The following is a 72,089-nucleotide window of genomic DNA, read 5'->3' on the forward strand; positions in this document are numbered from 1 at the left end:
AGAGCGTTGGAAACCACAGAAGCTCAAGCAAGGGGCTAGGACAAGGAACAGAGAGTCAGCATTGCCTTCCAGGTCAGGAGATGGTGTAGCATTATTTTGGAAGGCTATTTTCACAGATTCGCCATTGCCAGGTTCACAGACGTGGTTCAATAGAGTCTTTACCTGAAGCAGATTGCAGATCCAACCTCATTGTGCTAGCAAGAACCAAGTAAGACACAGACAGCTGCAAGACAGCTTCTCCTGAGGGAACAGAGAGGAAATGGAAGAAGGGATAGTCGGAGTCCAGAGGAAACAAACAATAGAAAAGCCACTCTTACAAATAGAACTCACTCTGCCTAAATAAGGACCACAAGAGGAATTCCATCTCTGTGGTACTCATAACAATAATCTCATTTGATGACACAATCCCCACTCCCAAACCACACACTTCACTCATATGCACACAGCGGCGGACTTTAGTAATGAAAGAAGAAACTTACTGTGCATATTGTTTAAATTTTGTGTAAGTTATCATTATCATTTTATATTTAGGTGTTGGGAAACTTTGGAAGCCACATAGTTAAGTGATATAAAATTACATTCAGGAAGCAGTCAAAATAAAGATGTTGGATCATATTATTCTTAAATTTTGTGATTGATCTATACACACCAATTTAATAAAGTGAATCTGAGAAAGAAACCTTATGAACCTCAAGTTGGTCCCCCCTCCCCCCAAAAATCACTAACAGGACAAAAGATTAGATTAAAGTAAGTTATGATAACAAATCACTAACAAGAGAAAAGATGAGATAACAGTAAGTTCCACTTAGGAACAATCTTATCAGACTATTCTACAATTGAATGTGAAGACCAAGGTCAGGGGAGACCAAAGGAATCTGAACTTGAGCTTTGAGTGAGGGACATATTCGTCTTTACCAAAGCCATAGAAGGTTTGGGATAGAATTTGAGATTGAGAACATCACCTACCATGACTCATCTGTGGAACATGGAGAATAATACCCATTCTTATTACTTTGAGTTTCACATAGACATTTTCACTATGTTTAGTAAAGTTTTGGGAAAAGTAACCTTGAAGTCGTCATTAAAAAATAAAAAGTGCGGAATTTGGTACAGTTGACATTGGACCAACACAGGGTTTGCCCAGATGGAATTTGCCCAGATGGGAAGAAAAGATTTAATTAATTCTAAATAATGTATTTTAGCAAATCCAGATAAACTTAATTAAAAAATAACACTAAGAACTATTGAATTTATAAAATAGATGTTTATTAACAAATGAAATGCAGGAATGCTTTTGAGATAGCTAAATTGAATGCAAAGTCATGGACAAGTGCATTGATCAATTTTAAATAAAGATAATGCCAACCACTCATGTTTTGCTTTGATTCATATTGTAAGTCAAATATTTTCATTTAATTATGTAATAGCCTGTCTGTCTGCCAGTTGACCATGGGGGTGGTCTTAAGTCCTTATGTTTTTGTTTTCACTATGTAACACGCACATGAGTAAAATATAATTTAGAAGGAAACATAAAATGCCTTGACACTTGAATTTTTTTCCAGCTAATATACAGTAAAATATAACCTTTATTCTTACTGACAATTTTTAAAAGATTCATACTTAATAGGGTAGTGGGAAAAGTAGGAAACTATTATTGAGTTTATTGGAATTACTTTGGACAGGGAGAACTTTGAAATACACAATTAAAACAGTAATTTGGAGTGACAGCCTATACGTACACTTTCATCACTTCACACATTTAAAATGAAAATTAAGAACTATTGTTTGGTGTTTTCATTCACAGATGGTAAACATTTCATCTAACCTCCTTTCCACCTCCCATTCCTCCTGCATGGTCCCACACTCAGCAACAGCTTGAATATAAAGTGATGAATGTACTTACATCTATGCTTATTTTTTAAGTCTGGCCATCTACATATAAAAAATTATGTAGCCTTTGTCCTTCTTATCCTAACCTACTTTGCTTAATATGATGCTCTCCAGTTCTATCCAGGTCACAGAAAATGACACATTTTTTAAAAAAATAAGTTTTTTTTTATTGTGAAAATACTGCACAGAGGAGTTACAATTACATGAGCAAGGTAATGAGTACATTTCTTATTAAGCATTGTTGCCTCCTCCTTTGTTTTTGCCCTACCATCCCTTCCCTCCCATCTCCACGACTACACTACACCCTCACTCCCGCCCCACCCCCCCCCCCCCCCGGCCTAAATTGTAAAGTTAGTTTTTCAACATAAAGTCTTGTACATCTCATTGTTGCTGGGTCAACCTATATCCCTATTTAAACAATTTGTTTTTTCCCTTCCCCTCCCCAAATTATACCAACATCAAATACAGTGAAAACAGGGGTTATAAGATGGGGGAGGAACATACAAACCAACGAAAAAATTACATGGTACCTTATAAATACATTAGAAACAATAGCAAGCAAGAAAAAACACTTGTGTCCTTCTCTTGGGGTTCATTTCACTTAACATCATCTTATCTGACGTTTTCTGCTTGACTCAGACATGTACTAGTTATTGCAAATAAGGGAAACTATGTGACCTATGTTTCTTTGGTCCTGACTTACTTCACTTAATATCATTTTTTTCCAAGTCTTTCCATTTCCTAACAAATGGGGCAATGTCATTCTTTTTGATGGAGACATAGAATTCCATTGTGTATATATACCACATTTTCTTGATCCATTCATCTACTGAGAGGCATCTGGGTTGGTTCCATATCTTAACTAAGAAAATGACTCATTTTTATTGCTCTTTATGACTGAATAATATTGTATCATGTGTGTATGTGTGCATTACATTTTCTTAATCCATTTACCCTCTGTAGGGTGTCTGTGCTGTTTTCCTAGCTGGGTTATTGTAAATAGTGATATAAAAAGCATGGTACACAGGAGCCTCTGGTGTATCCTGATTTACTGAAAGCTCTCAGATAATAGGAGATAATGGGTACTGGGAAAGGTATAGTATATGAGGGGTCAATCAAACTAAATTATTGTAGGTGCATCTGTGAAATGCCGAAGCATTGCCTCTTTGAACAGTTAGCATGCAATAAAGAAAATGAGGGCTGGTCCTAGGAAATAATCCTGTCTGGGGTTAGGGAGATTAAGGGGAAGTGGAGAGGTGAAAGAAAAAAACAAGGGAGGGTGAGTATGCTCACAATAATTCTTGTATGTTCATGCATGAACATGGAGCAATGAGCTCATTGAGATGGGTTATGGACATGGAGCAATGAGCTCATTGAGATGGGTTATGGACATGGAGCAATGAGCTCATTGAGATGGGTTTGGAAAAGGGAGAAGAGGAGAGTGCCAGGGAGCCAGGGAACGGGAGTACAATCAGGTGACTTCGCATTCAGGTATGGATGTTTCACAATCAAATCCCCTTCTACAACCAATTGATGCTCATAAAAATGTTTACAAATGATACTCCCTCCAATATGCCCTTTTAATACCCTGCATTATCATGTGTGAATTTTTTTTTTTTTGTCAGTTGTGGGGTTTGAACTCTGGGCCTGAGTGCTGTACCGCAGCTCTTCAGATCAAGGCAAGCACTCTACCACTTAAGCCACAGCACCACTGCTGCTTTTCTGGTGGTTTATTAGAGATCGGACTTTCACGGGCTTTCCTGCCCAGGCTGACTTTGAACTACGATCCTCAAATCTCAGCCTCCTCAGTAGCTAAGATTTCAGGCATGAGCCATCAGCATCTGGCCATGTTTGAATATTTAAACAAAGATTATGTATCACTGTAGAAGAAATTCTTTCATGTTTAGTTGTTCAATACAAGAAAAACTATGTCATGTCTCATTCTGAGTTATATACCATATATTTAACTGAAGAGCTTGTTCATAAGTTATTTGTAAAATACCTCCCCAGTGATAGGAGGTATCTGTACATAGCAGGATGGAGCTAAGATTAGGCTTTATATATCCAGTGTTGTGACATAATACTAGATGTTGTTTTCTCTCATTGGAATTCTGGTAAAATAGAACAATTAGTATTATGTATCTCCAAAAAGAATAAATGGGCAGAAAAAAACCACTTTCTTTGATTGCAATAGTAGGTTATTTTTTTGTACCACTAGAGAATTAATTTTGAGGAATGGGGCAAGCAAGATACAATATTTACCTGAAGATTCTTTACATAAAATTACTGCCTTTACAGGCTAGACTTTATTTATACATCAGAAACACAATATACAATACTGGCACTAGAAGGCAAAGATCATATTGATGTTTGGTGCTTTCATTGTATGAATGTTCTTCAATTTATCTGTTGCCTATGGACAATGGTGTGTGGCAGTTCATAATTTTTACTTGCAACAGTTTATTCCTCAGAATTTTATCTTTTCCCTTAGCCTCACAAATTTTCTGTCTAGCTATAGATTATTCTACAATGGTGATATAACTTTCAATTTTCTCATGTGGAATTCTTTGCAATCTTCTCTCTTCTACTATAATTACCTCTGGTGTCTTTTTGAGAAATAAGAATCTCATTCATAACTTACAAAACTTGGTCAATTTCTTTGAGGAAAGTATTTGCATATATCTTTCATACAGCATATGATTGATGAAGACATGTTGGCATTGCTGTTTTTTCCATATTCAGAAAGCTATTGAATGGTTATTTTTAATGACTTATCTTTTACTCATGTGGTTCTTGAAAAAAACATAAACCTTAAGTTTTTTCTCCAGATATATTTCCCCAGATATTTTTATGGTTATATATTTGATATCATATATGAAAGAAATATCAAAGTTAGTTTTTGCTGTGTATTTTTTCATTATTATTTCCTGCTTATATACTTCCATAAGTTAGGACTTTAAGAAAGTAGAAGAAATCACTTTTAACATGCGGGTGCTCATATTTTTATACCTATATACAGATGGGCAAACACACAAATTCATACATTCCTGTACAGTTTTGCTAGATTTCATTTCTAAACAGAGACCGAGGCAAAAGTGAGTTCTCTTAGAGAGTTGAAAGAAATGCCATTCATAAAGAGGTTTGTAATTTCTCTTGCATTATTCCAAATGAGAAGCTCAGTAAAGCATAAATATTAAGGAAGCAAGAAATCCCCAGTGGATGATGTGAGTGGATAATAGAGAAAGCTAACCTTTGCCTGACTAGCCTGCAAAAAACAAACTCATGGGTTACAACGGTGTATGAGACGGTCTTCTGGCTCTCTGACGGGCCTCTAGAACTTGTAATCATTACCAAGCCCTTGGAAAATCTGGACCTGGAATGAGTGAATAGAATTGTTCATCTATGGAGACAGATGTTATTGGCAGCATGCTCTCCAGATCAATCAAGTGGTTTCTTTCCATTAGGCTCATATCTCAAAACAGTGAGTGTTGTGTGCACTACTAGGGATAAATGCATCCAGTGAGAGTCTCTGATAATGCCCTTAGAATGGCCTCCGTATTTCATGTGGCAGTTAAATGTTCATTATGATAACACAACTCTAAGTGCAGAGAATCAGCATTTAGCTATTCAGAGACACGGTGTCCTACATAGAACTCACGCATAAATCGTTTAAAATGATATTCACAGAGAATGTGCACGCAGATGATATTTGGACTGGGGAAATTTCATAAACAATTTCTGAAATGGAATGTAGCTCATTGAAGATTATGCAAATGTTTGGAAACATCATGCAGTTTGTGCCTACTATAGTTTTGCTTATGAAATTTAAATTAGAAAGTGTCACGAGACCTTCTTTGCAGTTTTCTTTCTTCTTCAGTGAACATGTTTATTGTGGGTGAGGACCCCGATTTCCAGAATCCATCTCCTTCTACATGCCACGCAAAGTACTAGCAACGGAATCAAGGCATGATTTCATGTGTGCAGAGGAAGCAGGCGTTGTTTCTCTTCTGTGATAGGACATGCTTGCTCTTACTGTCCCTTACCAGAACAGAAAGGGCTCTTTGTGGATATTAACCTGGAGGACTTCATGGAAATTCTTTCTTCTCTTCAGGCACCCAGGAGTTCTTTTCAGGCCATCCCAGATTCAGTTTCCAACAGTTTGTTTAAGTCCACCACTTAAGTGTTCCTTCCAGTTTTAGAACTCTACTGACTGCTTCTCCAGATAAACAGTTGGCTGCTACATCTCTCAACAAAAAAAGTTATTTTAGAATAAAAACCTTGATATATAAGATATACTTGCGCAATATTTGTTGCAACCAAAATGTTTTCAGTTACACTAAATATCCTATAAATGTAAGGAGTACTCATTGCTCACTTTCTACCTCGCAGATGTGTCCTAATGAGTCACACTTAATGAGCTCTCAAGATATATTAGATTGATTTGCATATTGAAACCAGTCATTGGAAAATACAAGATTTTTTTTTCCAAAAAGGTCTTCTTGCAGTCAGAAAGATAACTTTGAATAATACTACTACCTGATAGATTACTGCTTATAGAAATTACATCTTGTAATCACAGCATGTGAAGGGCAGATAATATTAGTTGTAGTTAATCAATGAATGAAGCTGAAATTTTCACCTCAGTTTTGTGCTGTTTGATTCTTTTTATGAAGTTTGAAGAACATGTTGTTCATTTTAACATTTTAACAGCAAGAGGGATAATGTGTAATGAGGAAACCAATGTCATTTCAAGGGTTAAATGACCTGCAAACATAATCATTTCTAATTATTGGTATATAATCACAAATAGTTGGTAACATTTTTTTCATTTCATTTTTCTTTATATTATCTTTAAATAGTTACCCAAAGGAGATGAGTTTAACAAGGAAGTTTATGAACAAAATATATCTTGATCCATGTCATCCCTTCCAACATTCTAACCCCCTCCCTGAATCACCCTTTTTCTTATTTTCCTTAGTTTTGTAGCGTATACATTGAATATTTGACTGCATATCCCCTCTTCTCTTCTTTGTCCACCCGTGTCCCCTTTTCTCACCTCCTCTTGCAAGTACTCATTTCCTGGTGCTCATTTTGTTGGGCATTGACTTTGCCTTTCTATAGAATGATAGTATTTGAGTTTTATCTTGAATCTACTGTACTTAATACATTTGTGACCACTTGCATACTACTCAATGTGTTTAACTAGAAGTCAAAGTAAACCCCCAGCACAACCATGTCCATGTAGCACTGTTCACCACAGACAAGGTATGGATACCCCTCAATGGATGAATGGATCAAGAAAATGTGGTATGCATACACACACTATAATTTTACTCACTCTTTAGGATAAATTAATATTGTACTATATATAAAGAAATGAAAGACTTGGAAAAGAGTAGATTAGGTGAAGTAAGTCAGGCCCAGAGAGATAAAAGGTACATGGGGTAGCTAGAATTAGCTTATAAACCTATAAGCAAACACATTTTTCATTTCTATCAGTTTCCTTCTATGATTCTTGGGAGAATGTCAACATCCATATTTTCAACTTACACCTTTTTGACTTCTGAGGCATTCTTTCACAGGCAAACTTACAGACTTTCAGAAAAAAGTAAGTTGAGCACTCACAGGGAATCTGCCAAAACACAGGATTAAAGTCTGCACTTGTGTCTGCAGGCTTTCTCCACCGTGCCTCAAAGGCCAGGCTTTTAGAGAAGATTAGCAGCTCTCATCATAGGAGATACCACCCAGTTCAGGCTGCGTTAATGTGACTCTGAAAGCATTTCACACAGACTTGAAGATGCCACTCCATCTTCTTTTGAATTCCCAATTATCTTTTCACTAATCTCTACCAAATGCGACACTAAATACCTCTAATTTTTCAGCACACTTCTACTTTATTTTTTCCATTGTGTATACTTGATAAGTAACAGTTTCAATACCCTTTATATTTTGCAATTTTGGTTTAGTCATGAGCATGCTAAGGCCAGAAGAGGCATTAACACCTCAGTAGGGTTGGACAAAGCAAAGATTTCAGTATACAACGCTGTTTATCCTAGAAGAAATCTGCAGGTTCTCATAGTATAGGTATATATTTTCTACACATTAGTCACGAGACAGAGCAGATTAATCACATGATAGCATGCTTTTCTCAAGTTTTCTACTTGAAATGGCATGAGTCGAATATCTGCAAATGAAGTCCAGACTTAGTTTGTGTGTTAACAGTGAATCAGAAATTTCATTTGTTCAATGTCTCCCCTTCCAACATTCTCTCTCATCTCTCCCGCTACTCCTCCCCTCACTCTTAAGATTGTAGGATATATATTAGATTCTTGCCTGCATTTTCCTCCTTCTTTTTATTTCCCCTTTATCCCTTGATCACAGGAAGTACCCACTTCCTGGCATTTATTTTATTGAACTTTGACTTTGCCTTTCTAAGGAATCATACTATTTGAGTTCCCCTTGAATCTACCATAGTTCAGTTAATACAATTGTATACATTTATGTACCACACAATGTAGTTACATATTAATTTATAAGCTAATTCTAACATCCACATATGGGGGAAAACATGCAAGTTTTCCCCTCATTTACTTTACTTATCATAATTCTTAATGATTGATAAAACTAAACTAAAGCAAGCTGGAAAACAGGTAGATATTAATTCAGTTTACACAGGACAAATCTAAATTCAATAACCAAAAAGAGTATTATTCATTCTTCTTGTTAGCTTAATTCATCAATGAATATTTTTTTGCCAATTCACATAAACAGGTTTAATTTTCAAGATAAAGTTTTAAGTTCATGTAAAACATTACTATTGTAATTTTCCCAGGCTATATAACACCTATAAGTATTAGGCAGCAGACTGTGGAAGATGTTGAGGATAATCATTCATAAATACCATTGGATTTCAACACAGAATTCCATACTAACAGCTCCACATATACAGTGCATGATGGAGCATTAAGAAAGGAAGATGTACCCCAAAGACAAGTGGAAATTATTTCAATGTTGTTTAAAAAACAATTTGACATCAAAATCCTCCACTGTAGTACTTTAAATGTGAATGAGGAAGGCAAATCATTTTGGGGGAGAGGGCCTCAAAGCTTCCTTGTGTTGGGCAGATTCAGAGCCCACAGGGCAAGTTTCCACCACTGCACAGGTGGCCAGGCTCCCATTTTCCCAGTCAGCAAGTGTAGTGAACACACACTTTCATGCGTAGCATGCCTACCAAGCCTCAGCAGGGAAAAAGAAACCCCAAATATTTTTACAATCAAGATTATATTTTTGAAAACATGAGTTGTCTAATTTGTTAGTGTAATAAATGTAATCTTAAAAAACAATTTGTTTTAGATAGGGTAGAATAATTCATATCCTCACTAAGGAGAAATTTAGGATCTGTAGTGACTTCAAAGCAAAACTGAAGATTATGAATAACAACCAAGTTAAGAGTAGATTTATTCTGCATGTCTAACCATTACTTAAAACTGTCACAAAATCATCATCACAGCCTGTTCTTGTATATTTGCACAATGTCTGAGGCTTACATTATGACTCAGATATAATGGAATTCACCTTAAATATGTGTTTTGTAAGCACATTCATATTCTGTGTAGTGGATGTATAAATTAATATGGGCATTATTTGGGCTATCCGTAACTGTTCTAACAAAGCTCAGGATTTAACTCACGGAAGGTCAACCACACTCATGTAAGAATCCAGTAAGAAGCAAAGGAATACCTGTTCCTTGCCAGATGGGCTTTTCTACTGGGTGTCTGAAGGACCTGGGCTATCTTCATATCTTGATTTCATCATCTTCCACAACCCAATGGCAGCAGAGGGAAGATCATACTGACATCAATTCCACCTACAGTGACGATCACGTTTCATTCAGACCATGCTGATAAAACCTTACCACAGACCTACTTTCTATAGCAGGAGAGAGAAAAATGTGGTCTCTTGCTAGAGGCTACTATGTGTATATATATACAGTTATTTCCATCCATTTGCAATTACATTTAAAACATATGTTGCTTTATACGATGCTTTCTTATGACAACATTCCAGAGAACTTTTCTTGCCAGTATATCTGCATTGCTATGTCTAATAATTGCATCTGATTTGTTGTTATTTAGCTAATTTCCTAACATTGGGAAACCAGAATATCTGCAGATGTAAGTCATAAAAATTATTTCTTAATTACTTAATTGTGTTTTCATGTATAAATATCTAAACATATATATGACTGTTTTATACTCAATTTAGCTAATTGCACACAAAACTATATACTTGAAACAACTGTGGCACATGAATTTACTTTCTAAACTAGATTTTGTGAACTCTAAATAGAGTTCAAAGCTTTTCTGATGCAAATTTAATGTGGCAATTGAGATATAAGTTCTAGGTTTCAAAGACTTACTTAAAGATTATTCACAGTATCTAGTTAACATATGTGTGTATATGTATTCCATGTTGAAATCATATTACGTGAATATATCAGATGAGATAAAATATATTATTAAATTTAATTTTTCACTTTCACTTTTTTAATGAGTACATTTCTTTTTATTTATTTATTTATTTATTATTGTGAACATACTGTACAGAGGGGTTACAATTACATGGGCAAGATAATGAGTACATTTCCTATCAAGCATTGTAGCCTCTTCCTTTGTTTACCCTTCACAACCCTTTCCAGCCTCCCCTCGCTCCCCCACCCAACCCTCCCCCCCACCCACCAAAGTTGTAAAGTTTGTTTTCGACATGACAACTTGTACTTCTCATTGCTGCAACTTTCACTTTTTATAAATATGCCTAACAGAAAAATTGGAAATACATGTGTGGTCTGGATCCTGTTTGTACTGTAGAACATTATAACCTAGATTATGTATTTGAATTGCTTTATGTGTTTGTCCCAAATAAATGAATAAATTGATTATAATTATTCTCAGTTAAGTAAGAGTAAATTTACTGTTAGAGATTTCAGAGGAAACATAATCCCTGAAACATAAGCTCTGAGCAGGAGTTCCAATCTGGGGACTGGCAGCCTCATGTGCTAGTCCTTCCTTTCTGGCCCGTGTAGTCTTTTGACGTCTTGACATCTGCCTCAAAGACACCAGTGAAAAGGAGACACACAGGTAGGTGCCTGGGAGTTATATGGTGTCTAGCAAATTTTGATGACTCCTGAATTCTTTGTTTCGCCAGTATTTTCATTTCTGGAGAGTTGGAACACTGCCAGACATTTGGCACCTGAACCCATTCATCGGTCATTTGAGCTTAAACAAACAGCTATTCCATTCTCAGGCAAGCAAGACGAGGTGCTTAAGTCAACTTCGAGCTTGACTAACTGCTGCCATTGCAATATGAGTCAATGTCATGAGCTACGATTACCCGGGAAGAAAGTATATATCAGAACAATTGCAAAAATAAATCCTCAGGGTTTCTTCAGGCTGTTCACCAGGGTCAGGCCCTGGTTTCAGTGAACCTAATATCTGCCTGCAATGATGCAAAGGACACCTCTGACATCGCAGGCACCTCCATGGCTAAGGGCTAAATGACAATGGGTGTAGATTAGAACAAACTGCTGTTCTGTTGATGCAGCCATTTCTATCTAACTCAAATCGAGTAGACTCTCTCTGTCATTACTGGCTCAGTTGATAAGATGGTTTTCTATATGCTTCAATTTTTAGCAGAATGTACTGGGATATCCCCACCTATATTGCCTTCCATTCCTTCTATCTGGTGTGGTTTGAGTCATGTCCGTGTCAGTAGAGTATCATTTTTCTTCTTTTTCTTTGTCTTCTTTGTAATACTGAGGTTTTACTCAGGGTGTCAGGCTTGCTAGTAAGGCACTTGAGCCATTTCCCAAGCCTGGGGAATATCTTTCTCTTTTAGGACTTCCCTTCTAAACATTTGAACTCTTCCCCCCTCCCCTTTTTTTTATTGTAAGACTACCATACAGAGGAGTTACAATTACATGGGCAAGATAAATAGTACATTTCTTATCAAGCATTGTTGCCTCTTCTTTGTTTCCCTTTCCCATCCCTTCCCATACTTCACCCACTTCCCCCCAGCCGATCCTCCTCCCCCCAACCAAAGTTCGTTTTTTGACGTAACGACTTGTACATCTCATTGTTGCAATGGGTCCATCTGTATCCCTATGTAAACGATTTGTTTTTGCCCTTCCCCTCCACAAATTATACCAACATCAAATACAGTGAAAGCAGGGGTTATACCATGGGGGAGGGACATACAAAGCCGCATAGAAATCATCTTATAAATATGTTAGAAACAATTGCATGAAAGAAATAAAAAACTTTTGAATACTTATCTTGGGGTTCATTCCCCTAACATCAACTTATCTGACCTTTTCTGCTTGACTCAGACATATACTAGCTATTGCAAATAAGAGAAACCATGGGACCTATGTTTCTTTGGGCCTGACTTACTTCACTTAATATAATTTTTTTTCCAAGTCTTTCCATTTCCTAACAAATGGGGCAATGTCATTCTTTCTGATGGAGGCATAGAATTCCATTGTGTATATATACCACATTTTCTTGATCCATTCATCTACTGAGGGACTTCCGGTTTGGTTCCATATCTTAGCTATGGTAATAATGCAACAATAAACATAGTTGTGATGGTAGCTTTAGTATGGTCTTGTTTGTGATCATTTGGGTAAATGCCCAAAAGTGGGATTGCTGGGTCATAGGGGAGCTCTATGTGGAGTCTTTTGGGGAACCACCATACAACATTTGAGCTATTAAATGTGAATACTTGTAGATATTTTAGGTCTTCTTGATTCGAAAAGCAGAATGCTGTGCCCAGGTCAAGACTGTAGTTGTGCAATAAAAATAAACAAACAAATAAATAAATAAATGAATAAATGACTGTGGTTGTGTTAGGTTGTGTGTGTTAATTAGTCACCCAGGAGGTGGAAACTGAGAAGATCATGGTTTGAGTACAGCTTGGCCAAAAGCGAGAGTACATTTCAAGAAAATTGAGTGTGTTGGTGTATTTCTTTGGTCTCAATCATGGAGGAGGTTTAGGTGGGAGCATTGAGGACCAAACGTGGTGCCAGGCAAATAAATGTAAGATATTATCCAAATACTAAATGTATCAAAATTGACTAGACCTGTTGTGCAGGTGGCAGAGTATGTTCCCAACAAGCATAGGAGTTCAAATCTCAGTACTAACTACCAAAAAAATAAACCTGGAAAGGAAAAAAATAAACAGAAGAAAAATATATGGATATAAAGTTGGTCAGAAATCAATTCTGTGGTTAGTTGTAATTTCTCCCACACTAATGTATGAGCGGCACTGAAGCTGCTTAACCCCCTGGAGTCACATTTTCCTCATACTTAAAATGGGCTTAATTTTAGTAGACATCTCTCTTTAGTAAAAAGGAGATATATTGAATTTCTATTTTATGACATTATTTTATATAAGAATATTTTCTCTGATTGCCCCAAAAGCTCCCATCTTTGAAATGTGTCCGATATATTTTTGTCTCTGCACATGCTTTGAAGAAACAATTTGTTTGTCTGGTAATAAGATTTTTTTTTTTTTTGGAAGTTTGAAGTTTTTTATTGTTTGTGAAGGAAGTGATTGCTTCCTTGGGACATTTTAACTTTTTAGTTTTATGAAAGTGTGTTGCAATTTAGAAGTGCATACATTTGTGTACATAATTTGGTAAACTGCCACATGCACATCTGTACAACTTTCACTACAAGCAAGGTGATAATCATATCCATCACTTCAAAAATTTTCTTCATGCACTTGTCTATGTGTGTGTATGTTGTTAAGAAAACTTAACATGAGATATGTTTGCTAACATGTAAGTATGCAATAAAAGAATGTTAATGATAGACAGGCCCTATGTTGCATAGCAACATCTCTAGAACTTATTTGTTTGCATACTGGAACTTTATACTGCTCATTTCCCTGTTCTACCTAGCTGCTGAGAACACCTTTCTCTTCTTTTTTTTTTTTTAATTTAATTTTATTTTATTTGAGAACATACTGTACAGAGGGGTTACAATTACATGGGCAGGATAATGCATACATTTTTACCAAGCATTGCAGCCTCTTCCTTTGTTTACCCTTCACCTCCCTTCCCAGCCTCCCGCCTCTCCCCCACCCAATCCTTCCCCCCTTCCCCCCCCACACCGACATTGCAAAGCTCGTTTTTGACATGACATTTTGTACTTCTCATTGTTGCAACAGGTCCACCTGAATCCTTAAACAACTTGTTTTTCCCCATCTCCTCCACGAGTTATACTGACATCAAATATAGTGAAAGCAGGGGTTACACTGTGGGGGAGGGACATACAAGCAACAAAGAAATAATCTTATAAATGCGTTAGAAACACATGCATGAAAGAAAAAAAACATTAAAATTCATATTTAAGGGTTCATTTTTCTAACATCACATTATCTGACCTTTTCCGTTTGACTCATACATATACTAGATATTGCAAATAAGGGAAACCATGGGACCTATGTTTCTTTGGGCCTGGCTTACTTCACTTAATATAATTTTTTCCAAGCCTTTCCATTTCCTAACAAATGGGGAAATGCCATTCTTTCTGATGGAGGCATAGAATTCCATTGTGTATATATACCACATCTTCTTGATCCCTTCATCTACTGAGGGGCATCTGGGTTGGTTCCATATCTTAGCTATGGTAAATAATGCTGCAATAAACATAGTTGTGCTGGTAGCTTTAGTGTGGTCTTGTTTGTAAACATTTGGGTAAATGCCCAAAGTGGGATTGCTGGGTCATAGGGGAGTTCTATGTGAAGTCTTTTGAGGAACCTCCATACTGCTTTCCAAAGTGGTTGAACAAGTTCACATTCCCACCAACAATGAAGTAAGGTTCCTTTCTGTCCACATCCCCTCCAGCATCTGTTGTTGTTAGAGTTCGTGATTTTTGCCATTCTAACTGGAATGAGGTGATATGTCAATGTTGTTTTGATTTGCATTTCTTTTATGGCTAGGGATGTTGAACATTCTTCATGTGTCTATTGGCCATCCTTCTTTCTTCTTCAGAGAAGTTTCTCTTTAAGTCTTTCGCCCACTAATTTATTGGGCAGTTGTTTCTTTGAGGATTTGTTGTTGGGGGGTTTAATTTTTTGAGTTCCAAGTATATTTTAGATATGAGACCCTTGTCCGTTGTATGGCTAGTAAAGATCTTCTCCCAATCCGTGAGCTTTCTATTGATCTTGCTAGCTATGTCATTTGCCCTGCAGAAGCTCTGCAACTTTATGCAATCCCATTTGTCCAACCTTTCTTTGATTTGTTGTGTTTCCGGGTCTCTATTCAGAAAATTTCGGCCTGAGCCAAGGAGACCTAGGGTTTCTCCTATTCCATCCTGTAATGTTTTCAGAGTGTCTGTTTTGAGTTCAAGGTCCTTGATCCATTTGGAGTTGATTCTGGTGCAGAGTGATATATAAGGATCTAGCTTTAGTTTTCTACATGTAGTTAACCAATTTTGCCAGCACCATTTACTGAAAAGGCTGTCTTTCTTCCATTCTATTGTTTTAGCTCCCTTATCGAAGCTTAGCTGGCTATAGGTCTGTAGGTTCATTTCTGGGTTTCCAATTCTATTCCATTGGTCCTGAGGTCTGTTCTTATGCCAATACCAAGCTGTTTTGATTACTATGGCTTTATAGTAGAGTTTGAAATTTGGTATTGATATTCCTCCAGCAGTGTTCTTTCCGTTGAGGAGCATTTTTGCTATTCGGGGTCTTTTATTGTTCTATATGAATTTTTGGATTGCCTCTTCTATTTCCTTGAAGAATGAGGGTGGAATTTTGATAGGTATTGCGTTGAATTTGTAGATAGCCTTGGGAAGTATTGCCATTTTCACGATGTTAATCTTTCCAATCCAGAAGCATGGGAGGTTTTGCCATTTTTTAAGTTCTGTGTTGATTTCCTTTTTCAAGATTTTAAAGTTTTCATCATAGAGGTCCTTCACTTCTTTAGTTAAGTTAATTCCTAGGTATTTTATTTTTTGTGGGGCTATTACAAATGGAGTTGCTTTCCTAATTTCAGCCACACTTTTCTCATTGTTGGCATACAGAAAAGCCATTGATTTTTGGGGGTTAATTTTATAGCCTGCTACTTTGCCAAAGTTTTGAATCAACTTGAGTAATTTGGGAGTGGAGTCTATGTGATTCTTTAAATACAAGATCATGTCATCTGCAAAGAGGGAGAGTTTTATTTCTTCTTTCCCTATTTGGATCCCCTTTATGTCTGCATCTTGTCTTATTGCTGTAGCTAGGCATTCTAATACTAGATTGAAGAGAAGTGGAGAGAGTGGGCATCCTTGTCTTGTTCCTGAATTAAGAGGAAATGGCTTTAGTTTTTCACCATTGAGTATAATGCTGGCTCTAGGTTTGTCATATACAGCCTTTATTGTATTGAGGAATGTTCCATGGATTCCTAATTTTTCCAAAACCTTCATCATGAAGGGGTGTTGGATCTTGTCGAATGCTTTTTCTGCATCTATTGAGATTGGTAATAAGATTTTTGATGGTTAACCTTCCTGTGATTTATCTTAACAAAAAAATTTTTTCCCCAAACGGCCTTCTCAAGTCTCTTTCCGTTAAATTATGTATGACCATTTTCTAGCATTGTATATTTTTTCTTTAGAATGCTTAAAACAGTTTGTTTTTTTTGTGTGACAGTTATGAAATCAGCTTATCAATTGATCATATCAAGTATCAATTGACCCTTCAATTGGTATTGAATTGATATGCTATGCTGACTGAATAAGTACTTGTTCAAGTGAAGAGCTGAGAGAAAAGGGCAATAATTGAATTTTAAAATTCATTTTTGAAAAATTAACAACCCAGCTGGCCATTGGCCCATAGAATAAGCTGCTATGGAAGCTGCAAAGAAGCAGCAGAATCCAGTCCACAGAGTTAGTTGGAACTCACCAATATATCTAGCTAATGCGGCTTCACCCTGAAAGGCTACTTTCACTTGGCATTTGCTTTGTGTTGTTCTGACAGCCCAGAGCAGTTCAGAGACCCCCACTGTCCTCTGGAGGGCACAACTATGAAGACTCTGGCTTCAACTCTCAGCTATTGCCAAACTGAACACTGGAAATAAAAGCTAGGGAGTCCTGGGGCTGGGAAGGTGGCTCAGTGGTATAGAGTGCTTGCCTCGCATGCACTGGGTTCAATTCCTCAGCACCACATAATCAGAAAAAGCCAGAAGTGGCATTGTGGCTCAAGTCATAGAGCTTGCTTTGAGTTGAAGAGCTGAGGGACAGTGCCCAAGCCCAGAGTTCAGGCCCCACAACTGTTGGTATAATTTGTGGAGGGGAAGGGAAAAAATTGTTTAAATAGGGATACAGATGGACCCATTGAAACAATGAGATGTACAAGTCCTTATGTCGAAAAATGAACTTTACAACTTTGGCCAAGGTGGGTTGGGGGGCGGGGAGATAGGAAGGGATGGTAAGGGGAAAACAAAGGAGGAGGCAACAATGCTTGATAAGAAATGCACTCATTACCTTGCCCATGTAATTGTAAACCCTCTGTATGGTATTTTCACAATTAAAAAAAAAAGAAGCCATGGCTTCTTTAACTTTGTCCTGGAGCAGAAATCTTAAGCTGGTGGACTGGTGAATTACCTAAAATGAAGTTTAAAGAAAAACTAAATAAACACATATAACACTGGCCTCATCAACAGTGAAAGCGTATGGATGAGTAATTCCATAATAAGTTTACATATTTATAGCAAGTTCTTTTTATAGCAAATTCTTTTGTTTCCAGTCATACTTTTTTTGGTTTCCAGAATTTTAGTCTGATTTTGTCAGAGTGGCATATTAACTCTATTGTTTAAAACTAGCATTGGAAAGTCAGCATCCTATAAAATACTCTTTCAAAAATATTGTAAGAAATAAAGCTAGCATTGCTGAGTTAATGCAGTTGGTACAATATCTTAGAAGAGCAAGTTTTTTAAATTGTGTGAAATGTCTGTGGTTGACAGACAACTTCTGTGATCTCAACTCTCTTCTGCACATACCACGCTGTTATATCAAACAATATGTGATCTAACTTAACATAATGAGGCACACACATATGTTTGTTGAAATGGTATATAAAATATTTATTAACCAAGACAGATAAAAATACCAAAGGAATTATCTGTGCTTGTGACACATTCAAAGTAAGACTGTATAGAGATCCAGTAAATAAGAAATATACATTTTTTTGTAATTGTAGCAAGAGCATTCACTCCACACTGAGCAGTATTTGATTCAAATTTCTTCATCTACTTGAGAGATTTTTATCTTGAAAGACAACTAATCCACCGAATGAAAGTGCTCAGTGATGAATTTGAGACCTGATATTATACATAGAAAAGGATTTATGTGGATATTTCAATTTGAATTTATCTCAAGTTCTATCTCTGAAGCACAGTTAAATGACATATTTCTTACGTAGTTCTCTAAGAAAGGCAATAATGTCTGCAAACTTTTATATACATTTTTATGTATTGATTCCATCTTGATATATTGTGTTTTGCGCATCTACTTTCTCAGTAAGCTTTTGAAAACAATTGTACATTATAGACAAGCAGATGTGTATTTCAAAATTAACATATACCTTGACTTGCATATTTTGTTACTCACACAGTATTATATATTACATAAAACAATGTGGTATCAACAAAATTTTGAGATTCAAAAAGCTTCCAAAATGTTAACGAAACACAAATGTATTATGTGATATTCATTACACATTCATACATGATTTTATATAATGCATTTTTGTTCAAAATGTATTTATGAGTATAATTTATCCAATTACTCAGAAATTGCATCTTAAATATACCAATGCATATAGAAATAGATATGTAATGAATGTTGTATGCTTAATATAAAAGTATAATTTATTTCTGATACTTAACATATATTAAATATACATGCATATTATGCATTCATACATCATGTTTATATTTTCTCATTGTTATTTCTTATTTTGGAGGATGAAAAGGGTAAATATAATAAATCTACAATGCTTGGACATTTGGCTAAAATGTAGATTTTCCTATGTGATCATGGCACTGCTGGCTTTAATGTCTCAGGAATAATGAAGAGCTGGAGACATGTCTGAAGGCTGTATGTGTATGTGCATTTCAGTTCACAAAAGGGAGAAAGCTGTTTTAAGAATAAAGACAAGTGTGACTATTACATTTAAAATGTCTAGTCAACACGTTATTTATAGGCAAGAATTTACTAGATAATTCACTTAGAAGGCTGAAATGCAGTAAGAATATTTTTGGTGAAACTAAACTCTGAATGCTATAGTTTGAGAGAAAAGATATTATGTAATATCTCTTACAAGAGAAACAAAACTGAGTTTCTTACAGACAAGGTATGAAAATGATACAGTCAAGTCGGGTAAGGTTATTTCTGCTTGGAAATAAATAGAAGCCAAGAACTGTAGGTCCATGCCACACAGTTATGTATCAGTTGTTTTAGCCAACTTTTTAGTCACTAATTTGTAAGTGTGAAATATTTAGTTACCAAATTACCTTTATTATTCTTCATATATACATACATATATACATGTATGTATGTATTCATGTATATACTTGCATATACACATATTAATATGTGTGTACATATATTCACATATTTGTGTACATAAATGTGAATATACAGGTATACATATAAATATGTGTATATGTGTGTATACATTCATAATATAATGTGTGTATAAACATACATAATATAATAAATATCATAAATAAATACATAATAAATAAAATAATAACATAATAAAGATGTGTGCATGTGTGTGGGAGTACATGTGCCAAAATTTATTTGATACAGTGCCAGGCTTAATACAAACATTTGTAGTTAGAGTATGTTGATATTTTAAATATGGTGTCTTAGTGTTATTCTGAGGGTTATAACAAAACACCTCAAATCAGATAGTTTATAATCAGAGTAATTTATTTCTCATAGTTCTTGAGGGTGGGAAAATGCATATCACAGTGCTAGAAGATTCTGTGTCTGGCAAGGATCCACATCTTGGTTCACACGAGGAGCTTGCTTCATGTGACCTCTCGCAGTGGGAGGGGTACCAGCTCTCTCGTGGTCAATAACTCCACTTAGGGAATCTCCTCTCTCAGGACTTAACGACCTTCAGTTGGCCCCTCCTGAAATGCTATTGCCATTGGAGCCCAACATATGGGTTGTAGGAGGACACAACACAAATATTCAGGCCCTAGCAAAAGCTGAAAGCCATGAATACTCCACACTGAAAGAGAAAGATGTGATGAAGAAAGGAGATTCTCTCAGTTCTCACAGGGGCCCTGTACAAGTGAGGTGGGAAGGCCAGAGCTTTGGAGCAGTTCCAAGAAGGAAGCCAACTCCACATCTTGGCTCTTATAATGAAGAACAAATCCAATGTCAGCTTCAACAGTCACTAGATACTGAAAGGTCAAGAACTAGATTCTCTCCTAGAGCCCTCCAGAAGAGGATGGCAGAGGACACACCTTGTTGCCTGTACATGTATATGTTTGTGTATTGCTTTGAGACACCAAGGGTATAGGAATGTGTCACGTTGGTAAGAGAAAGTAAATATAGCCACTAATCAAATGATTGAGGGCTGAGGGAGGGCAATATTCCAGCTGTTCCTTGTGAAAACACTTGTTAAATGCATTATCCTTACTACTTGGCATCAGTGATAAAACAGTAATAACATCAGCACCCAAGGTTCTGACCACAGACACCATATGAACATGGAGAGCTGGAGAGGTGCAGCTAGCAGCGCGGGAAGGCTCCTCATCTTTATAAAGATGTGTGGGAAGTGATCCTCATGACCTGAGAAGTTCAAAGGGACAGTACAGGAAGAAATGAACTACGTAAAGAAAAGAAAAAACAGAAAGGAAAATAACACAAGCTAAGATTTATAGTATTCATAGTATGGAAAAGGAATTACTTAGGTAGACAATTTTTGGAAAGAGGAATGTAATTTTTTAAAAAAATCAAATGTTTTGAGACTTTGACTATGAAAAGAATGATAAACAATCCCGTGATTGCAGTATGATAATGATGTAGAGATTTTGGACCGTGGGTGATTTCACTTTTGAGGATTTCAATGGCCTGGTGCGGGTGGAAGTAAGAACAGCAGCTTGGAGCTGAGGGAGTTCCCAGCATTAAAACATAGCTGCTGAGCCAGTGACTGAGTTATGAGAGCACCTGATAATTTAACTACTGAAAAGAGATAGCAAGTACTGGGATCAGTTCAAGGCTACAAACGTGTAGGGTGGCTGTGTCATTAGATAAGTAATCAGATATGTGTATATCACACTAAGAGAGCTATTCAGACTGACAGGCTGGGTGTTTACCTTGCCTGGAGGAGGTTGGTGCTCATTGGATTACCAAATGGATTCTTGGAGATGTGGTCGGTGAAAAAAAAAAATCTACATCTTTGAATTTACAAGAAGTTTAATTGTGGGAGCTGGTTGCCAGAGAGATGAAAGATATTCATGCCAATGATTCTAAATCAAGAGATGGAAACTAAGTAGATGCAGGTTCATGTAATGAAGAGAGAACTCACACATACAGAGACCCTCGTCTTGGTTGAGTTCATTTATGAGGTCATGTACTTATTAGCATAGAAATGTTTCAAGCAATGTCTCCTGAGTATCAGTCAGTAATAGAGTGTTTGGTCGAAATACTCCTGAAATGGGTAGGAAGCTAAGCTATAATTCCACCGAAGAAACTTTTGTACATTCTCTCCACAAAGGCTTCTTAAAATTATTTGTATATCTGAATGTCCTGTGTGCTACAGAAATGATAAAGATTGGAATGTCAGTGATGTGAACATTATGCTAATTTTGATTTAATAAACTAAATCTTGGAGTAAGTTATTTAAATTTTCTGAAAAGAATTTTTATTCTCTTTTTGTAATGTGATATTCTAGGTAAATAATGATATCAAAGATCACCCATTTTCTTATAACGCCATATTAGCCCAATAGAAACAACCATAAAACAAATTCCTCCTTTATATGGAATTACTATAAATAAATCTACACACAGACAATATATGTAAAGAATTGTTTTCTAGTTATTAAAAATGAGGGAAAACATACAGCCTATTCTTAGGAGAAGATCACAGGGGCCCAATAGCTATGTGCATATGACTATATTTCTTTGTTGCTTTGTATGTCCCTCCCCCACGGTATAACCCCTGCTTTCACTGTATTTGATGTCAGTATAATTTGTGGAGGGGAAGGGCAAAAACAAATTGTTTAAATAGGAATACAGGTGGACCCATTGCAACAATGAGATGTACAAGACGTTATGTCGAAAACGAACTTTACAACTTTGGTGTGGGGTGGGGGAGCGGAGAGGATTGGGTGGGGGGCAGGGGAAGGATGGGAAGGGGAAACAAAGGAGGAGGCTACAATGCTTGATAAGAAATGTACTCATTACCTTGCCCATGTAATTGTAACCCCTCTGTACAGTACTTTCACAATAAAAAAAAATGATGTTTATAGAAATGAACCCAGAGAAATAGAAACAAGAGGGTTATTTCATTGTACTAATTGCAGCTACTTCTTTTTACTTACTTTCTTTTTTCCTTTGGTTTATTCTCTGATGCCACTGTTTTTTTTATTTCTTTACTTTTACTCTTGTATGTGAGTTTATCTGCTTTGGGAATGAGAAAGAGATTCACAGAAACTATGGGAAAAAGAGTGAAACCGTATAACAGTGATACTCAATGGACACTGTGTTGAAATGAACTTTACAACTTGGAGGGAGTGAGGTCAGGAGGGAAAAAAGTGGGAGAAAAGAGGGAGGGGTAGCACTTCAAAAAGAAATGTATTCATTCCCTGGAATGAAACTGTAACCCCTCTGTACATCACCTTTACAATAAAATTTAAATTAAAAAAGAATTGTTTTGTAATCAGTTTCTCTTTCTGGACTCTAAAGCACTTAAAAATAAAATAACTTGTGTATATTTTGTTGTCCAATATTGCCTAATACATCTTATAGATGGTAAATACCTAGCAAATTCTGAGTTAATTACATCGATTCCCCACTCCTTATTTATCATAAGTGATTGTAATTGGAGTATATAGTAAAAATAACATCAGTTATAGATGTTTCTGGTTGGGAAGAAGGGAAGATCATTATGGTGACCTAGTTGGCTGTGTGGTCTCACACTGTCTCTGATGGTTACATTTGTCACTGTCTTATATTAGGCTCATCTCTGATGGATACGTCTGTCATTGTCTTATATTAAGTCCAGTTGGGGCCACTGTTTGAAGTGTGGCAGATTTTCTATCCACAGAGGGTGCAGTCCTGTGAGATATGATAAGATGAAAGTGTACTTTCAAATATCAACCCGTACCTGAAATACATAATAAATTCTTTCATCTCTTCCTATCATATATAAGAATACTTTTATTGAAACCTTTATTGAAAACTCAGCTCTGATTTTTTGCAATATGGATTACAGTGTCCCCAGAGGATTTTAGCTGGGAGAAATGTTATGAATTTTTATGGCTAAGTCATTTTTTTATTTTTAACAGTGAAATACAGTTTTGTTTACAGTCAGTAAAGTCATGTTATCAATTAAAAACAATTATTTACATATTTTCTGGTATTTTTTTCAAATCCACTTAGTTTCTTTTGTGGCAAGGACATTTTTCTTAAAATATTTTGAATTTCTTTCTCCTCTGATAAATATCCAGAGAAGTCTCTGAGAAATTTGACAGTTTCTCATCTCTTAATTAAGCCACCCTTTCCACATGGGTTTTGAATGTTCAATGCAATTTGCTTTCATGATTTGCCATTTCTTTGTGGAGCTCACACTCAGCATCATCAGTGTGACCTCCTTCGATGGACTCTGTGATTTCCACAGATGCGTTTTACACCCCTAGGCTAGTTGAAGTCCACACCACGATTGCAGAATATAGTGTGGAAGCGTATTCGGTTTATATTTTATTAGGCAACCTGAGAACCATGAAGAAAATTAGACCCGCATCTATTTTAGAAAAAAAAATGACTTTTCTAATAATCTGAGAAACGGATTATCTCCATCCATATTCTTTTTTGTGTATTAAATAGGCCAAATAGTTCTCCTTCTGGAATAAATACATACCTGTTTCAAGTACTTCATAGATCCAAGTTTTAGATATACAAAATAAGAAAGATTTGCCCCAATAAAGGACTCATCTGAACATTTAGTGAAGAGATGCTAATGAAAGGTGAGGCTTACCTATTCTTTCATCAAGCTGTTGATTGTGTATTGAGCCACGGCCTTTCATTTGGTTGTTTGCAGACAGGACTTCCAAAGCAGTTCTCTCCTCAAAGGTTCAGATTAGGTTTTATGTGTAAGAACTAATCACAACTGGTAATAAGCTATCATTTGAAAATCCATAGTTTTTAAACTTCTATTTTAACTGAATAGGTGCCTAATGATTCCTATTCTGTGGAATAAATATGTAGCTACATGGGATACAGATGGAATTGGCAATTCAAATTTGAATATTGTTCTCTATTTTACCAAGTGTGCTAATCAGTACCCCCAAATCTTTCTTTACAATTTTCCAAATACCATGCATTAATCTACTCAAATTATTTCCTTCCTGTCTACCTACAGTAGCAGAAACTCTACCTGATTGTATTTAATTAATTTAAAACCTTTTGTTCATTCTCTACATAATTATTTCTATAAACATTCTGTAATCTATATTCAGAAGAAATATGATTTTCATACGCTTGATTTCCTGCATTTGATTTGGAAAGAAACAATGAAATTCATTCTTCAGTGATTTTCTCAAACATGCTGTTCTAGACAGAATTGTTTCAGAAGATGACTGTTTCTAAGAAAATATCAGGAGGATTACAGTTACATTTACTTTCTCCAAAAATTTTAGTAGTGATAGTCCTAGTGAGGTTGAATGCTCATAGAAAGATGAGGATTATAACAAAGCCAGGGAAAGTAGTAACACAGGCCTAACTATTGAATTCTTGTGTACTTTGGGAGACAATATTGAGCATCTACTTTACAATTGTGCAAAGTACTGTGTACATTAAAATAGAGAGACTTTAATATTTAATAAGCGTGCAGCAATTCGTTTAAAACCCACTAAGTATAACTCAAAAAGTACCTTACATAGATATAAGAAGGCAATATGGTAGTCTGAATAATGACTCCAGAGATATCCAGACTTGTTTTTATGAAAAAAAGAGCTTTGGAGATCTGGAAATTAGATATTTTCATATGGGAAGATTATCTTGGATTTACCAGGTGAACCCCAAGAATCATGACCCAAACATGCGAGTCCCTATAAAGTATGTGCCAGATGGCTAGCATGCGTAATCAGAGTTTGATGAAGAAGGGGTCACGGCAGCATACACCTCCAGGGCCTAGGGAGATTCTGAAAAGCAGAAGTGCTCTTCTAGAGCCTCAGAAGACCAAGGTGGAAGTGACACTTTAGCTCTAAGCCCACGGAGACACTCTGTACTTCTGCTCTTCAGAGACTTCTGATAATAACTGTGTTTTTAACTTACTAAGGTCTTTTGGTTAGTAACTTTTTTAGGCAATAACGGAACTCCAATACAGCTCTCTGAAAGTATTCTCTCAATATAATAGGGAGGTCTGGTACTGTTTCATTTATTTTTTATTTATTTTTAACATTTTTGTCGGTCGTGGGGCTTGAACTCTGGGCCTGAGCGCTGTCCCTCAGCTCTTCAGCTCAAGGCTAGCGCTCTACCGCTTGAGCTACAGCGCCACTTCCGGTTCTATGGTGGTTAATTGGAGAGAAGACTCTCACAGACTTTCCTGCCCGGGCTGGCTTTAAACCATGATCCTCAGATCTCATCCTCCTGAGTAGCTAGGATTACAGGTGTGAGCCACTGGTGCCTGGCTCTAGTACTGTTTTATAAACAGTAAAATACAGCAAAATTGTTCTCCATCGCCAGTAATGATATAATGTCAACCAATGACTTTGTGTATGTGTTCACACACCCACACACACACACACACACACACACACACAGAAACTCTTGTCTTCCCCAGGAAACATCAAACTACAGGCTACAGACCAAACCTTGACAATCACCAGTTTCATAGAGCCATGAGTTAAAGGCATTTTCTTTTTTACAAATGATTTTTTAAAATTGTAAATTTTTTACTTTTAATAAGATTTTTATTGTAAAAATACTGTTCAGTGGGTTTACAGTTACATGAGCAAGGTAATGAGTACATTTCCTATCAAGCATTGTTGCCTCCTCCTTTGTTTTTCCTCTACCATTCCTTCCCTCCCACCTGCACAACAACATTCCCCCTCCCCCACTTAAATTGTAAAGTTCATTTTCAACATAGTGTCTTGTACATCTCATTGTTACAATGGGTCAACCTGTATCCCTATTTAAATATTTTGCTTTTTCCCTTCCCCTTCCCAAATTAGACGGACATTAAATATAGTGAAAACAAGGGTTATACCATGGGGGAGGAACAAACAAAGCAACAAAAAAAATCACATGGTACATTTATAAATACGTTAGAACAATAGCAAGAAAGAAAAAAAAACTTGTATCCCTATCTTGGGGTTCATGTAGGTTAACATCATCTTATCTGGTCATATGTACATAGCTTTTGACCTTTTCTGCACCTGTATCTTGTATATACATTTATCTAATTTGGGGAGGAGAAGGGGAATAACAAAATGCTGACACAAGGACACAGGATGACCCATTATAACAATGATACTCACAAGACACTATGTTGGAATGAACTTCACAATTTCCGAATTGGGGGCGGGGGAGTGGGAGTGAAGGCTGTGGGAGAGGGAAGGAGTAGTGGAAGAAAAACAAAGGAGGGGTAACAATGCTCAACAAGAAATGTACTCATTATTCATGTAACGGTAACCCCGCTGTACAGCATCTTTACAATTAAAACAATTGAACAATTTAAACATAGGGACCACTAATTTATCTCCTACTAAGTAAAACATTGTTCCATTAAAGGAAAGGTTAAACACTAGTCTTGAAGGACTAGGAAAGGAAAGGTTAAATACTATTCTCTTCTTGTGAGTACATCTGGCTTAGATTTGAGCTCCCAGCCACCCAAGGGCAGTTCCCAGGGGCGCGGAGTCCATACCACGTGGGGCAGGCCTTAGACCAGCCCTTGCGGGTCTTTCCCTATCCCAACAGAATGCAGGCTGGTGAGATTGGAGAGATAAGGATGGAGTCCCTGAGGGAGCTCAGCTCACAGGATCAGTTCATCGAAATCCCACATACTGCCCAAGGTACCGTAGGGGGCTTCCTGGCCCACTGGGGTCTGCACCAGTTGTTGGAGAGGCTGAAGATAAAGAGAATCTACAAGTGGCCAGTGGTCCAAACCAGCCATCTGCTCACCATGGATACCTGGGTCCCTACAACTATCATCGTCATCCTCGTCCTCCTAATGCTCCTTCCCTGGATGGCAAAGAGACCAAGGCAGGTGAAGCACTAGCCGAGAACCCTGCTCTGGCCACCGAGCAGAGCGGTGCTGAGTGACCCCGCTCCCCAGGCCCCTCCACCACCCACAGGGTGACCTAAGGAATTAATGACCATTCAAAAATAAAGCACACCTACGACCTTACCAACACCAAAGAAACAGCTAAGCAATAAAGTCAACGACTAACCAAGATGTGGACATTAGAATGTTTGCTATTATTCTTTGTGAAACTAACAGCTACAAAATGAAAATGTCAACAATTTTTCCTGCAATCTGCAGTCCAGGAAAACCCACACAGAACGCAAGAGAGCACCCTCCCCAGTTTCAGCCACCACTAGGTTTCTAGTTTTTCCTGTTTTTTACTGTTTTGGTACTATGAATTGAAAGAAGAAATATTAATACCATATGGGAAGAACCCCTACCAAAGAAATCCAAAATATATAGTACATGCTTTTTGCTCCCGTTTTTGTTCATTTTGGATGCGGTGCTAAACTTCCAAGTGTCATGATTTAAAAAGAAATTTTATGCCCTTATTTGTTTCTAGAATGAGAAGAGGATCACAAATTTTGATTTCTTACATGACTCTCTTTTAAAATGTGCAGTAAGAAGTTCCTCAAAAATAAAATTGTTGCCCTTCAAAGGAAAAAAAAGAAGAAAAATAATTCCTAAATTACTTGTATTATATTTTGAATATCCTCTATAAACCTATAAACATAATGTGAACAGGTTTTTACCTCTCGATAAATCCCTGCATATTAATCTTGACTTTTCTTTGTGGCCCACAAAGCATCACGGCCTTCTGGGATTGTATACCCTTGCATCAGCATGACTTACATTTAGGCATTTCCTTACATTTGCTTTCAAACATGAGGGTGCCGTGTATAACCACGAAAGGTGGTAAAACTACTCATAGCAACCAAAAGGGTTGCAGAGACGTTGGCTTTACAGAAAGCCTAGATTCGGCTGAATTGTAGGCTCAGTATTAAGCCAGAGATGGAGGTAAATCTGAATCAAATTTGTTTGAGCTTAATTTTTTTCCAAAGAGTGCACAGCAGAAGCTGAATATTATAGAGGTCACTTTCAGTGGAAAAGTTTTCTAATTTGAGATGTTAGGTGGAGGAGAAATTATATCACAGAGATACCACTCAAAATTCTCTTTTGTGACTTTCTTATAAAAGCATCTTCAGAACAGCTGTAGAAGAGGCGATGATGACAGAGATAGAAGCTTCTGAAGATGTTCACTTTTTAAAAGAGATAGTCAATGAACAGTCAAGTTTTAGGAGCTACCAGTGACAAAATACCAAGTGACTTCTGTGCTTCAACAATTGGCTGAGGCCATTGAGCTAGTGCTACTTTTCACAGGGGGTCTTTTTCAGAAATAGGCTGCTTTATAGACCAGCAACCACAGAATATAGTATTTTGAGGTCAAACCTATGTACATATGACCATATAACCTGATGCTAAGCTAAATGAACCCCAAGACAGGTACACAAGAAGTTTTATCTTGGTTGTTGTTCTTTTTAATGTACTTAAAATGTACTATGTGATTTTTTTTTTTTTGCTTCTTTGTGTGTTCTTCCCTTAAGGTACAACCCCTGTTGTCACTGTATTTGAGTTCAGTGTCCTGCATCTTGAATATACATTTTTCTAATTTGGGGAGGGAAAGGAAATAACAAAATTCTGAAATAAGGATACAGGATGACCCATTGTAACAATGAGATGTACAAGACAGTATGTTGAAAAGGAACTTTACAACTTTACAGGGGGCATGGGTGGAGGCGTGGAGGGAGGAATTGGGGGAAAGAAAGAGATGGTAGGGGGAAAATAAAGGAGGGTATAACAATGCTTGATAGGAAATGTACTCATTACCTTTCTCATGTAACCGTAACCCCTCTGTACAGTATCTTTACAATAAAAATATACATTAAGAAAAAATATAGCATTTTGAAGACACTTCATTAATTATACTCACTATGTATATGCCCAGTAAAAGCAATTTAAAATGTATAAGTGTATGATAATAGAGATGAAAGACTAATGAAGGCAGATGATCTTGGAGCATGGTGTGACCCTTCTGAAATCCTAGCAACTCAGGAAATAGATTGGAGGGATTCTAATTCAAGGTTAGCTAGAGGAGAAATTATCTACACTTCAACTAACAAGCTGGATATAGTGGTATTTTAAATATTACAAGCTTCATAGGAGGTATAAATAGGATTGTTGTCCAGGCTTTCAGGCAAACATCCCAGACCAGCCTGGGTAAAAAGATCCAATGAAACTCTTATCTCCAATTAATCATCAAAAAACCAGAAGTAGACCTAGGGCTCCAGTGATAAGAGTGCTAGCCTTCAAAGTAGAAGCAAAGAAGAGAGTCCAGGTTGAGCCTTAGTACAAGGAAGGAAGGAAGGAAAAGAAAGAAAGGAAGGAAGGAGGAAAGGAAGGAAGGAAGGAGGAAAGGAAGAACAGATGAAATCAAATAAAAATCAAGTTGCTACTAAAAATTGAAAAGGTTATAGTGTAATCTGTGACTGGCACTAACAAAATTTTTTTTTTAGTTATTTTAAGACAAACAAGACTTCTCAGAGATTGTGAAAGTTCCTTTGCTGTTGCGGAATAAGTGTCCCCTTTTCTAACGTTTGTGTCAGAAAATTCTCTTTGCGATACCTTGCTTCTCTTAGTCTTGTTGTCTATGCATCACATTGTTTCTATCACACAAATTTTCTTTCTTTCTTTTTTTTTTGGTTCTGGTCGTGGGGGCTGAACTCTGGGCCTTGGCACTGTCCCTCAGCTCTTCAGCTCAAGGCTAGCGCTCTACCACTTGAGCCACAGAGCCACTTCTGGCTTTTTTTTCTTTTTGCTTATGTGGTACTGAAGAATCGAACCCAGGGCTTCAGGCATGCAAGCCAAGTACTCTACCACTGAGCCACCTTCCCAGCCCTATCACACACATTTTCCTCTGCCTATGAATGTGTGTGGAAGGCTAAATGTATCTTGGGAATCACTAGAAACCTAACTGGGTTCTTTATTCTTTTATTTGTATATTAATTCATCAAACTGTGGTGCTAGGTGAGTGCCAGACTAAACTAAATATTCTTTTCACTTTCTGTGACTTTGGTAGAATACTTGAGAACATCAGCTTAATGTAGGAAAGACATACTTTGACTGAAAGCTTCAGCAGTTTTATTCCATGGCCACTTGCTTCCATGGTTTCTGGGGCTGGTGGGATGCATTAAATGGTGAAGAGTGGGCTGGGCCAAGACCTTCCCTTCATGGCAGCCAATGGTGTGTGCCTGTAGCTGGATGAGGAGGGAAAAGGATCAGAGGTCTAGGTCCACCCTTGAAAAGATGTTGAGACCTTCTGTCAGAAAATAAAAGGAAAACAAATGCCAAGAGTATAGCTCAAGTAGTAGAGTGGTTGCCTCACAAAAATGAGGCACTGGATTTAATTCCTAATACTGTAGAATCAGTCAATCAACCAATCCGCCTTCCAAATAAAGTTTCGTTCATCAGTACTGAGGTGAACGGTCTCCACCTATGTGTGGAAGGTCACAATATACTCCTAATAGTGGTAGTACATGACAATATGTAACACCCTATATTGGGCAAAGTTGCCTGTCAGAAAATGTGAGCAACCCAACACCCTTTTTTCTAGGAATGCTAAGCGTGCAACAATTTTAACAGATCCTCATTGGGCTGTGTTAGCAGAGAGAAGTCTTGAGAGATGAGGTCACATTTTCTTTCTGAACTGAGAGTCAATTGATGGTTGATTTTAGTGATGAGTCTTTCAAGCTCAGTGAGCTGCTTAGTGTAATCCATGGCATGGTAGTCTTCAATTAAGAGCAAATGTATGACTCTATGGATATGAAACAGAAAGAATGACTGTAATCCACCACTGTCAGGCTCTTGCTGCTCCTGCAGCCGGGAAGGGGAGTCTCATGTTTCCTACCAGCAGCAATGGAACACTGACTATAACTTGTAAACTAGTACACAGTGTATCCATCCTAGAGCCTACCCAGTTCCAGAAACCTCCAGAAATATAATACAGAAAGCATAGTTCTCATTAAGACAGTGTTGGAAATCTTATATAAATGATTTTCTATGCTTTGGCTTATTATTAAAGAATTTAAAATAATGAAAAGCAATTGTGTTCACAATGAAGAAAGGGCAGATATAGGAGGAAAGCCTTACCATATACCTGAAATACTCCCGTAATACCACATCATGAAGCATGCATGCTGCCTTAGCTAACATGACATGTGCAGAAGTCCTTCAGGTTTCCTGGAAGATAGCCTGAATTTTTGCCTTGTTTTCACTTACTTTCTGGTAACTGTGTTGATTGAAAGGATGTGTTCACTGGTGTAGTGATGAATTAATGATAGCATTTGCCATGCACTGGAAACTCTACACAATCAAAAGACTTGTTTTCCTTTTCTTTGTCATTTCTTTTTCTCCCCTTCCTCCTGCTTCCCATCTTGTCCTTGATTGTCTCAGCAGAGTCTAGTGCAGTGTGTCATCCATGGTATGTTTTCAGTGCTTTTGAAATGTGTTCATTACTTCATAGTACTTGAAGCCCACAGAGTATGGATCAAGTTCTTACATCTTATCTCAATGTTCATATCCCCTTTATACCTTGGTTTTTCAACTGCTTTGGCAGTTAAAACAATCTCTTTGCATGCATTTCATACACAATGACCTCAGGCTGATACTGCATGATCTAATTCTTTAAAATGCATGCTTTATTGAAGAGCTTGCAAGACATGATTGGTGTGTGTGTTTGTGTGTGTGTGTGCTCATGTGCATGCATGCACATATGCATATGTGTTTTCTATATATACTTGTTCACATTCACATTTAGCAAACCCACATATATATTTCCACAGAACCTTTAAAAACAGATTTAAATATTAGCTTTCTAGCCGATTGCTATATTTTACTATTTGGCCATCTTTATTTAAATTTCTGTTTTGGATTTGAGGTATTTGTCTAACTTTATTTTACATGCTTTATAATTTTCCTTAAAGCCTTGTAAAAAGAGATGGAGTATGGGTTAAATAAACAGGTGAACACAGAAAGAACCAATAAAATGACATGTCAAAGTAATTAAGGATCAGGTACTATTATGAAGACTTTATTTACATTTGCAAATGACTTTTCTCTTGTGCAAAATACTGGCTCATAGCAGGAGGTGAAATAATTCTGAACTTAGAATTTTTAGATGTTAAAAAGTCAGGTTATTGAACATATTAATAGCAATCCATTCATATCACTTTAGTGCAGAGAGGCAATCTCAAATTCAATCAAGGGTGGAAAAGTGGCCTCCTTGTGAGATCAGCTTCTTCAGTCTTCTAAAGGTCAATGGTATCTGCCCTTTCTCAGTTCACTCACAGAGTGTGGGAGGCCTGGCCTCTGTGGTCTTTCTATGAATAAATCATCTTATTAAGAGACAGAAAGCAATGATGATTTAGAACAGTTTTAAAAAATGCAAGTATGCCATTTCTAACGGGGGATAAACCAAGGGTACTCTCAAAAATATTACTCACTTTAATTTCAAATGTGAATCTTTTGAAAAATAGTCCATTTCTTTCATCACTAGGATGCAGAAACAGCTTCATCATGACATGTAAGTCAAGGACACCAAAGAGTTATTCTCTTCCTTTTCACAAAATCTTATGATTTGACCAAACCAGGTTGCTTTACAGTTTATTCACCCAAGCACACTTAGAAAATGGGGCTATGTTCACAATCTTTATGGTGAAACACTTTGAAATATAAGCAGAATAGAAGTTAAAAGATATATGGCTTTAAATTTCTTCTGCTACCACATTATTTTGTTCACCAAAATTGAAAATTCAATTGCGGTTGAGTTATTTCCTGAAAATTCTGTTGCAATTCAAATTCAAGCAAAGACTATTGCTTGGATTTCCTCCAAATTGGGGAATCTGGAAGAAGAATACCATATATTTTGTAGATTTTTTTTGCTACAGTGAATGCATTCATGTATTTTTAAAGTTTAGGAATTTTCAAATACTCTACAAATGTGTTTACTTTGTGAGATGAGTAATGTAAGTTTTCATTGTTATTACTGGAGATTTGATCAGATGGTGATAGGCAGCAGTTAACCATGAGTGTTGGAGACATGTAGAGAAAACTTAAAATGGAGGACGAATTCCCCAGGTTTCTGAGAGAAAACACAGTACTGTAATTTAGACTCCCCAACTCACAGCTGACCTCACCCCTGTAGACTGGATCTAGAGATATAATTTTTTTTTCTCTCAAAGGCCATCTCACTAAATACTCACATCCCCAAATCTAGGCTATTGTTTTCATTCAGAGACAAGTGGCTTTCCATCTATAGAAAATGTAGGTACAAAATATACTTAAACACTTCTTTCTACCACCAATGAATTAAAAGCTGGAGGAAAGCATGGCCTCTTTTCCTCCATTTGGCACTTGATTTTCTTTTCTTTTTTATTGTGAAAATACCATACAGAGGGCATTACATGGGCAAGAAAATGAATACATTTCTTATCAAGCATTGTTGCTTCCTCCTTTGTTTCCCCTTCCCATCCCTTCCCATCTTCCCACCTTCCTCTCCCTTCCCCCCTCCTCCCCCCCCTACAAAGTACTTGATTTTCTTTGAGCCTTTCCCTCAGCAGTCACTTTGCAGCCACATTGGGATCCCAGACAGACAATATTGATCTATAACATCTTCATGACAGGAAACCAGAACTACCCCTACAGAACAGCAGAGCCTGGCAGGACAGAATCTCACCCCACTCCAAAAAATGAGATTAATTTCCTATACTGATGAAATGATATTATGGAGCTGGAAGAATCCTCTGAGGTGTTGACAGTGCTAATACCTCTCGAACCTGGAGAATCAGAAGGGAGAGAATAACCAAGCCACATCTGTAACTAAGATCGTTTATGAATGCATTCGCTCCTCTTCCCGTGTTTCAACCTAGTGCTCAAATCTGTACCGAGATGACTTTGTGCTGCCATCTGCCTGTGGCATCGTGCCATGTAACCTCCCTTCTCTGCTATGTGCGGTTCCTGGCCCTTTTATAATGCTTCTGTCTTCCCTGAATTCTGTCACAAGATACAAAGACTGAGGTAGGTCGCTGCACTGATGCTCAGGTTGTAGTCAAACATATTCAACACTTGGCTGTCTAGAGATTTCAGTGAATATCTATCTGGATTCTCTCTATCTACCATATAGCAAATACTCTGTAATTGTCCTTACTTATGATTGCCACACTATGAAAATAACACTACTGCCATTTCTCAAGAGACACAAGGTGAGACACACCAGTGCTGGGACATTAATAGTAGCATCGATGGGAAAATATGATGGCAATGTGTCTACTCAGGAAATCACAGGGCTGGTGTTCATTTCATTTTAATCCACAAGGGCTGTTTCCATCATTGCGTGAGGGGTGCTCACATTAAGAGATGCCTTTTATGTATGTACATCAATATAAATTCTATACAAATATTAGATTCTAAAAATAATAGGTTCTTATTATAGGAGTTGCAAATAAAATGATAGTTGGAGAAACCCTGAGGCAAACACACATTTTTCAACATATACACAATTTCATTTTCTAAGCTCATAAGTTATGCTCTTGTGCAGACCTGGCTGTAGAGGGAAGAATTTTCATATGTTTTAAGTAGGAAAGACATAATCCATGGACAGCCTGCCAGTAAGTACTGTGGAGACTTATCTGCACTGGTGGGGAAGAAGTTAGCTGGGATTCCACAACAATTTAACCTTTGACCTTGTCACTTGGCCATTGCTTCTGTGACTCAGTGCCATAGGTACCTGTTAACTTGGAATTCCATGGAGACTATAGTGTTCCTTTTACTGGCTGTCAATTGCACATCAGGTTGTAGCAATTTTTAGCTACGATTAGCCAAGTCTGAATTCGAGTGGTTGACCTCTAGGTCAGGGGCCCATTACTAATCCCTGAAGCAATTCACTCTCTTAGTTATTATGTGTCATTTAGCAGGCTTGATGCATGTGCACATCTCTTAGCAACATCAATAGAACCTCTGTGTGGGGATCAAGAGTGATGAAGGGCCCAGCTTTTATTGAAAAAATACAATAGAAGAGCCGGATTCATTTTTGTGATTTCGAGACCTGACATCTCATTGCTTCTACAGAGAGATCCATGCATGCACAAGAAAACAATGTGGCCCTCACACAAATGTGACATGAGACAGTGTTATATGCTTAAAGAATGGGATTCATTTTTCTTGTTCTCTAATGCAATTAGAGCTTATGTGTAAAACGGGTGAGTCCCTGCTTTGAATCCTTGTTTTCTAGAAAAAAAAATCTTTCTGTTTTAATAGACTTTTTACAAAATAGGTATTTTTTTTAAAGATTACTTTGGCAGGAAGAGCGTTGTTTGTTCGGATGAAAAAATGAAGCATTTTAAATAGCCACAAAACAGTGTTTTTAACAATAAGTATTTAATCATTATGTAGATAGTTTAGATGAAAATACATTTCTCTAGATGAATGTTGTCTGAGGGGAGAGAAGCCACAGTTATTAAAGAGTAGCAATGTGACAGTTTGGAGGGATGGAGAGTTGCTGATTTATATTCAGGGCTGTATTGGAGAGCAATATGAGCAACTGTTTTCTATCTCCATGGAAGATCCCTAGTGTAGCTTAAGAAAAAAGAGAACTACATTGGACCTCAGATACAATAAATATATTTAGGGAAAATATGGTTACTAAAATAATTACCATATGCCTGGCATTTATTGAGGGCTAACTCTAACCTAAAGTATTATTCCCTGTATTTGTACATTTGCATGTTTAGGATGCAAAAAGCAAAATGAAGCCTTAATGAAGACAATTATTATTGTTTTATTCAGTATTAATGGAGTTGTGGGAAAGAAGTTAAATCCTATGCCCAGGATACAGATACAGCCAACCCCTGGGTCTGGGCATGAAGTCTAGCAGCCTATGATCTCCACTTAAAAAAGTGTCTTTGTATTCTTTATCATTGAGAATTACCATATAATCCATCAGCATTTCTCCCCTATGGTTATGCTTTTACTGGTTTCCTTATTTCTATCCTGACACAAACTGAGTCATTTTAAATATCAACTATGAACACCTTTAAAACCTCTGAGACCTGTCTGTTGCTAATAGAAAGAGAAGTAAAACATGAGTTGAGGCTCAAATTCACAACTCTCTAACTCAGGTTTGCCTCCCACTGTCTTCTACAGACGCTAGTGTGAATTCTTCAATCGAACTGTGCAACCGAAGGTCATTCTGACCAGAGGGTTCTCCCTATCTTTATTTAATGTCTGATGCTATGTAAGAACTATACCTTCAGTTCAACTCCTATTAAAAGGATTCATTCTGTTCGTTTCCCAAGCTAGTTGTGTGCAGTTATATCTCTCAATGCTAAAGAGCAGCATGTCATCAGCCACAAGCTTATGTCATCAACAACCAAAGTTGTGTAGTTCTACTCTATACTGTGTTGCCATTGGGCTTTTTTGAATATAAGAATTCAATGAGTTACATGATATATTCAACACTTCATTGTAAAATAAACTTCTGACTGAGATGAGTTTTCCAGTGGTAGATTATTACGTTCTAAGCATGTTGAAAATAGGCTAAGCTAAACTGTGGTCACTGGTAGGCGAAATGGATTAAATGCATTCCTAATTTAGAATTCTAACTTACGACAGAATCATTGGAATTTAACCTGCTGACCAAGTAGCACCTGATGTGACAGGTTTCCATTCTGTCTACTATGACTTTTTTCCACTCTTCCACCAAAGCTTTTCCTTTAAACGACACATGCCTAAGTCTGCAATGTCCTGGCCATGCTTCTACATCTCGATCACTCTGATTCTAACCTCAGCAATCATTGAACCACCGAATGACAAGAATTTAGAACTTTCTTACATTAGGAGCTACTTTTTCTCAAGCACCGTGGTCTGTTAATGGAAATATAAACAACAGAGGAACAGAATTTGTGATCATTAAATACTTTTCTATAAAAGTTAGGTCATTTACTATGTTTGAGATTCTTAGGCCCTAGACTGACATCTATAGCAGGACAATTAATTGTACCTGCGAGTGATATACTTCCGCAGGGCTGTATGCACCCCAGCCACAGGCTGTCCTTAATCCACACAAACACTCAAAGCCATTTTATTTGACAGTTGTTCAGTGGTATCTCCTCTTACCTTGGATTCTAAATGTGGTTCACTGATTTAATTGTGACTCATGACAGGATGGTTAATAAAAGCACATGGCCCATGTTTTCACTACATTTTTTAATTTACTGCATGACATACCACAGATCACCTAATGAGGTTCCTATTTGAAGAGTGTAGTTAATGACTCACATTTTATTTTCCCACTTTTCCTCTCTGTCTTTATTAGTGAAACCACAACTTTGAATCCAGAAAGCAAAGTAAGCTCCCTACTCTCCCCAAAAATACAACTCTCTTTTCCCACCCAAGGTCAGGCAGAGAGTTTATATGTAATGTCAAATTTACAGATCTCAAGGTCATGGTATTTCTCATGATGTTTCTGACAAAGTAGTCTTTGAAACAGGGTTGTTCATTTATCTTACCTTGGAAGTCTTCAAGCTATTGATCCTATTTCTTACACTATTAGCTACTTTCACAAGCAGGTGATTATTGAACATCACTCGGACGTGAGCAACCATTTGACCTGTGAATGGCAAAATTTTATTACTGCCTCACTCTATCACCATGGTGCAGGGAGGTGTGTGGAGACAGCACTCAGCTATGGGCAAAGCCCACTCCCTTCCTTTTGCTTGAGAATAGAACATGGAAACTCATGTTTTGACTTAAATGTACCAAAAAGATGACAGGTCATTGGACAGTTTCAAAAGTTGTTCTATTTCACTTCTGAACCATCTCCAGACAGATTTGATCTTTTTCCTTTAATGCAATTCATTGAATCTTATAATATTTTATAAAAGAAACATTTTATAAAAGAAATGTAACTCCAGTTACAATATCATAGTTGATTGTAACAATTTCCTAAAAAAATGAATACATTCTTGGCTTTAATTGAAAAATGACAAAAAGATTTCCATTCCAAAATAGTTCCTCACAAGGCCACTTTTCTAGTAAATATGTCCTGATCCAGAAATGCTGGCTTCTTTTACATAAAGGTAAAAAGATGCTGCTGTTAACAAAACATAAAGGATCCCAGCATATTCTCATCTTTATTTATCTTGACTAGATTGAAAGGTAATGGAGAAGGAAAAGGAATAAAATATATTCTTTCCTGCAAGTATCATCAGTCAGAGAGGAGGTGAATCTCTTGGAGCTTCTTAGTCCAGTGTTAGCTGACCTAGGGAAAATGAGCTTTTGATAAGCTAAAACTTCATTTGCTGCTTTCTCAGTAACACCTTACACAATCAAAATAGGAAATAGATTATCTTTAATAATATGAAAATAGGAAATAGAGTAACTTTAATACTATGACTAAAAATAAGTATTCCTATTTGAGGTTGACTTTGGCTGTATTCAGTTGTTTCATCTATTTTTAGTTTGCATTTGTACTTTGTTTGTAAAACAGCATTTAATTATTACCTGAATTTAATATATTTCTTATGAATTTAACAAAGTAGACTACTTGACAATAAGCAACATTTTGCCCATGCTAGAAAGCACTAAGTCTCCTTTTCTTCATGAAAATGTTTGTATATCTCAATGTCTGTCTGTCTGTCTGTCTATCTGTCTATCCAACTATTTATTTTCTATCTAATTTAAATATCCTAGCTCATGAAGCATGCTATTTTTCTTTATAAATATTTTTTTCTTCTACTTGTTGTACATATTAAACTTTTTTCAGCCTAGCTTTTTCTCTCTTGCTTATGTTAAAAAAATCATCCACTTATTCAACCCACACTCTTTTTTTCATAAACCATAAACCATATAATGATGTCTATTTAGCACTGGACATATTTGCTACTAAACAGCAGTAATTTCTCTGATTTAAAAAGTAGGATAAATGACAGCCATCATATTCTTGACAAGAGTAAAGAGTCAGGTTCAGCCAGGGTCATTTCTATATTCCAAGAGTAATAAGCATTAAAATAATATTATCTTTTTTATGACCACAGTTAATGTATTCAATAATACCACATTTTAGGAAAATATTTAGTTAAAAAGACTAAAGGGGGTTAATGACATTTTTGTAGTACATTAATACAAGAACTTTGCATTAACATTGTGCAATTTAATTATATTCCTCTTAAACTTGCTATGAATTGTAAGTTTGATGTTCTCCAATGTACCTCCTAAATTTTTACTAGGAAGTAGCATCTGAACATGCATAGAGTGATAGCTAATCCCTTGGGCTCAATATAAAGACAAATAATTGTTAAAATGGAGCATAATAGTAAGTCACTGCATATTGAGGAATGTAAAAATCTAATAATATCAAATTTAATGAGTACATGCAAGGTTGTATACAGTGTGACTACATATAATCTGGTTTAATATTGATACATATTTAAGTAAAGAATGTTAGAGGGTTTGATTGTTTTCCTTCTGATTTTATTACATACTAATAAAATTTTTTGACCACCTAAGTAATCACAGTATCATAATCCACCCTTCTAGAAATGAAGCACATAGATCCAGGAGAACCTCATTAATTCCTGGGACCATGCACAGGCCTTTGTGGTTCAGTCGCAGTTTCTGAAAACCTTGTGAGCAGAAAATAAGCCAAAGACAATAGAGGATTAGAGACAAAAGAGAATGCAGGAGTTTTCTTTTGAGCAACACAGGGAGAAGAGTTACAAGTGTGCTAATTTTTCTGAAATAATTAGGTACTTTCCAGGGTACAGAGCATTATGCTTACCCTTGCCCATGTTAAAAAGCAGACTAAACACAACCTCATCTGCTTCCTGCTTTGGTTCCGTTGTCCTTTCCTTGCTAAGACCTCTCCTGACCCTTGCCCTCTGAGCTCCTGATTGGAACTTCCAAGTTACTTTACCTGGCTGTGATTTCTTCATTTCCACAAATAGAGTGCTTTCTACTATAATATCAAACTTACTTACTTACTTTGTTATTTTCTCCTCTAACTGAAATGTATACAATCATCACTTTTGTAGATTGTCTTGCAGTTTATAGATTGTTTCATATTTTCAAAATGGTCTCTATCAGGTAAAGGATATCTAGTAAATACTTGTATGATTGTTATATTTCATATTTTTGAAAGCACTTTTACCCATAAGTTTTAATTTTTTTCTACAGCAGTGTTATAAAGATTTTATATTTTTACAGAGTAATCTTTTTTCAGATAGAATGAAATTTATGAATCTTAAATAAATGTTTCAAGGAGTTTTGGCAAATGAATGCACACCTACAAACCACCGAGCAGTCAAGATATAAAGCAGTAAAAATATTGATTTGATTTGTATCACTGCCAACTAGCTCATCCTATTCTAGAATTCTATTGAATCATAGGTTCAGTTCATATACATTTTATCTCTTCTTTCACTCAGCCGCTGCTCTTTGAGTCTTATTTATGCCGTCGAATATATCTGTTCTTCACTTGTTATGTAATGTCCATTATTCTCTTCCCAATATTTATGAACTGCAGTGGATAAATTAGAATTATTGCTGTTAGAGTTTTGAAAGAGATTCATTTGTTCTTCCAGTGCTGGCCTTCTAGATGTGTATCACTTAGCATTTTTGATGCAAGCAGCCTGCTGATTGATAGGCTTGCAACAGTATTTGAGGTGAGGACAGCAGAGCAGTTGGAGAATTTGCTTCTGTGATTACCCATTTTTCCTCTTGTTTACATGTGCTCTATCTCTCAGAGTGATGCTAGAGGAAAATGTGTATGGATTTGCCTAATCTGCCCCTGTACTTTATGTGCTCTGATTATCTTAAAAGCCCCTGCTTATGTTTGCTCTCAGAACACCACCTCTTCCACTTCTGTTTCTCAGATTTCCCAGTACTCTCCATTTATTTAACAGATATTATTACTAGCATGCACATTTCAGTAGCTCTGCCAATCCTTTTACGCAAAAGCATCTTAGGTAGTATTAGCAACCTGACTTCAAATGATCTCAGGAATTAATTTTTCATGAGGATTTTTTCATTTTGGCTGAAATGATTTTGTCAAACATCTGAATCCAGTGCTAGCAGTCACTGGCTTCTAATAAGATACTTGTTGTACAGACACTAGAGTCAGTACTTTTAAAAAGAAAATTATTAGCTGGGCACCAGTGGCTTACACATGTAATCCTAGCTATTCAGGAGGCTGAGATCTGAGGATCATGGTTCAAAGCCAGCCTTGGCAGAAAGTCCATGAGACTCTTATCTTCAATAAACCACCAGAAAACTGGAAGTGGCACTGTGGCTCAAGTGGTACAGTGTTCACCTTGAGCTGAAGAGCTGAGGGACAGTGCCCAGGCCCAGAGTTTAAGCCCTACAACTGAAAAAATAGAAAAAAAAGAAAATTATTATTTGATGGCATCAATAAGTAAAATTTTTTAAATATTTCTTTTCTACATAAAAGGAAATCTCTCAAACCTAACCAATGGAAGCAAATTTTAGCTAAACCATCATGCCACAAGTGATAGAAAATAATGATGTGAATAAGTACACTGTTTATTATTCATGTCATTACTTATGAAATAGAAGTAAAAGCTTTGTCTTGAAATTATAAATGGTTCAGAGAGATAAAGGACTCAAACCAATTTCTATTTATCTGTAAATTTTAAGGAATTTCTCTTTAGGCTACATAAAAAACATGAAACACTCTGGAATGTTTTATTGTGTAGAAAAATTCACAAGTGACTAGAATATAATTTTGGCAGAATAAAGTATTTCCATTTTCAATGAGAATTAGAAAAATAATTATTTCAACTATGATGAGAAGAGAGAAAAACCTTGGACCATGCATAAGGTGCTTCACTGTTGAGAATAAAATTTCCAAATAGTACCAGAAAACTGTCTAGAAGCCAAGTAATACAAGTCTGTTAACACAAGCACTATTTGAGAATAAGTGCTACAATGAAATAATGCTGTCTTAAAGAGTAGAGAGAGAGAGAGATGTAAGAATTAAGGAAATAGGGAAGCTGACTCATTAAGAGATACACACAGTACTGGAGGAGATAGAAGTTCAGAGAATTAATGTCAGAGGGGGATAAAGAGGCTGCAAGAAAGTGTTGAGTATGATCACTGAGCATTTCTGAATTCTGAGAATCCAACAACAGGCTCTCCTTACATCAAGTATCTTAGTTTCTAAATAACACTACACAGTACACTTGTCATTTAAAAAAAAAAAATCTCCCCCCCCCCCACAAAGTTGCTAGAATTCTCTGAGTCAATCAAGTAAATGACATATCTATTTGGTAGCAGTATTTGGAGATTTATTTTGTGTATATAATTTCAGCTCTGGTTCTGTTTGTTGGCACATCAGTTTGTACACATAAATTATCTGCGTGATGAAGCTCATGGTTTAATAAATTTAAGAAAAAGTTGTAAAGTTTGTTTTTCGACATAACATCTTGTACATCTCATTATTGCAATGGATCTACTTGTATCCCTATTTAAACAATTTGGTTTTTTCCCTTCCCCTGCACAAATTATACCAACATTAAATACAGTGAAAGCAGGGGTTATAGCGTGGGGGAGGGACATACAAAGCAACAAAGAAATCATCTTATAAACATGTTAGAACTTACAGCTTTGGCTGGGGTGGGGAGGGGGAGGGAAATGGGAAGGGATGGGAAGGGGAAACAAAGGAGGAGGCTACAATGCTTGATAAGAAATGTACTCATTATCTTGCCCATGTAATTGTAACCCCTCTATATGGTATTTTCACAAAAAAAGATAATGAAAAATAAATGAATTTAAGAAAAAATGCCTGCTGTTTTTGTTGTACATTACAATACATTTTTGTTGTGTGCTTAACTAGGTTTTCCCATTAAACTGTGTGCTGTTCAGTTCTGAAAAGATGTCCACAACACCCAGCTGTGCAGCCTTCCTCAGATCTAGTATTCTGGTTGACATACAATGTTGAACATATGTGGAAGGCCATGTGGATGTTCAATGTACCTTGAAGTGACTGAAGAAATTAGAAAATAGTCGGTGTCGACTCCTGTTACCTTTATAAAACATACTGCTAACACATACTGTTTTAGACCCAGGGCTGACAGTATTCTCAGCAAAGTCCTTTTATTAATAATAAAAACTGGAAGGAGAAGCACTCCTGGACACAAACACAAAAACAATCCAGATGTCAGTGAACACACATTCTTAAATTTTTCCTATTCCTCAAAGCACAAGGGAAAGGCAATAGATTTTTACAATTCAAATTTCTATGTACAGATAATTAATTTTTATCTCATTAATTGCAAATCTTCTTGGAAAAAGATGAAAAACACATCTTTATAATTACTTACAGAAGGGTGTGTGATATGAATATATGGATACATAAGAATAAGATTATATATATATATATACATATATATCTTCAAACTTCAGAAAAGAGATAGTCTTCATTAGGAAAAAAAAGAATATTCTTTTCCTTCAGGAAAGAATCTAGTATCGGTTCTGGTATGTATCTGTTTCATGTTATGACAGGACACATCGTGGTAGGAAAGATAGTCTCCAAGGTGTGACTTTGCAATAGAAGTCATTAAAAATAATGTGTTAAAATAAATTTCTATTTTTAATTTTTTATTCAATTAAAAATGAATAAAAATTCTCTTTAAGCAAAAATAGAAAAAAAAATGAACCAGAACACATAATGTAAACAGCTTCTTTGAGATCCTGAAAGCTCTCTGATAACTGAGCTTCCTGAGGAGTCTTGGGTCTTTGTTTCGCTTTGTAAAGGAGCATTGAGTCACATGTAGTCATCTCATAGAATTACTGTTTCTAAGTGTCCATGACAATGAATAGAAATATACATGTACACGAAGTAAATCGTGTGCAGAAAAATGGCCTTTTAAATCACTGCCTAGGGTTATTGTCAAATATTGACTTTTCTGCAACAATGAATTCACTTTTCAAGTTCTCAGCCCCTCTCTGGATTCCAGTGTGGCGTAAGTGACATTGTCTGTGACAGTCTGTGACTGGTGTTCTTTCTCCCCCTACCTGGCAGCCTCTGCCACGGGCCCCACACAGACCGCCGCTGATTTGGAGGTAGTGTTGAATCACGCCATCCATTGGCTAGCTCGCTGACAGATGGATTTGGCCACAGCTTCCAATGGGAGTCAGTAAGTAATTTCGTGTTGAATTGTTTACTCAAGTGCTTGACTTTCTGACTCTGTTCATCCATGGCTCTGCAAATACTGAGGTTGGTTGTCCCACGATCCGTCTTCCTCCTCAATTCCCCACTATAGCCTTTTCAACTTGCTTTCTTTGAGAGATGGGTTTAGTGTTTGAAATTTTTCAGTGCGAGAAAGTTGGGGTACCTTTTCAAAAATGGTCATCTTTCATATTTGTTTCTTATAATTGGGAGTAATTTTATCTAATGCTTGACAGTAAAGGTCCAGATATGACAATCTACATTTAGAGGTGACAAGTAAGTGATGCAGCATATGCTTATAAAACAGCTTTTAATGTGGGAATAATAGAAATATATGTACACACATCAAACTGTGTTCTTTTAAACACTGAAGATGCTAAGAATGGTCTATTTTGAAGTAAAAAGTTATTACAGTTATTGCAGATTCTTCTTCTCCAGATATAGTCATACACTGGAGTAGAACTATGCATTATCTTCATTTCTTAGAAATGGCTTGTCTGTTGGGACATATGTGGTTTCTCTTAATTTCTTGCTTTCTTTCAGTTGACCCTACTTACCAAAACTAGTCTGGAATAGATCTTTCAAGCTCAGAAAAATAAAATATTGACCTTTAATATGTAGTCAATAATAAAGTTGAATACATCAATAAGTTTTAAAACAGATTAGAAGATACAGAAACATATCCATGGACCTACACAGTCAAGGGGACCAAGAGGTATGTTGGAGAGAAGATAGCTTCTTCAGCAAATAGTGCTAGAAGAACTATATGTCTACTACAGACGACTGAAACTGGAGTCCCATCTCTAGCCCTGAACCAATATCACTTAAAATTGGCTCAAAGACCTCAATGTGAAACCTGAAGATTTGAAATGTCTACAAAACAGCATAAGGAAAACACTAGAACTTATCAGTAAAGGAAATAATTTCCTGAATAGAAATCCAGTAGCTCAGCAAACAGAAGTGTATTGATAAATGAGATTGCATCAAGGTAAAAAAGCTTTTGCAAAGAAGAAGGTGAAGTCACCAGGTTAAAAAGACAACCTTCAAAACGTGAGAAAGTATTTCCCAGCTATACACTTGACATATATCCAGTAAACAGAATCTTTGGGATGATAAAAAGTTAAACTCCCATGAATCAAAACTCAACTAATAAATGGGCAAAGAAGCTTGACAGACACTTCTCATAGGAACAAACAACAAATGACCAATACATATTTTAAGACATGCTGAACAACTCTAACGACAGAGGAAAATTCAATTAAAATAACATCAAGATGCAATGGCCCTCCACTCAGAATGGACTTCATGAAGAATATGAATAACAATAAATTGTGGTGAGATGCAGGGAAAAGAAGTCTGAATATACTGTGGATGGGAATGTGACTATAGCAGCCTCTATGGAATTCTGTATAGAAGTTTATAAAAGAATTAAAAATCCAAGCATGCTATGATCCAGTAATAACCATTATTGAACATATTGAAAAGAATATAAGTCCTGACTTACATTCATGTTTATTGTAGCACTACTTTGAATAGCTAAGTTACAGAATTAGCCCAGATGTCTTACAATGGATGACTGTACCAAGAAAACATTGTGTGCACGCATATATAATATTTTGCATATATATTGCAATTTTATCCATTAGGATGGATAAAATTTTATAATTTGTAGTAAAATGGATGAATCTAGAAAAAAAGCATATGAAGTGAGTTAAGTCAGGCTCAGAAAAGGAAAAAAAAAACATGTGTTTTCTGTTACATACAGACATTCAGCCTAAAATATAGACATAGATGTAAACACATGAAGGATCATATATACCTAAAACCGTTCAAACTACACGAAGTGGGGTAGAAGCAGACAAAATTTCATGATGCAAACCCATTGAAAGACAATTTTACAATTTGAATATTAGGAAGCTAAACTTGTATTATCAGGAGGGACAGATGAACACAGAGAGAAATTGTTGGCAAATATAGTCATGATTAATACTCACTGCAGGTAGGTGAAACTGGAGCTAGAAAACTGGATAGTTTGGTCTGAGAAGGATAAAGGGGAGGAGAAAATAATGGAAGGGGAGACCCTGGCCAGACAATTGTACATATAAATGGCCATGTTAACTTAATCTCCCTCGATATACTCTTTGACTATAATAATGAACAATAATAGTCTGAAGTTGCTTTGTATGTTAGAAAAAGAAAAGTCCTTCCAGTGTGTGCCCATGTTTTTGACTTAATGCTTCATAAAGAATAAAGCTATAATGGATAAGTTTAACTCTACAAATTTTTGATAGTGGCATTTATGCCAATTTGGACTGACAAGGCATTGTAAGTACTGTGCAAACTTTACTGTACTGTACGTTACTAGAGTAAAGAGCGATGGGTACTATAAAGGTTTATTTAAGAACAAAAAACAGTATGTGTTTTGGTGAGTAAAGAAGTCATCATTAGATGCCCTTTTCTGTTTTTCAATCATTGTTGTAAATATAGTTGTATGCCCAACTTTTCTGTGAAATGGCATGATACTCTTTTACCCATTTTATATTAGTGCTGTCATATATTAAATAGACAACTTTTACAACAAGATCAATGCCTGATGCATATTTCATAGTGAACTTTGCTAATGCATTTGGTACTTAAAATGAGATATTTTTTATTCATCATGTATAAATGAACACTTCCTTCAAATGAATTATATATTTAAAATTCATAAAAGCATATCTAACCTACAGTGACTTTATGTAAGTGTTAGCTGTTGTAACTGTATGCACTGAACATTTTTCTGTAGTTGTTAAGTGCAATACTCTATCAATTTAGTCACTGATCTTTCATTAACACTTTCTGCCTATAAGATCAATTGCTTATAAAGAAGTATTAGTACTTTCTACTAGGTGAACTTACTACAATTTCATAAATTTGGGCTCATGTATTTTTTGTTGGTAGGCACAACCACACATATGGTTGTTTTGTTATCATGAAGAATTGACTCTTGCAATTATGAATCAAAAATCTTTATATCTGTAATACTTTGTCTTCTATTACATCAGATATATTACTTCCTTTTTGAATTTCATTTCGTTATTGTAAGGTGACGTACAGAAGGGCTACAGTTCAAAAGTGAGATAAAGGGTCTATTTTTTTTTGAATAATCACACCTCTTCCCTCATTCTTTCCCAAGTTTTCCATGCCTTCCCCACCCACAAGTTATATAGTTCATTTTCCACATAGTGTACAGTGAGCCTCACTGCTGCATTTGTTCATTCCTTGTCCCACTATTTCTGTGCTCCCCTTATGCTACCAAAAACTAAAAAACACACAAGCAAGACAAAGGGAAATGAAACAAAAACAGCAACAAAGAATAAAAACATCCTCTTGTTTCCATTGCCTGGAGTTCATTTCCATAAATATTATTTTGTATGGTTAGATGCACATAGCTATGGTGCCTATGTGATCTTCTCCTAAGAATATCCTCCTCTGATCTCACTGTGTGTGAACACCAAACTACTAGCACAACCATGTTCATTACGGCATTGTTTACCATAGCCAGACATGGAATCAACCCGATGTCCCTCAGTGGATGAATGAATAAAAAAAATGTGGTATATACACAATGGAATTGTACATGTCCTTTAGATATTGCACCATTCATAAGGAAATGGAACGACTTGGAAAAAAAGTATATTAAAGTAAGCCATACCCAAGGAAACAGTTTGCATGGTTTCCTTCATTTATGGTAACTAGAATATGCCTATAAATCTACAAGTAAACACACTGGATGGCAAAAAAAATAAATTGGGACATAACAAATTTCTCCTTTTTTACCTTTAATTGTAAAGGTGATGAGTATATTACTTCTTATATTTACTGTTGAGCTAGATCTTTTCTTTATCTAATTTCTTTTTTACTAATTCCTAGAATTTATTGAAAATATATCTTATGATACCTGAATCATAATATATCTGATATATCTCATTATATCTATCAGATTTAAGATATCATAATAATGCTATAGAGATAGAAATATATGAATCCGAATATAGCTCTTATGACACATATTGATTTTATCCTTAATTGATGATATATATATATATATATATATATATATATATAAATCTTTTTTTCTCATCCTTACCAATCAACTACAGCATTATTGTATAGGTTTGATGAGTTTGTTTTAGTTTACCTATATTTATAATCATCTATATTTTGAATTCATTCTTTTTTTGCCAGTCCTGGAGTTGAACTCAGGGCCTGGGCACTATCCCTGAACTTCTTTGCTCAAGGCTAGCACTCTACCACTTGAGCCACAGCAGCACTTCTGTTTTTTTTCTGTTTATGTGGTACTGAGAAATTGAACCCAGGGCTTCATGAATGCTAGGCAAGCATCTAGCATTAATTCACAGGCCTTGAATACATGTACTATTCAGAATGCTACAAGATATTTTATTTTACCACAGAAAAAAGTGGTTTTGAAGAATGGGATAATACTGAGTTTGTATGAAAGGAATGTTACATTTTCTGGGAAACTATCTGAAAATATATGAAATAAATATTGTAAAAACTCAAGGGTGATGTTTACTGAATCCAAAATGATTGCAATTTTTATTGTTCATCTCTAAATAGTTTCTCAAGAGTCTAGAAAACTTAAAAAAAGTAGACTTAATTGATATTTACGGAACACTGCCTTTAACACTCAACAACTGTGAATTAACATTTCTGTTCATGTACACTGTTAAGCTCACTGAGATATACTATATATTGGGTCATTAAACAAGTCTCACCTTTTTCTGACTTGGATCATATATAATGAGGATTTTGGTCTTTCAAATGAACATTCCCCTATAGTCATTGTCTTCTTTTGGAGTGCACTTTCAACATTTTTTTTCTTAAGCCAAACAAGAGCCAGTGACTCACACCTGTAATCCTAGCTACTCAGAAGGCTGAGATCTGAGGATCACAGTTCAAAGCTAGCCTGGACAGGAAAATCTGAAAGACTCTTATTGACAGTTAACTACAAAAAAAACCCCAGAAGTGGTACTGTAGCTCAAAGTGATCAAGTGCTAGCCTTGAGCAAAGGAGCTCAGGAAGGGCTTCCAGGTCCTGAGTTCAAGCCAGATGACTGAAAAATATCTTTTTTTCTTTTTGATTATTTTAAAGCTATTCTTATTTTTCATAAGTTTGACTATAATGTGGTCATGTGTAGTTTTCTTCCTATTTAGTTTTGGGTTTCAGTAAATTTCTTGAATCTATGCATTTTTTCTGACATTTGATGTCAACTATTCTGTTTCTAAATAGTTTTTGCTAACCTATTTTCCATTTTCTATGTGATTATTTATAGCTTAGATCTATTTACATTGCTAATTATAGTTCTGGGGTCCTGATTATTTTTATTGTTGTGGTATTTGGATTTAAACTCAGGGCTTTGAAGTTTGTGAGACTAGAAGTTGACTATTTGGGCCATATTTCCACTTCTACTTTTTGCTGTTTTTTGGGGGGCACATGGGATCTCTCTACTTTCACCACGTAGTGATTAGTCAATTGAGTTTTATATTATATATACATATGTATATTGTATAAATATTTGATATATTTCAGTTGACCATCAGATCTAATGGGTACAACCAGGACCTGGGCTCACCTGGCCATACATCAGCATTCCATCTTTTCTTTTCCTCTATGATTGTTTTAGACAAAGACCAAAGATTCCGAAGATGGTTGGAAACTAGTTTCACTTCTTGGATATTCCATGTGATTCTCTGGGGCAAGGACATTCTCCACTTCTGACCTCAGAGTTGTTAATATTTGCCTCTGAACTTTGAACGTGGTGATTCTCTCAAAATTTCTCGTAGTAATTTCTCATGCTGCCTAAAAATCATCTAGAAGTTTTCTGTCTCCTTGAACATCCAATGAGTCTTCAGCGGCTGTAGATCACTTCATCCCCCGGCTACTTGTTTTGTGCTCTCTTCTCTATTACTCTGTTATGAAAAGCTCTTCATGGAGGTATTATTCCCATGAGCTTCTCTTATGTTGTGTTCCAGTCTCAAGTACTTCCTGACTGGAAGTATTTTTCCTTCACATCTTTCCTGAGCAACACTATCAACTTCCATTAATTTCTAGTACACACTCTGAATTATTCTTCTTCTCATCACGTGAACACACCACATACATGCACATACCCCACAACTATCGTCACCACGCCACAACCAATTCTTGCAGGTAAGCTCGTAAACTTCAGAAGTTCAGTTGATAATTCAAGATAACTCATCATTTTGTTCTCTAATCTCCTCCAGTATCTTGAGTAGTACATCAATATCAATAGTACATATATTACTCAAAAGACATTGGTTAAATGAAGTCAACAGAAATTACTATGCAGCCTGACAATCTACTGGAAGAGCAAAAAATACAAAAGGAAGACTGACAATAACAATTAAAGCCTGGATGTTGCTAAATCTATGGCTAGACTTTTTTCCTTGAATTTTGGAGTCAGTTACTTATCACAGATTTATTTTTGTTTAAGAAAGTTTGAATTGTGACTTATTTTCCTTCTTCTAGAAGAAACAGTGTTTCTCACTATAATTATTGCTAATATTATTTTATCTTCTTATGTTAGCATGCTAATTTGCATTCTCTATATTATGAGGATGCTAGATGAATGATAGAGAAGAGATTCATTCATTGTATGCATCACCATCTACAAATTTATATTCATGGCTGTCAGAAAATTGTCATTGTTAAAACTGTACAATTGAAATGTAATTTGGTCAACATATTTAAATTATTTTTGTTTTACTTCCAATTAGATGAGACAATTGTAAGAACTTATGTACTCAACAGTATATTTTCTCAATATAAAGACTTGTGTGCTTCATTTGAACAGGTAGGTGGAAGTATGTGAAGAACAAAGAAAAGCCTTTTATAAAGTTCCAGACTGGAGCAGTATAACTTACTTCCTCAGAAAAATGTCATGCACAACTTAACGCTCCAACTGTAAAAGCAAGACGTTCAAAAAAATTACATGCATTACAATAAGATCCAGGAAAAAGTGGTACTTACTTTGAACTGTAAGAGACAGTAGATTATTCAAAAGATATATAGGGTGAACAGACTGAAACGAATAAAGGGAAAAGTAGGCTCAGAACTTTTGATAGGATTTAACAGTGGATGGCAGAATTTGGAGCTGTATCTTAAAGAAATTGCACAAGGAGGTTATGTGATACCCCATAGGAAATGGAAGCCCTCAGGTGAGGAAAAAGAAGCCTCACTTCCACATACATTGTAGATCCTTCCATGAAGAAAAATGTTTGAATATTGAGAAAGAAGCCACCTAGTACACAGACATTAGAAAACGTGCTATAACCAGGATTTTTAGTACTAAGATTTGAAAAAAAAAAATGATGTTTTCTAATTTGCTTTCTTTAATATACTCACTTCATTTCTGGCTGTTAAGAACATTACTAATACCTTTATTTTGTCCCATTTTTCATCTACTTTCTCTTTTTTTAAACAAGCATTTGTCCTTATTTTTATTTTATTTTAGATACTTTTAACATTTTATTTAATTACTTGGTTTTGTTTGTAAAAAGACAAGTCTTTTAGATCACGTCTTTTAGATCATTTATGAACTAGGATAACTGAGTTATATTTTTTTGGGATAGCATCTTCTCCATACTCAGCACCATTAGATACACTTGCATGCTTCCTGCAAATGAAGAACACAGAACAAACAAATACAATCTGAATTTAATTTCCAAGGAAAGCTAATATTAAGCAGATGCAGAATCATATGGTAATTCATGCAGGAAGCTCATTTTAAAAGATTGTATTAATATACGTGAACATTCCTGAAAAATAGAGCTCAGACAAAGATACCTCCAAATATTGGATCTTACAAAAGAATAGAACTAGAATGGTGAACTTTTTATATCCTCACTGATCAGTATTACCTGAGTTCTTGCACCTCAGAAGTGTTATATGTTGGTTCTTAGCCTTTTTTCAGTCTTTGTTCTATCAGTTTCATCCTTCTTCAAGATACATCTATATGTGCATATATATGTATATGCATATATATGTATAAATATGTATTTTTGTATAAATATGTATATGTGTGTGTCTTTCTTCTCATCTTTGGTCAATTTACTTAGTCTTAGCACATATCACTTTCTTTCCAGATCATTACCATAATTTTATATCCTATATTCTTCTGCACAAAGTTATATGTATCAGATTGATCTCTTTGAAGAAATGCTCTCAAACTGGCTCTGTAATGTTCATGATCACTGAGTTATTATAAAACCTAGTTAAATATCAAGCATTATAGGTTCTTCAACAATCAGGTCATGTCAGTTAAACTTGATTCTCCACTTAATATCATTTTTCCAAGTCTTTCCATTTCCTAACAAATGAGGCTGTGTCATTGTTTCTGATGGAGGCATAGACTTGGAAAAAATTATATTAAGTGAAGTAAGCCAGACCCAAAGACACATAGGTCCCATGGTTTCCCTTTTTGCAATAATTATACGTCTAGTATAATCTTACCAGTTAAGCAGAAAGATGGTCAAAAGCTATGTACATTGACCATCGAAGATGATGCTAAGTGAAATGAACTCTAAGATAGTGACATAAGAGGTATTATCTTCGTTGCTGTTGTTTTTAATGTACTATGTGATTTTTTTTATTTCTTTTGTATGATATTCCCCCATGGTATAACCACTGTTTGCACTGTATTTGATTCTGGTTTCCTGCATCTTGTATATACATTTTTCTAATTTGGGGAGGGGAAGGGAAATAACAAAATGTTGAAACAAGGATACAGGTTGACACATTGTAGTAATGAGATGTATAAGACACTATGTTGAAAAGGAACTTTACAATTTGGTGTGGGGGGGGAGGAGTTGGGGAGATGGTGAGGGTAGGGATGGTGGGGGAAAAACGGGAGGGGGTAACAACACTCTATAGGAAATGTACTCATTACCTTACTTTTTAAACTATAAACCCTCTGTACAGCATCTTCACTATTAAAAAAGCTTGATTGTCATCCTTTCTCCCAGTTCCCTTTATTTTATTGTAAAGATGCTGTACAAAGGGGTTACAATTACATGAGTAAGACAATGAGTACATTTCTTGCCCAGCACTGTTACCCAGTTCCTTTTTCTAAAACCATAAATCATGTGTACTTGTAACTAACCATGGTACTGTCTACTCATTTGCCTCAAAATGAAAAGTCCTGATGCCTTCTGGTTAGATTACACAATAGCCTTCATGAAAGCCTAGAAATACATCAGTATCAAGAGAAAGAACTGGTTGAGAGTTTAAGTTCTTCATGGACATTCAGTGACTTGAGTACAGGCAGTCATTTACCTTCATGAATATCGAATTCTTCTTCACAATCGAAGCAGTCAGCACGAGGGTACAGGCAGATCCCGGTGTAGATGTTATGATGGAAAAATTAAGCCAGAAAGTTTTATTAAAGCAAGTAAAGTAGACACTCTGCACTTCAATTTTGTTTAGAGTCATTTGTTGAAGACTAAATTCCACAGCTGTTGTGACTACTCACAAAGGAGAACTGTAAACACCTACCTTAGATCTACAACCATCCTACTGGCTATGTAATAGCAGTCTTTATGAATATGAAAATTGCTGAATGGATTTGATGGTGGCATTTTCACTTTTAATCACTGAATTCTGACTAAACTTTTTAATTTAGAATCTTATTTCTGCTGAGATGTTTTGCATGTTTTTCTGTTGTTATTTAAGAGAACTAGAAAACAAGTTTAACATATTTAATTTAACAAAATGCATGACTACATTTTAAAACACACTAGGATGAGTTTTCTGTTTTTTAGTTTTCTGAGTATTTTTGTTTTGTTTTGTTTTTTTTGGTCAGTTGTGGGGATAGAAATCAGGGCCTGGGTGCTGATCCTGAGCAGTTTTGTTTCTTTCGCTCAAGGCTAAATTCTACCATCTTGAGCTACAATGCCACTTCCGGCTTCCTGGTAGTTAATTAGAGATAAGAGTGTCCCCAAATTTTCTGTCCAGATTGTCTTTGAATCATGATACTCAGATCTCAGCCTTCCAAGTAGCTAGGATTAAATTTCACTGCCTATTTTTATATCTTAGTTATCAGCTCACTTTTGCTCTGTTTCCAATCACTAAATAGAGATCATGGAGCATAATGCATAATTTAAAAAGAACATGCAGTGGGAACTCAGAAAATCTAAACTCTACACAAATTTTCATCAATAGTCATGTATCTGCATAGTTCTCAATGTTAGATAATAATTTAAGAAACAAATCTTGGAGTGTGTGGGAGTTCCTGATTAATTTCTCTAGCTATTCATATGCAAGTACAAAAAGGTTTTAAAGTATAAAGTCTATAGGATAAAATTATTTTAAATAATTTTAATAACTGAACAAGTTGTGAAAATATGGCCACAGGAATGAATGAAAAAAAAATATAAAGACCTGTCTTAAAGTGTGTAATTGGAAATCCTCTTGAGTCTACTAAAGAAATCTAAGTCCTTTTGCCCTAAAAGTAGCTTTTCAAGGGTTAGAAGTGTCTATGAAGTGAGTGAAACATATATACACATTTGAACTCTGTGTATCTAGCTCTGAATGAGTAGCTATTTATATTTAATTAAAATATAATTTTTTTATAAAGAAAATGTATTTATATATATGATCCTATCTCTATCAACTTAAATTACTTATATTCCATTATTAAAACATACATGAAAAACAAACTATAAACTCTCACTTCACAGTCAGCTATGAAACAATAGCACTTTCTAAATTAGATATCATCTCGGTAGCAGTGCCACTAAAACTTAACCAAAAAATTTACATACTTGGTTATCAAACTTAGATACTAATTACAAAATAAATTTAGTAACATTATACTAATGGGTCTCTTCTTAAAATATTTCAGGTTTTTTTTACTCCTCTACTTTCTTTTCCACTTAAACTGAATGAATTTTTCATCATCCTATTACAATGACAATATTTGGTCTGCACTTTTGATATGAAAAATAATTCATGATATAACCTTTGTTCCCAAGCTCACTTTGGAGGCATTTGCCCTAGCACATGTTTGTGCTGATACTGTACATACAAACAAATACAAATAAAAATCTTGACATCAAATGGCTGTATATCAAATGACTTCAAACTGTTACTTGTATATTTTATTAAACAACATAGGAATCAGTGGTAAGTGTGAAGTCTGGATGGCCAGTGCTTTAGAGAAAACCTGAAATGAAGGATCCTGTGTCCAGGCATTCTAGGACTACAATTATTTCAGATAAGCACTGTGCCTAATTAATTTATTACCTAATAAAAGACATACATAAAAATGGATGATCGTGTTAGTCTCTAGGATATTTGGAAATGATGGAGCATCATCAGATCTGCAAATGCAAGCAGTACCCCGGTGATGAAGGGCTAAGGCTGCTGTCACCTTCTTAATGAATCTATGGGGATTCACTAAAGGTTTTGAAAAGCCTTTCTGAAAGTTTAAAGTAGAACTATGTCATGCTATGTATTTTTTTTTCAAACAGCAAAGATATAGAAATCAGCAAAAAGGGGCTGGGAAGGTGGCTCAGTGGTAGAGCGCTTGCCTTGCATGCCTGAGGCCCTGGGTTTAATTCCTCAGCACCACATAAGCAAAAAGAAAAAAAAAAGCCGGAAGTGGCACTGTAGCTCAAGTGGTAGAGTGCTAGCCTTGAGCTGAAGAGCTGAGGGACAGTGCCCAGGCCCAGAGTTCAGGCCTCACGACTGGACCAAAAAAAAAAAGAAATCAGCAAAAAGGCCAAGTTAATTTTGCTTTTGAAGTTTAAGAGTTCCATGTAGATAAGGAATGTGACAAGGTACTTCAAGACAATACATGTTGACAAATAATTGGAAATGGAGACATTCATGTTGATATTAAGGTTTTACAACTGGACTACAGGAAGAATAGGTGGATACTGTATTCAGTTTCTGAAATTGTTCATTGACCTTAACATCAAACACAATATGTTGTCTCGTGAACGGTCTATATCAGCAATCTGGGTTCCTCATGGCTGAAATTTCTGTTCATGGACTTACTGAGCTCAAATCCACTGCTCTTGCATAGGTCTAAGATTCTCCTCCTAAATTTGTGGTTTTGGCATGCCCTTATCTTTGGGGGACTACTTTTTACCTCTGTCAGCTGCCAGTGGTTCCTGGGAAAATGGCCACAGGGTTCTGGCTACAGCAAGCATCTTTGATCTGTCCCATATCAGCCAGAATTCAATCTCCAGTTTTGCCTTTTATGATAGCTGGATAAGATTCTCCACTTTCATAGGGCTCAAGGGATTGTATTGAGTTATTCAGCATATCTCTATTTTAAGATCAAATGATTTGAGACCTTAATTGGATTTGCAAAAATCTCTTCACAGCATCACTCAGATTAGCTAGTGCTTGTTTGAGTAACAGTGAGATGGCCAATGCTCTGCAGAGGTGGGGTTCTTGCAGTTGCCAGTGAATAACTTCAATCTTTCCAACCATAGGAACTATTGGGAAAATGGGAAATTTATATGCATTGAGTAGGCACTTTCATCTATAATAGCTATATTTTTATACAGAACTCTAAAAGTGAAATCAGAAGATGTTTCACAAATAGTATATATGAAAAAGGACAACTGGGTCTTAGGAACATAGAAGTAAGAAAAGAAGTTAGAAAACATAGAAGTAAGAACAGCATCACAGGGAGCTGAATGCCATGAGATTAGCCTCAGGTACAGTGAAAGAATGCATGCATGCTCAACTTCTCCTAACTTCAGTTCCTTGTATTGCATTTTCTGTCATTACTATTAAATACTTGTACAAGGGGTCACAGTTCCTTCAGTTGGGTTACGAGTACAGTGCTTTTTTGTCAATGTCACCCCTTTTTTCATTCTTCCCCATTTTCCTTCTTCTGTCCTTACCTTGTAGGCACCACCTTCCATTCTTTCAAAAGAATGGAAATCCAGCTTTCCATGGACCTCTTGATAATAAATGTTAACAATTATTCCAAAAAGATTTATAACCCTAGACAGGCAAAAATTATGTGGGCCAAACAAAACATAGCACAGGGAGAAATGTGTCCTCCTGCTGGCCTCTGCTTCATAATGATCATTGATTTTTTAAAAATCGCTTATTAAAGTGCTCTCATTAATGTATAGTCATACCTCAGGTTGATCTTGAGTAACTTGAATTTTTTTTTTAAAATTTTGAATGACCTGCAAATTACACTTTCATACTTCCCCAAGTTAATTGAAATTGCCCTAATTATACGTATTTTGTAAGGTGATCACTATCGAACATTGAAATTTCAAATATACTATTTTTAGAAATTATTAGGCAGTTTCTAGGAATTTAATTTGATTGGTGTTGCTAGTAATTGTTGGAGAAATTAAAATTGTAGAACTTTTCATGTAATTTAAGACACACTGTCGATAATAGTGTCTAACAATAGTGTTTCTTTGTATCAGATTTGTTTATATTCATCACCTTCTCAGTCCATTTTGTCTTACTATGACAAGGGATCCATGAGTAGATAATTTGTAGATAATGGAAGTTGTTCACAACTCTAGGGTCTTGGAATTCATAGGCTGTGAAGAGCCTTGTATCATGTCATTCCATGATAGAGTGTGGAAGGGAAGAGAATGAATGAGACATAGAGACAGAGAGAAGAGAGCATTGCCCTTACTGTGTCATCAGGAGCTCAGGGTAATGCACTCATGAGTGTAGGGCCTACCTCTTATGACAGCTAAATTTCAGTTTGAACTCAGAGAGGACCTATGAACCCCTGCAACCAAGATTCCTTCCTCTCTTTAAGTTTCATTTCATGCATCTGTCAAGTAGGGCTAGAAATATTTGTGCCTCCAATAATATAACATCTGCAAAGCTTTGAAAACTGCAATAAATGGTATGAAATAATTTTTCATTCAAAAACATAAAGTTTATGGACATGTTTATCCCAAGGAAGAATCATGTAATATAATTAGGAGTATCAGAAAAAAATGATTAATTTGACCCAAATAGTTTATATAATTTTTGTTACTTTTCAGATTAACATAAACACAATTATGTCAGTGCTTATGATTAATGACTGAGTCTGGCCAGGGGACATTTGAAGGAGAAAGGGTATTTACAAGGTCAATGTGAGTGATATTTATTGGAAAACAAGTGCCTTGGGCATCACTCAGTTATGTGAATCACATGGTGGGAAATTACATGCAGCATGTGGGGCTAGAATCCCTGTGGACCCTGACATCAGCAGGCAAAATATCAGCTGTAGAGAAAGGACCTTCTGTATCAAAGTCACCAATTTGGGACTTCTGTTGCTCAATAGCTCACTTGTTGAATAATTAGGAAAATTGTCAGTCTTATGTGTTGTGACAGTAACTGGGCATTAAGGAGAGTTGCTTTTCTTTCCAGTCAATGAGGCACTGTCCTTGACCACGAAAAGGAATCTGGATTTGTTACAGATGTGTTGTTTCCTATTACAGTGCTTTGACATCAAATTGTAGCTTCCTTTTGTTACAATGTATATGCTGTACACCTTGGAAGTAGTCTAGATATTAGAATAAAAATTTAAACAATCATAAAGATGGTTGACACTGTAAATGACCAGATGAGAAATGTTTTGGAAACTGGGCCTTTGTTGAACAAAGTAATCCAACCATCAATCGTGGAGTTTTTATACAATAGTAGTTATTGTAAAGCTATTTTTATTTTATATCTGATGAGAGAAAGAGCTCCTTTTCTTCAACAGTGGACAAAGGGATCCTTCCTTCCTTTTGCCATCTGCTAGCCGTCTCTCCTTATTTTTAAATCTCTCTTATTGTATTGTGCAGTAAGTCGTCTTATGTATGAATTCTGGATCTAATTTCATATTGTTGATAATCCTTTCTGTAACTTAGTATTATCTTGGTATATCAGCTGACTACTGAGATATAGACTGGGTGAAGGAGTCTCTAGGCCCCATTAGCCTCTGCAAAGGTCATGTTAGTCATACACCAATACTGCTCCTCACCTGGTCTCTACTGAGACCCGTCAGTGATAGAAATCCCTGTTTGCAACGCAGTCTTTTTTCTGTCCAACCAGTGAAGGAATTGGAGTGACCTACAACAGCTGGAGCCATTGAGAGTCCAGGAAGACAAGCACTGGAGCCAAGAATAACCTTTAAAGTCACCCCCCCTCTCCCCACATCCTATTTTCTCCAACTAGGTCCCATCACATTACCTGAAGTTCTCACCACCTCTCCAAGTAACTCCCAGATTCAAGCCATCAAGGGTGTCTGTGTGTGGGAGATAGATGCTTGTGACTAGGAGCAGTAGCCTGTGGGGAACCTGTGCTGTGTGGACAGTTTTCTGTAATTTAAGGCTGTTGTGAAAAAGAAAGTCTACTCTTTGCAGGATGCTGGCGGCACACGCTGTCATTCTAGCTATTCAGGAGGCTGAGATCTGAGGACAGCCTGGGCACAACAAGAGGATGAAGCTCTCAGCTCCAATTAACCAGCAAAAAGCGCACTAGAAATGGTGCAGGTGTGGGCTCAAATGATACAGCACCAGTCATGGGTGTAAGAGCCAAGTCCAAGCATGAGGCCCTGAGTTCAAGCCCTAGTACTGGCACAAAATCAAAGTCTATTTTAGTTAATGTGAATAATTTACTGCAAGTGAAAGTCAAATCTTAGGTATATAAAATGACTCCTGGGGAAATCTATAGAAGATACATTAACAGGAATATAAAGATAATTGTCCCAAAAGGGAATTGTTTGGTTTGTTGCCTGGTGCAGGTTGGGGAAGAAGAATTAAGTGCATAAGAAATCAGCTGATCCAAGGGAACTTTGACCATAGAACATTTCCTTTTTGATATTTTGTCTTGCTGGTTTCTTAGACAACATTTCTTTTCTTTTCTTCTACATTTATTTTTTATTTGCTAATCCTGGGGCTTGAACTCAAGGCCTGGGTGCTGTCCTTAGCTTCTTTTTGCTCAAAGCTGGTGCTCTACCACTTGAGTCACAGCTTCATTTCTGGCTTTTTAGTGGTTAATTTAAGATTCTCATGGACTTTCTTGCCAAGGCTGGTTTCTAACTGAAATCCTCATATCTCAGCCTGCTGAATAGCTAGGATTACACATATGAGCCACTGCTATCCAGCCATTTATTTTCTTTCAGTGTTTATTTCCTTCTTGAGAACTTAATATTTCTTTTAAAATTTTTAGTATATATATATATATATATATATATATATATATATATATATGTAATGCTTGATAGGAAATGTACTCATTACCTTACTCATGTAACTGTAAACCCTCTGTACAGTACTTTTACAATAAATGTATATATCAAAGTCTATTTTTTTACAAAAGAAATAAAGTATAAATACAGCAGTGGTGAAGATAATAAAATGATATAGGGTAGGAAATGGAGAAGGGGAGTCAACATAGCCTTTCCTCCCTCCTCCACAATGTCATTTATTAAAGCAGGAAACTGAGAAGAAGGGAAAATTGAAAGTGTGGAATAAGGAGCCCAATACAGCAAAATTCCTTGAATAAGTGGAAGGGAACAAGATCCAGATGCTGAGCAGAGAGGCTTCAGTTTAGAGAAACAACTCAAGATAGATAGAAATCAGTCACTGACATTGGTCAATAAACATGGATAATGTAAGAGAAGGACACTGCTGGAGAAAGATGGGCGCCGTTCTTCTTTGAAGTGATTGACACTCAACATCATTCTGGAATTATATTTTTAACACCTCCCATGCAAAGAATGTGACCTGGGTGTCAGATTAAAATAAAGCCAGAGAGTTGCTCTTTCACCAAAATCAAATGATGTTCAGATTTGCTACAAACCTGGGACAAGAGCCCAAGTAGAGTTTTATAGCCAGGCGATGAGATTTTGTTGATAATAATGCACAGCCATAATGCATTATACTTGGCAGAAAGCAAATGTATTATGTGGATTTCCTTCTGAATGATCCTAAGCATACCTATGCTATGATCAATTAGCTACATGTACTGCATTTAGTGTTTAGTAGAAAAATTGTAATTAGTTTTGTTTTCATTCTTGATAGATTTAAATTTTGTGAAACAAGCTAGTTCATATTTATTAACTGACCTATACTCTTTCATCTTGCAAATTATTTTATTTATTTTCTTTTCCTGCTCTACTATTTTGGTCAAAAGAAGGGTTCTCATTAAGTAAGAGAATAATAGACAACATTGTGAGTTACCTCAGTGGCACCAAAGTTGGTTGAAAGGAATAAAGTGGCAGCTGAGCTGCGAAGTGGTGGAGAGTGATGTTGGAAGTTTTGAATATATTTTATGCTTGACAGTAATAATATTGAATTAATATGTCTCTGCAAGGCGTAGAAAATCTGGTTCAAATTTAGCCCAATTTATCAAGGTTTGGCAGAGTTATAAGAATTAACAAATCATGCTGTGACTTAAAATTAGCATTATGAATATTTAGGAGGTGTTAAAACTGTGGGCTAAATATATAAAATGTCACTGTCATCATATAAAAACATAGTCTTGAAGCATAAGAGGGAAAGGTTTATTGCCTAGGCCAGCATGGTACAAAATATCCTGCTTGATTTTTGCCTGTGAGTTCCACATTCACATAAATGATTTTGTTTGCAAGCAGAAGAAATATGAGCTCAGAAGCTCTTCTTGAGCTCTACTGAAAGATCTTCCCTTTCCTCGTTCAGCCCACTTAGGAAAGAGAGAAGCCTTGTCTTTCCGTCACGTATGCCAGGGTCTCTAGATCATTTCACCCTCACCTCCCATTAGAGGGTGTTTGTAGCTTCTACAGGAGCTGAAGCTTATGTGTGATTGTTGGACTCTGGAGTGAGTAAAATGAGTTTATTTAATTGACAATTAAATGTAAATGGCATACATTTATCTCTCGAAAGGGAACTCTATTAGAAAATGGTAGGACTTTTTTTTTTCCATTTCATTTTATCTCTCATTTAAAATGAAGAAATGCATATGCAATTGTGTGCGACGGTTTTCTTTACAGCAAATGAGGTCAAGTCCATTGAACAGATGACAGATGAGCAGTTGTTTCTGCACAGAGCTTGTTATAAGCTTCTTACGACAGGAAACGAGGATTGATAACCTCACAGAGAGGTAGCTGGTAACTCCATTTTGTGTTTGTATTTTTTTTTAATGAAAACTTTAAGTGCAGTGGTGTACTCATGAAGTAGCTTGTCTATTTATAAAGGAAAAAAAAGGCTATTAAAACAAGGTTAGACAAAAACAAAAAAGAAGTTGACTTGTTCTAATTGGCTATTCTCCCCTCCCCCATTCAATTTGACTATTTAAACAATTCTGTTTTCATTTTATACTGTTCACACCTCCCCCCCCCCTCCCAGCGTTGGGGAAATTCTGAAGTGCTATTTTCAAACATAAAGGAACATTGTCCATGTGCTATGCAGGTAGCACCTTCTGATCAAGGCTCCTCTTGGTCATTTCAAAGCACAACTGATGGGCTAACTTTGATTTAAAGAAGCATAAACACTTGAGATATTCAACTAAGGTAAAATATGAAACGATGTATTATTAAAATTATTATCTTTAAGTAATTGTATAAAGAAGTTGCCATTTAACAAAGCAGTTGATGAATATGATCAATGTCACCTCTTTCAACTTAGTAGACCCTTCCCTGCTTACCCCTACTCTTAATATAGGCGATGGAATTTTACTTTTGCATTAGAGAGAATGAAATGATGCACTATTGAAAAAATGTAGTTTTTGAAAATATCGAATGAATTCTCATTCCACCAAGAAAATCAGATACTTTCATTCTAAAATGACCAAAACCAGATAATCTATGATATTTAGTTCTATTGACTGGATTGGGATGTTTGTAAGAAACGATACAATTATGCAAGCAACTTCTTCATAATCCTTTCAAGTGAAAGATCTGCTGTTACTACACTTTCCATTCAATAGTAAATGTTGAAGTTTACCACAGAATTGGTGCCATGAATTCCTCACCAGAACAATTTGGAACACCTGAGCAAAAGCCATGAAAATTTAGAAAGGAGGGGACATAGATTTTCAGTCCTTTTTTTAAAAAGAGGGCAAAAATGAAAGGATTATCTTCTGGTTCCTTTCATCCATTCTGGACTAGGAAGATGTAGAGATTGGTTTACTCCTGTGCAGAGGGTTCTCTGGAATTTTCCTGGACTGAGCATGTCACATTGTGGATAGGGATAGTAAAAGAAAACAAACCGAAACAGAGTCAATTTTGCAGAAAGAGACTCCCAATCTACTGTGAACCTGATCTCTGTAAATGAGTCTCTCCTTGCCTGAAGGCTTCCAATGCTTCAGAGGAATCTAAGTGAAAGCAACATTCTGATTCTTGAGGTGGAGAGATAGGTAAGGATATTGGGAGAGGAATGTACAAGGATCACTTGACCTGCTTAGACCTTGATTAGATAGGTTATTTCTTTTTCTTTTTAGATAGGTTATTTCTATACACAACTGTGTTGTGAGCATCTTCTCACATATCCAGTCCTGTCATGTGCAGTAGACCTTGGAGAAATCAGAGGTTCATAGCATTGGCTTCTTGGAAGTTTGGAGTCTAAAATAGAAATTATATACATTCTTACTCATAAACAATAGTTCTTGATTTTATGTAAGATAGGTGTTGAAGAGTGCAAGGTTTTCTATCTATGTAAATCCTGATTTACCAAAAACTTAATTTATAAATTTGTTGCAGTGGTGCATTACCTTGAATGATTAAATTCGGAACTCAAGGCTAATTTAGATTTAATGACCAGTACTATAAGAGAAGATAGGTTCTAGGTATTAAATAACATCGTATTAGATTTGTTCAGCAGGAGAAATTTGAGTCCAAGCACACTGGGGCCTGAAAATTGAAGTCCTGGATAAGTATGCTAATTTTCAGCCAAGACAAACTATTTTAAAATAGATAATAATATATTTATATTATTTCTAATATACTTGTCATTCTCAATTTGATGACAATGAAATTCACTAGTAATCCTTTCTATGAAATTTTTAAGATAGCCAAGATTTCCTGGTATGGTTGTACACATTTATTACCCCAACTATTCAGGAGATGGAGATTGGGAGTATTAGAATTCAAGAGCATCCTGGAAGGAAAGTTACAGAGACCTTATCTTCAGCAAGAAATCAAATGTGGTAGTTTGTGCTTTTCTTCCCAGTATATGGAAATCATGGTTAGCAGGATCACAGTCTACAGCCAGTCCTGGGCAAAAACTCATGCCAACACTTTATATTGTGTGACATTACTGATAAACTGCCTTATAATTCTTTTACAATTGCTATTTCCTACCTACCAAGATGTCTTTTTTGTCGAGAGGATACAATTAGGGCATTTAATTGGAGAAATCTGGAACACTTCAGACAATATTTGCAAAGGGAAGAATTTCTTCTTATGAAAGAAATACCAGGCCCCCTTTGAATTCCTTCAAACATTTTGTGCTACGGATTTCTGTTTTACTACATGGCTTCCTTTGGAAGGGAAATATGGCCATGTACTTGCACAGCCTGCAGATTCAGCATGAGATTTCTCTGTGGAAGCCTGCAGATGCACAGAAATTAAATACAGTGAAACTATGTAGGAAATGAATGATCTGTAAATTCATTTGAAATGCCCATAGGTAGCCCCATCTTCCAAACTGGGATACTTTTAGGGATATGCTGCATTGATTTTCTTGTCTGTCACATTACGTTGGGTTTGTACGTCTCATTATGGGATGTTATCACTTTACGGCGCTGTAGCTTATGTGTTGACACTGTGAGCATAATGTAATGTGATGTGCCAGGGCTGTGGATCGCCATTACGCTATGACACTCAAGAGAGTCGGTGAGTTATGCTCTGTCACCACGGCAGCTTCCAAGAGCCCAGAGAGCAGCAGGAGGCACTTGCCTTGTAAGATTATCTGAATTTGTTTATCTACCTCATTTGAGTCTTGCCCAGTTCTATGTTTTTGGAATTAACACCACCACTAATGCTGCTGCCTTTTGAGTTTGCTGCTAGGAAACCAATTCACCTGTGCCTGTGTGGGTTTCTGTGATGCCTTTTCCTTTCAGCAATTCTGGAGCGATCATGAAAGGCAGTATCTGGTATCCTCAGCTTCCATACTATCCTCATGGTATGCAAAGAAGAGAAAGACTCTTCCCCTGGTGGTGTTTGCCCTGGGAAGAAGGTTGTGTAGAATGCTACAGAAGGATTTGTGATTGTCATTCACATCAGAGATTATGTTGCAGCCTCCTGTGTCATTGTGAATCTTCTAGTCCGGAGAGACCTTCAAAGTAGTATGACCTTGGGTTTGCTTTAGCTTGAGATGATGTGTTGCCCGGAGATTGTTTGCAGAGAGCACTGCTGACTTGCAAGAAGATGCGTCATTTTCTGGGTCATCTATGGCTGTGGCATCTTACGTTAAATCACTTTTCACTGAGAGCCTTTCAACACAGCCTCCACCGTGAACATTCTCCTATAGTTCCTACTTGTCTAAAGGAAATGCTGCCTCCAGCTTCTTTTAAAGATTGGCTACCTTGAAATTAACAGCAACAACTGTTTTAAAAAAAATCAAATTACATTCCCTTCATAGGACTTTTTGTTAACTAACGTCATCTCATTTTAGTTTACAAGTATATGCATTATTACTGCGTTGTGTATAAAAAACACCCAAAATTTTGTCCAGGCTAACTTATCATGATCTCATCTGAAGTCCAGTTTCAAAATCAAGTTCTTGCTGTGCTCTTCCTTCATACTGTCTTCCATCATTTGAGAGGGTTTTCTTCCTAATTATTTGTCTATTTGCTAAAATGGACTAGCAACGTAATATTTACTATGACATCAACCTGCTGCCCTTGTATAAAATGGACCACTTAGGGTGTTGTCCAAATCAGGTTATCATCCAGATGTAATGAGCATGCAGAGCCCACGGAAGGCTAGTGTGATTTTCAAACCTCTTCCATAGGTGTTAAGTAAGGAAGCATTGGAGGACCTGGTAGGCTGTGGGGGAGGATGTGTCTCTCTGTGAGTCCTGCCCTTCTTATCATGAAAACATCATCTTTCTTCTTGTTCCAAATTACCTATATCTAGTGCGTGCACACACACACACACACACACACACACACACACACACACACATCTGTGGGAAAATAATACTTCATGCTATTTTTGTCACATCGATTATCAGGTTGAATGTCTTCTTTGAACCACATATGACATCATGCACCATACATCATGGAATCAATTAGAATATCCTTTCATGCTGCTGGTGAAAAACATAAACTGTATAATTGAGTCATGAATTTCTTTCAAACTTGACCTTGCCATCAACATTATTCAAGAGTGTTCTTCGGTCCACCTAGCTTAGCAGCCTGCTTAGTTTTCATGTGGCCTGAAATGTATTTATAATATTTATTTCATCATTAATAACTCTGAAATTGTCATATATTGCATATGGAGTACTGGTACAATAATACATTGTAGAGGAGTTGACCATTACAAAATTCCTACTTAGTGAATTGGCTGAATTGGTTCTTATTTATCTCTACAGATGATAGAATTCTTACATGAACAAAGAGATATGGTAGATGAAATTGTAAATTCATGGTAAAATAAGTATAAAATGTTTCCAGAGTTGTCATTAGTTTTGTTTACCGAGGAATTGGTGTGTGTGTGTGTGTGTGTGTGTGTGTGTGTGTGTGTGCGCACACACACACACGTGCGCCTGTGTGAAATCAGATAGATCATTGCTCGTTCTATCATACCAAAGTGAAAAGGCTATATAGCTTAATGAAACTTTCTGAGTTGATATAAGAATCCTTAAAATCCTAAACACCCAAGATTTTACTTCAACTTTAGGGACACTATTGAGGTCTTTGGCAATTCTCTCTTATTAGTTTTCTATTGCTGCCTACCATAATTACAGTTATTGGCTTCAAACCAAGACATTTATTACTTCAATTTCCCTGAGCCAAAATTCCCGGCAAGGCTTGGTTGAGCCCTCTTCTCAGCATCTATCTAAATGAAAATTAGTGTGCTATCTGGGCTGTGTTCTTATTTGAGGTCTTGACTGGGGAAGAATCTACTGCAAGGCCATTCAGATGTTCACAGAATTTTATTCTGTGGCTGTGTAAATAAGGTCAGTTTCTGACTAGCTGTTGGCTGTAGTCACCCTCAAGTTATAGGGGCCATCTGTAGATTCCTCTCCAAAGGTAGATCAGAATACATCTCTTTGCTTCTTTGATGCAAACTTGCCTTATTTTGCTTCATAAGGTGATTTCCAATTCCATCTATTTACTTGCAAATGACATAATTTTATTGTTTTATTGGCTGGATAAAACTGTACTATGCTTGCAGACCACATTTCTTAGCCCATTCATTATGTGTAGGGCATCTGTGCTGTGTTCATAGTTTGGCTATTGTGAATACTGCTATCATGGTGTACAAGAGCCTTGAGTGTATCCTGACTTACATTGTTAGCTATATGCACAAGATTGGTATCACTGAATGATTTAGAAGCTCTGCATTAGTTTATTGAAGAACCTTTATAGCATTTCTGAAATTGAGCATCCCAGTATCTATGTTTTGAAATTAAAAAACAACTAACCCTGATATGTAAATTTGGGCCTATGTCCACAGTTACAAGTTAATAATAAGTAACAAAAATGGAGTTCTGAAATTGGAGTTCTCATATTCATTATAGGTGTTTGATATGATAAAAGTGATATTCTTTTCACAACGAACTTTGTGAACATATGAAAACTGTATGTTGTTGGAGAGGGAATGGATTTGAGGTCATAATGAATATATGTGATTGTGATTTCTGGATCTGGGTCTAGCAACATTGCTTAGTCTTTGCTTTTGATACGTTGTTCTGTCTAATGCTTTGTTTGGGGTGATTTTCTGCCCATTGTAAGTTATTTTGTTAACCTTTTTTGGCTTCTACTCTCCTGTGATAAGCAAAAGTTCTCCAGAAATTGACAAATGACTTGGAGGATTGGGGTTGAATGTTGCCAAAGTTCCCTCTGTAAGAGGACCACAGTTCTACAGAGAATTCTAGTCTCTAAAGTTGACTTTTAGCTTGGAGCCATTTTCCTGGAGCATGTCTTTAAAAAAAAGAGAGAAGCTAACTTCCATTTTTCATTTTGCTTACACCGTTTAATGCTAGTGTTTGTCCAACATCATCTTTGCTATCTTATCTTATAAAATCATATATTTTATTTGTTAAATATTAAAAATGTTGATTTTGATTACTCTGTGATATTGAGACGGGAAGGTAGCCATAGAAGGAAGAGCTTTCTGTTTTCTGAAAGACTTACTTGGTCAGCTTGAGAATGCACGTGAATCTTAACCAGATTTATTCAAGAACTGATCTGCAATTCTGTCTGTGCTGGAAATTCCAGCTCCTGCTGTACAGGGACCATGTCTGACCCAGACTCAATATTACAGACTTGTGTCTCACTGCATGGCCATTATCAAAGAAATCCATGTATTCTTCTCATGCTTGTTCAGCAAAGCAACATTCATCCCAACTTGCCCTCTTCCTCACCCCACCCCAATATTTTCTTGGCTTCAGGACATCCTTTCTCTGCTGTTAATACTGAGCAACTTGATGGGCTGTGTGACTAATGGAGTAGATTGGTGTCAGTTAGACTAACGTGACAGAGTTAATCTGGAGATAAGCACTTAAACAGCCACCTTTATTGTTACCTTCCACCGTAATAATTTAACATGACATCTAGTATAGAAGATGAGTGTGATGTTTGTAAGTAAATGTTTTTCTGTAGCTTAAACTTAGCAAATAAATTTTAAATTTTAAAACAACAACAACAGCTAGGAATAAAGCATTTAAAGCTTTAAAGGAAAAGAGGACAATTCCCAAATGTGGTAGGTTCCCAGCAAGTTGCTCCAAACATATATCAAAAGGAGAAATGAGAGTCTGTATGAGTTTTGCTTCATTTACAGAGATGAGCATCTAATGCCGGCCTGTTTTCTTTGTGTAGGGCATTTCCTCAACCAAACTGAGGCAGCTCTTTTTATTTCTGAATCATGGTATCATCTTTTTCCTTATTTCACATTTGAAGGACTTATTATAAATAGTTTTGCTTTTCCTTGTTATGCCCATTTACTCCTTTTTAGAAAAATGAGGTTAGATCCTCAACCTTATTAACCTCTTTAGAGAAATGTGAATCTTCATTAATTTTGAACATCCTAGTTATAGAGTTGACTGTTATTGTCAATTGAACAGAGAAAAAGGGCTAGAAAATAGCAATATAAAGTAAGATAGATTGTAGCTATCTGCTTTTGTAAGAAGCAGAAAATAAACAGTGTGAGTATATTAACAGCAAAGGACCTGTGTGTTCAGGGAGCGGGTAAGAATCTATATCTCAGTACAGTTTTTGGCATTCCTGGGGGCTTCTACCTGCCAAGCAAATACTCTGCCAATTGAACCATGCCTTCAGTCCCACTTTAAGATGGTCATCTTGGGTATAGGGTCCAGAGAACTTTGCTTTCCTATCTTTCCTTGAACCAGAGTCCTCTAGAGCTGAACCTTATGAGTTGGATTATAGACATGGAAAATTAGCTCTAGGATATACTTCTGTGTTCCTTAGCATCCTAGGATGTAGCTTGAGATTCTAGTTTACCAATTTGATAGATGTGAATTGATAAACTTAATTTATGAATAGAATTTCAAGTCGATAAAATTTTAATAGTATTTTCAACTAAACCCTAAACCAAAGGAACCATATACCCTTATTCTAGCTCCTTAACTTTCCTCACACCAGTGTGGGTTTTGTATATATCAGCACCATGAAGAGTTCGATTGTGAATCTAACCTTCGCTGGGTAGGCTCTCATTCATACTGGTTATGGGGACAGTGGTAATTAAGGCCTAAATTTTGACCAATGCTCTTGCTTGTTGCTCAGATACATGTAAAGATTTCACTTAGATTCATCCTTGTCCTTGTGTTTGTGCAAGCTTATCCTCTATTGCCATACAGCTATGGTTCTTACTCTAACCCACAGTCTTTATTTTCAGAAACCTTTTATACATTTCTTGGCAAGATATTGGTCTTCCTTCTTCTTTACCTCCTTTTTCTGGAATATCTATGTCCTGCTGCAACATGACTGGAGAAGGAGATTCCTGCCAGCTCTGTTAGAGATATCTGAGTTAGGCTATGGTAAAAAAAAAATGACCTTCTCAATTCTGTACTAGCAGAAGTCAGTGACCTATCAAAGTCTGCTAGGTGAAGGAAGAAAGTGCTTGTAATCACCCACGGGATCTTTAGCTTTTCTACCAGAGCGATCATGGCGGTCACTTATTCATCAGTAACCACTTTCATTCAGGCCATACAATATCAAGTGTACTCTCCTTGCTATGAGCAGGTCACATCAACTTCCAAGGGAGAAAGATAGAATCTCTCACCTTCTCCCTGGATTCACTTCCACACCCAAGAGCTACAGATTATGCCCAACTCACATGAGCATCCTGGGACCTGAGATTTGGGAATCTATTGTCTGCTCTTGTTCTCCATATCCCAAATGACCACATTCTACCCTGAAGAAGAAAAATGGAAGGCAGGGCAGTAGTCACTAGCCGCAGCCATCTGGATCTCAGATTGGCACTAACCGTCTGCTCCATTCCAGGAGCTGTTGCCTAGGATGCCCTGATGGCAGTTGAAAGGTGCTTCCTGAGCCATTGGTTACCAAGGGTCTTCCCTTTCCATTTCATTCTGCATGGCCACATCTGAAATGGGAGAGCAGTGGTCTGCTTGTAGGCTAAGCAGCTTTCTGAACTTGCTTCCTGGCTCGAAATATCAGTGACAAGGAGCTAAGGGTCATGGTGTGCTTCAAGCAGTGTCCTTCAGTCCCAGGAAGCCATAATTTTGATAGTAAAACACTGCCCAAACCAGATAGGCTTATTGATCTGATTCCAGTCTCCATGTACTAATGGGCCTACTTAAAATTTGATCATCAATATTATCAGTACATTTGCTATGTTTATGACCTTTCTTGTCCCTGTGAGTCTTCTGAGACTATCTTTGTCTCTACCTCTCTCTGTCTCTATGTCTCTGCCTCTTTCTCTGTCTCTCTCCCTCTCCTTCTCCTCTTCCCCTCCCCCCCTTTTTTCTCCTTAAGAGTGAACCACATACTTATTGTCTTACCCCTGGGACATTGTGTCCAGTCGAAGTGAGTTCCTGAGTCTTTTCCCTTGGCTTCACTTTGTGCTGGATTTATTCTTCACAGCCTCTGTACCTACTCTGACTAGCATCTCAACGGCTGCAAACTGGCAACGCATGGATGCATTAGTCAATGTTCTTTATTGCCAGGAACAACAACAAAACTTGCTGATGAAGCAGGAATGGTGTCTAATAAAAGGATACTTGGGTAGCTCACCACAGTTTTGG

At 36.4% G+C, this 72,089-nt stretch overlaps 1 pseudogene; it reads left to right on the plus strand.

Moving 5' to 3' along the window:
- The first annotated feature begins 23,776 nt into the window (after window positions 1-23,776).
- LOC122122685 lies at window positions 23,777-27,622 on the plus strand (annotated as a pseudogene).
- Window positions 27,623-72,089: the final 44,467 nt, after the last annotated feature.

This window comes from Dipodomys spectabilis, unplaced genomic scaffold, assembly GCF_019054845.1.
Source record: "Dipodomys spectabilis isolate Male_0828 unplaced genomic scaffold, ASM1905484v1 ptg000215l, whole genome shotgun sequence".
In the NCBI taxonomy this organism is placed as follows: domain Eukaryota; kingdom Metazoa; phylum Chordata; class Mammalia; order Rodentia; family Heteromyidae; genus Dipodomys; species Dipodomys spectabilis.